The sequence below is a fragment of the Panicum virgatum genome, chromosome 1N (assembly GCF_016808335.1).
Source record: "Panicum virgatum strain AP13 chromosome 1N, P.virgatum_v5, whole genome shotgun sequence".
Classification (NCBI taxonomy): Eukaryota; Viridiplantae; Streptophyta; class Magnoliopsida; order Poales; family Poaceae; genus Panicum; species Panicum virgatum.
Window position 1 is genome coordinate 18,085,222 of NC_053145.1, and position 62,335 is coordinate 18,147,556.

At 44.5% G+C, this 62,335-nt stretch overlaps 4 protein-coding genes across 12 annotated transcripts; 3 read left to right on the forward strand and 1 right to left on the reverse strand.

Moving 5' to 3' along the window:
- The first annotated feature begins 9,947 nt into the window (after positions 1-9,947).
- Positions 9,948-11,592, forward strand: LOC120655406 (xyloglucan endotransglucosylase/hydrolase protein 22-like). Its single transcript, XM_039933189.1, has 4 exons — positions 9,948-10,209; positions 10,396-10,496; positions 10,585-10,778; positions 10,923-11,592. The coding sequence occupies exons 1-4, from the start codon at positions 10,041-10,043 to the stop codon at positions 11,323-11,325; spliced, it is 867 nt and encodes a 288-aa protein (XP_039789123.1). The 5' UTR covers positions 9,948-10,040; the 3' UTR covers positions 11,326-11,592.
- Positions 11,593-22,265: 10,673 nt separating this feature from the next.
- Positions 22,266-28,746, forward strand: LOC120653383. The gene is made up of 7 exons (XM_039931139.1): positions 22,266-22,514; positions 22,598-22,671; positions 22,741-22,851; positions 27,365-27,810; positions 27,929-27,990; positions 28,083-28,112; positions 28,272-28,746. The coding sequence occupies exons 1-7, from the start codon at positions 22,266-22,268 to the stop codon at positions 28,353-28,355; spliced, it is 1,056 nt and encodes a 351-aa protein (XP_039787073.1). The 3' UTR covers positions 28,356-28,746.
- A 15,102-nt stretch (positions 28,747-43,848) lies between these two features.
- LOC120655407 (casein kinase 1-like protein 3) lies at positions 43,849-57,152 on the forward strand. Of its 8 annotated transcripts, none has more exons than XM_039933191.1 (19): positions 43,852-44,167; positions 44,251-44,291; positions 46,478-46,547; positions 46,637-46,785; positions 47,546-47,641; positions 47,716-47,786; positions 47,910-47,971; positions 48,159-48,222; positions 48,534-48,618; positions 48,705-48,831; positions 48,949-49,031; positions 49,226-49,280; positions 49,485-49,609; positions 50,391-50,600; positions 52,597-52,689; positions 54,140-54,264; positions 54,455-54,604; positions 54,721-55,028; positions 55,890-57,152. In XM_039933191.1, exons 1-14 carry the CDS (start codon positions 44,092-44,094, stop codon positions 50,544-50,546), a joined length of 1,260 nt encoding a protein of 419 aa, XP_039789125.1. In that variant the 5' UTR covers positions 43,852-44,091; the 3' UTR covers positions 50,547-50,600; positions 52,597-52,689; positions 54,140-54,264; positions 54,455-54,604; positions 54,721-55,028; positions 55,890-57,152. The 8 variants fall into 8 exon arrangements, with proteins under 8 accessions (XP_039789129.1, XP_039789130.1, XP_039789128.1 ...); XM_039933192.1 differs by having other exon boundaries at positions 54,543-54,604; XM_039933195.1 differs by lacking the exon at positions 52,597-52,689 and having other exon boundaries at positions 43,849-44,167.
- A 453-nt stretch (positions 57,153-57,605) lies between these two features.
- Positions 57,606-59,591, reverse strand: LOC120655409 (probable lactoylglutathione lyase, chloroplastic). Of its 2 annotated transcripts, none has more exons than XM_039933199.1 (9): positions 59,495-59,591; positions 59,211-59,403; positions 58,978-59,102; positions 58,806-58,870; positions 58,481-58,693; positions 58,338-58,385; positions 58,148-58,255; positions 57,923-58,063; positions 57,606-57,832 (listed from the first exon to the last, which is right to left on the reverse strand). In XM_039933199.1, the coding sequence occupies exons 1-9, from the start codon at positions 59,589-59,591 to the stop codon at positions 57,791-57,793; spliced, it is 1,032 nt and encodes a 343-aa protein (XP_039789133.1). In that variant the 3' UTR covers positions 57,606-57,790. The 2 variants fall into 2 exon arrangements, with proteins under 2 accessions (XP_039789133.1, XP_039789132.1); XM_039933198.1 differs by having other exon boundaries at positions 57,909-58,063.
- Positions 59,592-62,335: the final 2,744 nt, after the last annotated feature.

A 62,335-nucleotide genomic window follows, 5' to 3' on the forward strand; every position in this document is an offset into this window, starting at 1 on the left:
GGTGTGTTAGTGGGAGTGTGTCTGTGTGTGTTAGTGGGAGTGTGTGTGTGTCGTGGAACGGGGTCGAGGAACCGGGTCGAGGAACGGGGTTGAGGGTCGAGGTCTAGGGTTGAGGGTCGAGGTCGAGAGACGAGGGACGGGGTTGAGAGTCGGGGTCGAGGGTCGAGGGACGGCGAATGTGAGAGTGAGTTAGAGAGCGAATACGAACGGGTCCGAGCTCGAGAATTAATTTAAATCAATCAAAATTACAAATGCAATACATGTAATCAAGAATTGTACATAAAATTATTACTCGTTGTCATTACTCGTCGTCGTCATTACTCATTGTCGTCGCATTACTCGTCGTCGTCATTAAATTATACAGTGAAATACATGTCGTCGTCGTCTAACCATTAAATACATGATTAAATAAAATCTTTGAATGACACAATTATACACTACATAAGACATAATAATAGAAATTCTCTCTAAATTCTCTTCATTTCCTTCTATATATGAAATAACTAAATTCTAGATAATATCAAATAATGGCAAAAAAATAATGACTACATTCTCTCTAACTAAATTCTCTCCATTTCCTTCTCTAACTAAATTCTCTAACTAATGTATATAGTATATATTAACATGCGATACAAGTACAAAGTATTTCAACATAATACATGTACATGTAATTCTTGAGAAAAATTATAATACACTTACAAAATAATAAGAAATACTACTTTGGAATTTATACATGTACATAAATGGTAAATGATAAGAAATTATACTACTTTCCCACAAAATGATAAGAAATACTACTTTTGAATTTATACATGTACATAAATGAAAAGAAATACTACTTAGGAATAATTAACTCAACTAGAAAAAACAAACTAAATATAAAGTTTAAATATCAAAATTGGTAATTTATATTAAATTTTCTAAACCCTAGAGATGAGAATTTATATTCTTGGTAATGTATTCCATAATTGCAATCTAAAAGTTATTGGGCAATTACATAAAAAATCTAAATTTGTTAACTAAATGTTAAATTATCTAAATATCTAATTCTCATGAGAAAAAATTGAAATTTGTAAACTAAATGCTAAATTACCTAAAAATCTAATTCACATGAGAAAAAAACTAAATTTGTAAACTAAATGGTAAATTACTTAAAAATTAAAGAAAAAAATCATCTCGGCACCGCCGGCCGTGCAGAGCAGGGCCAATGCAAGGCCGGCCGGCGGGCAGAGCAGGGGGCGGCGCTGGCATGCGGCGACGTACTGCAAGGAATGTGGAGCGTGGGCGACGTACGGTGCGGCCTGGAGATGAAGCGGTGGCGGCGGCAGCGACGTGGGCCGCTGGAGTCGGCGGCGGCCGGGGGCGCTGGAGTCGGCGTGGGGATGATCAGGGCGTGCTGGAGTCGGCGTGGCGCGCCAAGGGCCGCCGTCGACGACGACGATGGAGGGGGCGGTGTGGCCACGGAGGAGGGAGCGTGGGCACGGGCGCGGGCCACTGGACGAAGGAGACCGGCGGCGCGGGCCTCGTGAAGGAGTTGGCGGCGGCGCGCAGCGGGGTGGGTGCAGGCCGGGGCAGCGGACGATCAGAGAGGCCATGGAGAGGCGCCGGCAATCGCGAGTAGGGGAGGAAGTGGAGGAAGAAGAACAGGGGTTCTAGTTATATAGGAAGGGCCTAAGGTACCGGGTGAAAATCAAAACCGGTACCTAAGGCCAGCCAAAGGTACCGGTTCCTGATCCACCCGGTTCCATTCGCCAGCCAAAGGTACCGGGTCGCATCCCACCCGGTGCCTTAGGTCCCAACGGGTGGGAAATGAAAAGCCCCTAAGGTACCGGGTGGCTTAGGGAAACCGGTACCTAAGGCTTTTTAAACTTTGCTTTTCTTGCTTTCTTTTCCCTCTTTGAACTGAATTCCTCATTAGCTCAGTGGTAACGCGCAGTTATTTGGGCGCCGCGGCCACGGTTTGAATCCTGCACGACGCCCCATGTTTTTTTAAACCAAATTACCTTAAGGCACCGAGTGGACTTTCCAACCGGTACCAAAGGTTGCCTTTTGGTACCGGTTGGATAATCAACCTGGTACCTTAATCTTGTATTTTTTTTCCTATAAATTTGTTAATTGGCTGATAATTCGTAATAACTCTGATAATTGCCTAGAAAATCATTTAATGATCTAATAAATTAGTTAATTCAATAATACATCTGATTAATGCCTAATAAATTTGTTAATTTCTTAATAAATCTATTAACTACCTAATAAATCATTTAATTGCCTAATAAATCTGATAAACGGCTAGAAAATCATTTAATTTCCCAATAATTATATTATTTATCAAATTTATCATTTGATCATCTAATAAATTAGTTAATTGAATAATAAATCTGATAAATGCCTAGAAACTCATTTAATTGCCCAATAAATCTAATAATGTTCACAGAAAATATTACAAGACATAATCATTCAACTAAGGGAATATTAACAATGGTTTGCTTTACAATCGTCTCTTCATTATGATCATGACGTGCATACGGAGCCTCCTCTTCGGCTAAAAGAATACTTGTGTCAACCTCCACTGCGAACGGAGTCATATCTTCAACCTTATTATATTCTTCTTCATCTATGACATCGTCGACTCCCACAATTTTTCTTTTTCCTGCCAGAACAATATGGCGTTTTGGCTCATCTGCGGCACCTACAAAACTTGGTTTATTCTTGGACTTGTCCTTTCTCGGTTTGCTAGACATTTCCTGCACATAGAAAACTTGAGTGACATCTTTAGCTAGGACGAATGGTTCGTCTCGATAGCCAAGCTCTTTGAGGTCTACCATTGTCATTCCGTACTCGTCGATATCGACAACTTTTCCTGTGAGTTTAACCCATTGACAACGAAATAGAGGTATTTTCAATGGCCCATAGTCGAGTTCCCAGATCTCTTCAATGTAACCAAAATATGAGTTCGTTTGGCTACTAGAGTCGGTGGCATCTATACGGACACCACTATTTTGACTGGTGCTCATGTTATCTTGGACTCTTGTATAAAATGTGTAACCATTAATTTCATATCCTTGGTACATCAAGATTGAATTTGGCGGACCCCTGGCCAGCCAAGCTAGCTGCTCATGAATTTGATCGTTAGCCATGACTTCCTTCTGCAACCAGGTGGCGAATGTATCATTATGATATTTTGTAATCTATGTCTCAGACTTCAAAGGGTATATGCTTCGCACAATTTGCATGTGCTCCTCCATGTATGGAGCCACCAAGGCTGATTGTTGCAGAACTGTGAGATGTGCTTTGCTCAACGTGGCATGATCTGTGGCATTTACTGATTTTCTTCCAAGTGTGCCCTTTCCAATCAGCCGCCCCTCATGACGTGATACTGGAATCCCAATTGGGCAGAGTTCTTCCACATAGTCAACACAAAACTCAATGACCTCCTCTGTGACGTAACCCTTCGCAATGCTTCCTTCTGGACGAGCCCGATTACGAACGTATTTCTTTAGGACTGCAAAGTATCGTTCAAAAGGGAACATATTATGAAGGAAAACATGACCAAGAATACCAATCTCTTTGACCAGGTGAACTAGAAGATGCGTCATAATATTGTAGAATGATGGAGGAAATATCATTTCAAGACTGACTAAACTTGGGACAACATCCTCTTGTAGCCTGCTTAAACTCGATGGATCGATTGCCTTCTGAGAAATTGTGTTGAGAAAGGCGCATAGCTTTATGATTGTTGCTCGAACATTAGCTGGTAGAATACCTCTAAGTGCAACTGGAATCAATTGCGTCATCAACACGTGACAGTCATGGGACTTTACGTGTGCGAATTTCTTCTCTTTCAAGTTCAGTAGCCTCTTTATATTCGAAGAGTAGCCTGATGGGACCTTGATACTGTTCAAACAGTCAAACATACTTTGCTTCTCTTCCTTACTAAGAGTGTAGCACGCAGGACCTAGATAATGATGTCCTTTATCCCTTTCTTCTGGATGTAGGGCGGCCCGTTGTTTCATACGTTGAAGATCTTGCCACGCTTCCAATATATCATTTGCCTTACCGTAGACACCAAGGAAACCTAGAAGGTTCACACAAAGATTTTTTGTTAGGTGCATCACATCAATTGCGTGGCGGACGTCTAAGACTTCCCAATAAGGTAACTCCCAAAAAATACTCTTCTTCTTCCACATAGGTGCACGTCCGTCATCACTCTGCACTGATTTGTTGTTGGGTCCTTTTCCAAATACTACTTTTATATCTTTGACCATTTCAAACACTATTTTCCCACAACAGTGCCTAGGCTTGGTACGATGATCTGCCTTTCCATCGTAGGGAGCATGCCTCCTCCTTAATGGGTGCTTGATCAGAAGAAATCGACGATGACCCATATACACGATCTTCCTACAGTGCTTGAGGTACATGCTGTCGCTTTCTTCTAAACAATGGGTGCATACCCTATAACCCTTATTGGATTGTCCAGAGAGGTTACTTAGTGCTGGCCAATCGTTGGTGGTTACGAAAAGCAATGCACGAAGGTTAAAATGATCCTCTGCGTGCGCATCCCACATACGAACACCCTCCTCTTTCCACAACAATAGAAGATCCTCAATCAGTGGTTTCAGATACACATCTATATCGTTACCGGGTTGCTTCGGGCCGGGGATAAGCATCGGCATCATAATGAATTTCCGCTTCATACACAACCAGGGAGGAAGGTTGTATATACAGAGTGTCACAGGCTAGGTACTATGGCCACTGCTCTACTCACCGAAAGGATTCATGCCATCCGTACTTAAGCCGAACCTTATATTCCTCGCATCATTTGCAAATGTTGGGAATGTTCTGTCCACTTTTCTCCACTGCGACCCATCAGCGGGGTGTCTCAACATATTGTCTTGCTTACGTTCTTCTTTGTGCCATCGCATCAATTTAGCATCCGTTTTGTTCATGAACAAACGTTTCAGACATGGTATTAGAGGAAAATACCACATCACCTTGGCAGGCACCCTCTTCTTGACACGCATCCCCTCAACGTCGCCTGGATCATCTCGAGGGATCTTATACCGGCATGCGTTGCATACAGGGCATGAATCCAAATTTTCATACTCACCTCGATATAGGATGCGGTCATTAGGACAAGCATGTATCTTCTGTGCCTCTAATCCTAATGGACAAACAACTTTTTTGCCTTGTATATTGTCTCCGGCAAGGTGTTACCCTCAGGGAGTAAGTTTTTTATAAGTTTCAGCAACTCCTCGAATCCCTTGTCAGACAAACCATTTGATGCCTTCCATTGCAATAATTCCAATGTGGTACCCAACTTCTTTTGGTCTTGTTTGCAATCAGGGTACAATAATATTCTGTAGTCCTCCAACATATGCTTCAGATCTCTCGATTCCTTTTCTGTTTCGCAACCTTCCTCAGCTTCGCGCAGCATCTGACCAAGATCATCTTCTACAACGTATCCTTCAGTATCTTCTTCAGGCTCACCCATTGCAGTGTCATTGAAAAAGGAATTATAATTGGCTACAAAGTCAGGAATCCTTTCCTCTTCTTCTACATTATTATCCAGCACAATTTCTCTTTCGCCATGCTTGGTCCAAACGTAGTAGTTCGGCATAAAACTACTATTGAACAAGTGACTATGGATGGTTCTTGATGATGAGTAATCCTTCTCATTCTTACAGAATTTGCATGGACAACGAACGAAACCGTCATACTTGTGTTTCTCGGCCGCTTCTATGAATTCATGCACGCCATCCATGAACTCCTTTGAACGCCGGTCGGCCATGTACATCCATTGCCGACTCATCTGGGTCCACAATACATTTATATACATCATTGTACTGTAAAAATAGTTCATTCATACTACCAATTTATAACAATACATTTATATAATTGATAATGCATATAACTATAATAAATAGATACTATTCACTTATCAAATAAATGGATAAAACATATAAATACAATAATTTGATAGTATTCAAATATCAAATAAATTGATAACGCATATAACTACAATAAGATGCTACAAATAAAAATAATTATCACATGTATAAACTAAATCAAGTAATAACTGTTTCTAAAAATTAATTGCTAAGTTATAAAGAAAAATAACTAACATTTTTTTCAAAAAAAAAGCAAAAATTCCCCTCCCCTCACCTCACTCAGCTGCCATGAACAGTGAGTTCACGGCAGCTTGAGGGGGGAAGGGCTGGGGTATTTATAGGCTCGGGTCAATGGCACCGGTTAGTGCCTTGACCCGGTGCTCAATTTTGTTCAATAGCACCGGGTCAAGGCACCAACCGGTGCCTTAGGCCCGAGCTCCTGGCAGCTGCCACATTTCATCACCATAGGAACCGGTTATTACCATCAACCGGTGCCTATAACGCCGCCATCATTTGGTACCAGGTGGTGGTTCAAACCGGTGTCTATGCTGATGCATTGGAACCGGTTGGAACCACCACCCGGTGCCAATTGTCCTCCACTAGGTTGGTCCAAGGCCAAAGGTACCAGCTGCTGTTGCAGCCGGACCATCGGTACCGGCTGCAACAGCAGCTGGTACCTTTGGGCTGGACCGATGGCCTGTTTTCTAGTAGTGTGAGCTGGCTGTTGAACTCAACTGTCCCTATCTGCTGACGTCATTACACCACGCAATGAACCACGGGTGTCGGTTCAACCGGTCCTAAAGGCTTTGTCTCTCGACTTCAGCTGCTACTTGACATGCTCTCCGGCAAATTCAACTACTAATGCACTAACCCTATTATTAATAGCGTCAGTTTAACTAGAGCAATAGGAGTTTCTTCACTTGATCGTTGTCACAATACCTTGATGCACCGACTCGTTGAATTCTGGGCCATCAGTATAACCGGTCATCTAATTTCTGCTGCACTTTATCACAGTTGCAAATCTTGAATGCGCCGATCCGTTGATTTCTGATGCTGTCGGTTTAACCAGTCCATTGATCTCTACTTAACCTTGTCCAAATTGTTTAGACTGTCAACTTGATATGAAATTGGACATCTTGGATATGGTTTAGACTATATCCATGAGACCTAGAAATCCTACAAACTTGAGCTTACAACTATTATCAGTCCCATTGACTATGTTGTCACACAACAACCAAAATCTCAAACTATAGCATGATAGGGTCATGTTTCGTGCAAGTTGTGGTCATATTAGTTGTAAAAGAGTCGTAGAAAGATAGCATGCCAATGCACCTATAACTCATAGCGATTGTTCAGCCACGAGTCTCAGGTTCATAAGTTTTCAACCATTCATACCACATCCTATTGATCAGTATGCGGCACACCTTTCGTCATAGATGCATTATTTCTTAAGAGCAACTCCAGTAGACTCTTTAAATAAACTCTTATATTAAATTTAGAAGGTGGAATAAAAGAATCACACTCCAGCAGACCCTCTACTAAAGCCCCCTATTTTGGGGAGGCCTCCAAATCTCTTCCTCTACCCTCTATTCTTGGAGGGTGTCTAGGGTACCCCCTATCTACTAACAAATAGGTCCCACCATTTAAATTAAAAGGAGAGGAGTTGAGATTTAAAAACTAGCCCTCGAAAAATAGACGGTGCCCTTACTCAATAAGTAGAGGGTCTCATTTGAGGGCCATTGCTGGAGATGCTCTTATTCAACAAGGATCTTAGGATGGTCCTTAATCATGCACTTAGCAATGATGTTTCCCAGCATTTTGAAGTTGTAGGATTGTGTATAATGCGTGGGATGTATTGTTTGAGCCTCTCGAGCTTATTATATAGGAGTACATGGCTTGGAGTACAAGTAGTCTCTCCTAGAGATAAGGAAGGTCCAGAATTACAGTCAATCCTAAACTAACCATATCCAGAGTTGTCTAATACACTTTAACATCTACCCGCAGTCACAACAGGAGCGCGCAAACGATGCGACTGGAGAATAAATCGAACAGATGACATCCCCCGCAGTCGCAACCGTCGATGTGCCGCCGATGTTGTGGCTGGAATGGGAGCCGAAGAGGCTTTGTCAAGCAGATGGTAGCCCCTTAGTGCTAAAGTAGCCGAGGTCAAGATGGATGTGGTCGAAGCCGTGGAGGAGGGCGTGAATCTGAAGCATCAACGAAAGCACCCGAATACACAAAATTAGCAGCTTCTTGCCGAGGATAGCAGCAGGACGGTGAGCGGTGGATGACGATGGTAGACGAGGCAGTTGAAATGCCCTCAGGCGTCTTCCATCAGCAACATCGGCGGCAGTGTCCGCGCGAAAACAGCAGTAGGCACGGACTGGGATCGACTGCAAACTTGACGAGGACCGGCAGCGGATGGCGCCACCACCTGAAAATGGTGGCGACACTGGCAATGAGGGCTTGACCATGAGTGGCGGCGCTGCGGCCTGGGAAGGGGCAGTGATAACCTCGTCCTCGGGAGTGTCGACGACGATGCGGCAACGAACAGCAGGGCGACATAATCTGATCTCTGATCGAAAAAAAGGAACATTAGCAGATTGAATCACCACGGGAGGTAGGTCCCTCTGCTATTGCAAGACCATGATGGCACTGCGGATCAGAGGGATCTGCACGCAAATCCTACTGGGGGGCTGCCTTCGGCGGAGATCTATCTCTCCGGGGGCGGCGCAAGGGCAGCGGAAAGCTGGAGACCTAGGAGTTGAACCTAGACTCCTGATACCATGTAAGATTGTGTGCAATGCGTGGGATGTATTGTTTGAGCCCCTTGGGCTGATTATATAGGAGTACATGACTGGTGGGTAAGTAGCCTCTCCTACCTAGAGATAAGAAAGGTTATCCTGAAATTACAATCAATTCTAAACTAACCATATCCAGAGTTGCATAATATACTCTAACATAGATGCCACAAACAAAGACTATATATGTCACAATTGATCAAACATATATAAGAACTTGGTGTGTTTACGGACATGACATTTTTCTTTCTTGAAAGGAATGGCAGGAGCATTACCTAAAGTTACGGATGGTCAGAAGAGAGATGGAAACAATAGGGAATGGAAGCATCAGAGCGATAAATATAATTGCTACTTAATGACATTACATCATGCTCTTCTTACTCCAAAATATGTAGTTGCTTTGTGGCATATTTTCAATTCGTTCATGCCCATCCCTGAATTTCGATCGATTTTCTACACCGCGGGCAGGTTGGTTTAATTTCTTCCAAGCCTGGAATGGTGATTGGTCCTTACGGTTCTTGATAGTAGCCGCTAGCCGGGTGGGAAATCTTGGCTAAAGTCAGGCACAAGCACAAAGTGAAAATTCAAAGAGGTTAGGCATACTTGCTCGATCATTAACCCCTGCAACGATGCTCGACCGACAATTACACAAGTCAACATGCCGCCCACGACACGGAGACATCTGCAGGTTCTCGCGTTCAGAGAGCTGGAATAATATTGGCAGGAGATTCAAATGTCTCGATAAGTTGAACCAGCCAAGAATATAATCTGAAAGCGGGGCGCGCATGTTTGACCCGATAATAAAATAAATAGGCACCCCCCAGACCTGTTCGCGTACATGGAGAAGGCGCCAATTGTTTCAGATCGGACGCTTCGCCCCCCGGTCGTTCTGAATTACGACGACTTGTTTATAACGGGCGAGCACTGCTAGTATGGTCATCTCTCTCTCTCTCTGACAGCTACACGGTATGCAACGTTGTGCCGAGCACTAACCTCGTCAAAGACCAGAGACAGCTGCCGGATCGAGCTGCTGCGTGTTGATCAGACCAACCTACTCTAGAGATCATATCACAAGCTGGCAGCACTACGTGCAGCCTGAAGACGATATAATAAAACAATAATTCCCCATCACTATCAACCTGACATGCCTACCAAAAACTCCATCATGTTGACTAGAAACCATCAGGACGGCGGCATACATGGAGCTTAGTATATAAGCAGGCGTATGCCTCTGCGTTTCTCACCAAGCCTAGAACGAAGCACAGGAGCCATCCAGCAGTTTGACGGTATTTCCAACAGGCAGAGGTGTGCGCGCTTGCATTTTTGTCTTCCGGCACGAAGAAGCTGTAAGATGGGGAGCTCCTCCAGGGCTCTCCTCCTGGTCGCGGTCGCCGCGGCGGTGGCCGGCCTCGCCGCGGCCAACTTCCGGGACGACTGCGACATCCCTTGGGAGCCCCAGAACGCCAGGTTCACCAGCGACGGCAACGGCCTCTCCATGTCGCTGGTCAGCAACTCCTCAGGTACATACTGAAGAATCCGATCCCTTATTAGGCTCTTGGTTTTACCAGCTCCCAGCTTAGTTCGTTGCAGTAAGTTTAAGTAGCATTTGATCTGATGATGATGCGATGAAAAATGTTTCTTCAATTCTTCTGATGATGATGATCGTGCGATGATTCTTATGATACGGCCGGCCGGCCGGCCTGCAGGCTGCATGCTCCGGACAAAGAAGCAGTTCATCTACGGGACCGTGTCAACCCTCATCCAGCTCGTCCCTGGCGACTCGGCCGGCACTGTCACCACATACTATGTACGCTGCATGCTCTAGTTTCTAGCTAGTTTGTCTCTCCTGCCTCCTTTATCTCCTGTTAACATCCTTCATTCCGATCCCTCATCAGGCGTCCTCCGTTGGAGACAACCACGACGAGATCGACTTCGAGTTCCTGGGCAACCAGACCGGGCAGCCCTACACCTTCCACACCAACATCTACGCCGACGGCGTCGGCAACAAGGAGATGCAGTTCAAGCCCTGGTTCGACCCCACCACCGGCTACCACAACTACACCATCTCATGGAGCCCCTGCATGATCGTGTAAGCAGCAGCATGCATCATCAAACTCAAAACACACAGCCTAGCTTATTAGCTACCTAGAGTCCTAGACAGCGGCTGCGACGACGACGACCAGAGACCGATCGATCCATTGACACCGACGATACATCGATGCATCATTCGCAGGTGGTACGTCGACAGCGTCCCCATCCGGGTGTTCCGCAACTACCAGTCGAGCCACGGCGTGGCGTACCCGACGAGCCGGCCGATGTTCGCCTACTCCAGCATCTGGGCGGCCGAGGACTGGGCCACGCAGGGCGGCCGCGTCAAGACCGACTGGTCCAAGGCGCCCTTCCTCGCCAGCTACGTCAACATCCACCTCAACATCTGCGAGTGCGGCGCCGGCGGCTGCGCCACCAGCTGCCCGGCGGCGGCCGCGCAGTACAACGGGGCGTGCCAGCTGAGCACCGCGGAGCAGGGGAAGATGCAGTGGGTGCAGGGCAACTACAGGATCTACGACTACTGCGCCGACCCCAAGCGCTGGATCTACGGCCAGAAGCCGGTCGAGTGCGGCCTGACCCAGTACTGATCGATCCATCGATCAACAACTCGGTCATGGGCTTCACCACACATATATGCACACACACATATATATCATTTACGGTCGTGACACGAGGAACGGCCACCAAGAAGGCTGAAATGGCCAGCTACTTTTTTATTTTTTTTGTTTCTTATCGGTGGGACGATGATACTTAATTTGATTATTCTTTTCCTTTTGTTCACGGCTGTCTGTATATTTTTTTCCCAAAAAACATATGTATACTTGTATATTGGCATGCTCCGTCACACATTTGAATTCTTGGTTTTTTCTTCTTATGAGTTATGACCCATTGATTCTCATTTCTTCCTCGGACCTTCTAAAGCTCAACTTGGTGCGACATCGAGCTCGTAGAAGTGGCAGATGCATCTCGACCAGGTTGGCTAAATAGTGAAGCCACAGGGAGGTCAATGCAAACGACAAGAGTGGATCTTTGCGATGCAGATGATCTGGAGCTCAATGTGATGATAGAAATTTGACCTAGCGCGGCCAGCAAGCGGAATCCTAGCTTGGCACTTTTGAAAAGCTTTTTTGAAATAGAGAAGTATTTTTTGAAAAGGAAATGTGTTCTCATCAAAACTTTTCTGAAAATATTTTCTAAAAAGCATAAGTTTCTTGAACATGAGAAGGGACAGAAGACCGCCATTTTTGTCCACATGCTTTAAAAAGGTTGTCAGAAAGGGGGCAATTTCACTGCGCATGTAATATATTGGACAGAAAATATAGTTTAGCTTCATAGGATAGGTTACCTTAAGTCCCAAGTACAACTAAAATTTACTTACAAATTGAAAGGAATCGGTGCTCGTAGCCTAAGAGGCGGAGTGAATGAATTAGGCGGAGTGAATGAATTAGGCTCCAACTATTTTGCGCAAAACATAAACTAGATCATGCTATCTAGATGTGCAACTATGGTTCAACTAGTGTAAAACCCTCATCCCAAAACAAGATATGCAACTTATAGACAATCAAAATTGTTAATAGCTGCTGCCTGGTGCTCGTAGCACCGCGCTCCGCTGGTACGGCAGGGGCGCGTGTCGCCACGCCGCGCATCGCGCCTGCAGCGGCGCGGAAGCGAGCACGCGCTCCGCGCGGTGCCAGCGGTGGCGTAATAGCCCGCGCTCGGTGGCCGGTGGGCCACCCGTCGGGTGGAGCCCGCCTAGTGGCAGCAGCACCTCGCTGCGGCGTGTGCCGCGCGGCGGGAGGGAGCGCGCGCTCCACGCCGTAGTAGCGGCCGCCTGAGCTTCCGCGCTCGCTGCCCGGTGGGCCTGCCGTCCGGTGGAGCCCGGATGGCGGCGGCGGCAGCTCCCTGCGGCTAGGGTGGAGCGGACGTCCACCGTGTTGGTGGATAGGGCCGGGGTGGAGCGCAGCGCGGGCGGCGACGCGGCAGGAGCGAACGGCGTGCGCCCGGCCTGCCCTCATCCACCATCTGATAGGTGGGGTGCCTCACTGTGGAGCCCGGCTGTCTGTGGCAGGGGAAGGGAGCGGCGCCCGGGTGCACAGCTACGGCGGACACGGCGCCTTTTCAGCTGGGCGCGGTTGGATCCACCTTGGATTCACTCGCATCACCGCGCCGGAACAGTGGCCCCCCAACCGGAACAGTGCGCAGGCGGCGCCTGTCCGCCCTGTCCTCCGCTACGCTCCCGACGTCCCATCGGAGCCATGGCCCGAGACCGCCCCGTCGCATCGACGTGCTCCAGGAGCTCGATGCCCGGCCCATTTCCCGCCAAGATAAGAGCCACACCCCTTCCCTCTCCTTTCCTCCTCTTCCCCCGCTTCTTCTCCCTCCTGCTCTCCTCCTCGTGTTCTTCCTCCCTGCCGGCCGCTTTTCCCATCTGCTCCGCAATCTGAGGATCTGTGAGCCCATGCGCCTCTTGCCGTTGCCGATCTTTCCCTTGCTTGCGCATTGCTAGATCCTAGCCTGATATCTATGTTCATCCTCATGTTCTGTTGGAGCTGGATCGGCGATGGCGCACGTCACCTAGGGTTTCGACCTCGATCTGCTGGGAGAGGTTGGTTCTCCTCCACTACCTTCTCTTGCTTCCTACTGGCGTGCTTTGCCTTGGTCCTTGCACGATTTCACTAATGCCGCCGCTTTTTTTTTGGATTGATGCGCGATCCCTTGGATTCTCTCCGATTAGGAAGCTGCGTTCGGGTTGGGTTGGCCTGCGCTGCAGATCTTCAAGGTACACTCGTTGTCCATCTAAGCTTCTGTCTTTGCTTAGAGTTAGATGATTTCATTTGTGTTGTTGTTCCCTGCTGCTATTAGATGATTGCTTTTGTTGAGCTGGGTGTTGCTGTGGAGCTGATGTGTGTGCTGCTAGGTAGAGAGCTATCGTGTCTCGATGCTTTATGCTTTATGTTGTGCTCTTTTTTTCTTATATGTGGTTCTTGCTGGATCTTTCCTTTGGAAGAACTTGTCTGGGGATCACCTTTGCAAAGGTTGTGCAAGTGGTCTTATGTGCAGCTTCTATTGTGACTGTCTCTGAACAATTGCTTTTGTGTGGTTTCTTTCATGTGTTCCTCAATATGGCTTGGTTGTTTATTGTAGTGTCTGTGGTGTGTATTTAACCATGTGTAATGCTCTTGTGGTGGTGCCTTTTAAAGACTTGTTATACCTAGCACTTAGCGTCTGGATAGTTGTGATCTAGAACAAATAAAGACGTTTGATCTATTTTTGGGTGCTTCATTAGGACTAGCAATAGCTGCCAAGATTGGCTTTTGATAGATTGTGGGTGGTTGTGATAATATGGTGACCTTTACTTTGATCTATTTAATTTTGCATAGAAATCATGTGTGTCAGGTTGTCAAGGCGTGGTTGAGTTTATTTACACAAATTTATGCCTATATTGTGATGATTGACTTGGCAGTTGACTAGGCCTGTCGTGTTTGCATTTCTGGAACATGGTTTTGGCATTTGACAGATCTATAGAAATTCTATCTATTTGCTAAAAAAAATTGGCAAATTCTGGATGGTTGCATTAGAATGCGCCATCGGATTCTTGCCCTTCAGTTGCTTTTAGTGTGAAACAAATCGATGGGGTGCATGCTTTTGAGATGTGTGTTGGGTAATATGAACTAATGGAGACCTGAGTTAGCTATTAATTTAATTTCGTGTGCTATTAATGTATTAGTGCACAGGATGTTCTGAAATGTATTAGTAGTGTTTACTTCTCCATCATTGGGTAACTTTATTGCTGTTGGAGACTTTAGAGTAGATGGTTCTTTGCATAGTCAAGCTATTAAAAGCTGTTTGCCCAAACAGAATTTACAGATTTGTAGCCTTACATTGATATATTCAGGCCTCAATGCTAGGGGCTTGACATGTCCAGAGGTTGTGCCTCTGCAAGTATGCGCCTTCTTTCTTCCTGTGTCATGCTATTGTGGTGGTCTTTTTAAAAAGTTTGTTATGTGGCTGCTATAGGACAGTTTGCAAATATGAATTTTTTTATATATGGTCTGCAAATACCAAATTGGATTTATGTGTGTTCTGCTATATGGTTGCTAGGCTGCTGCTGTTGGGCACAAGCTGGTCCCTGCTTTGCTTCTGCTGCAGCGTGTTCTTGTGAAGGTAAGTCTTGTTCGTCTTTGCCTTCCTTTCATAGCAGCTCTTTCATATGCGATCCATTCCCCCTCTCCATGTGCACCTCTCTCTCCTCTTCTTGTGCTTTTTTACCCCTGCCCCTCTTCTATGTTGGAGTCTTTCCCTATGCATTTATATCTGAGTAGCTGCTGTGTGTGCGCATGTCTTATCCAATATTTACTACATGCTTCCTGCTCTTCTTTTTGTTTAGCCATGGCTGGGTCTGCGAGTGAGAGAGTGGCACGTTGTCGTGAGAAGGTCCAAAAAAGGAGGGTTGTGCCGCAGATTGGCCTGCCTGCTTACCCTGTTGCCCGTTCATTCGGCTGCTCTAGCAAGCCTGCTTTTGCTAGCGGTAGTAGCCATTCCTGCGGGGCTGCCTTGTTTGGTCCATCCAGCCAGCCATATCCGGTAGGCTTTGGCCAGCCTTGTCACCAGAATCCGTTTCCCCCAACAAAAACAAGTGAGTTAGTTCCACACTCATATGATCCATTGAATTATCTGCGAGCTTCAACGATGATCCTTTACTAATCTGAAATGAGCAGGAAAACAATCCTTGATGGACTGTCCTGCAAACATCGCTGTGCAGAACCGCCGTTACCGAATCAGTAGGATGCGCTATAAGATGCTCTGTGAATGATCCTGCTGTTACTCTGCCAATCCCTCATGATAAGGCCTCTGTAGACAAGCTAAAAGGTCTTCCATCTATCCTTTTAGATCACCTTCTAATTCTTTGACCTGCTAACCATATTACCCTGATCCTTCCTTTCGCTCTTGTAGAGGCTTACCCAGGCAGATCATACTACGGTGGCCCGTCTGATGAGTGCCCGTACTGCGGTGTTGTGTTTTGGTTTCAAGAACGAGTGAAAAGCACATCAAACCTATTGAAAAGAAAAGTTGTGTACAACCTTTGCTGTAGAGCCGGAAAAATCAATCTAAAACCTTTCAGAAGACCTCCTCCACCTCTATCTGGACTGCTCAGATTTGATGGTGATGCGTAGTCAAAGCGGTTTCTTAGGCAGATAAGGTCGTACAATTCCCTGTTTGCATTCACTTCTTTAGGTGCGCGTGTTGATAAGATGATAAACAATGGTACTGCTCCTTATGTCTTTAAGATAAATGGGGTTGTCCACCACCGTATTGGTTCTTTGGTGCCCTCGCGTGGTGCTGAGCCTAAATTTGCCCAGCTGTACATACATGACTCTGAACACGAGGCACAGAACCGGCTATCCCTTTTCGAAGATGATGGTGGCTCCGCTAACTAGCCCGACCGAGCGATAGCGCTGTCCCTTTTACAAATGTTTGACAGGCACAACAACCTTGTGAAGGCGTTTCGGTGCGCTAGAGAACGATTGGAGGATGTTGGTGACCAGGCACTAACTCTAAGGCTGCTAGGATGTAATTCTAGACAAGATGTCCAGTACAATCTGCCGACCAGAGGTGAAAATAGCAGTGATAATAGTCAGTGACTATTCAACCGATGAATATACCTATGACATCCTTGTCAGTTCTAAAAACGGCTGTTTGAAACGGGTTTCCTGCCTGCACCCATGCTACATGTCCCTTCAATACCCACTTCTGTTTCCCTATGGCGAGCACGGGTTCCATCTTGGCATTACATACACAGATGCAGACCATGAAGGCATCACACGTAAATATGTTACCATGCTCGAGTACGGTAGGTTCCATATGCACTATAGGCTTAACGAACCAAATCCCTATACCTGCTATGGTAGATTGAGTGATCAGTTAATTGTTGACTTTTATTCGACTGTTGAGGGCTCTAGGCTAAAATGGATAGCTGACCACCAGAAAGAACTTCGCTATGAATCTGTTCAGGGAATAGCTGATGCGATTGACAAAGGTTTGACTTCCGCGGATTCTGTTGGCGGTAGAACGGTTGTTCCTGCAAGCTTCACTGGGGGTAGAAGGTACCATGTAATGAACTTTCAGGACGCAATGGCCATATGCAGAGTATTTGGACCTCCATATCTTTTTGTGACTTTTACATGCAATACAAAATGGAGAAAAATAGCTGATGCCCTTCGTCATGAGCCAGGCCAATTACCATGCGACCGATCTGATTTAGTTGTGCGAGTCTTTCATATGAAAGCTGACAAGTTCATAGAAGATATAAGAGAGGGCAGGACCTTTGACGCTGTTCGGGCAGGTAGGCATCCATATAATCTGTCAGTTATTGCCAATTTTCTATGCTTTCTGTAAGCATGACTAACCAGCGCTATTAATCCTGCAGTTCTGTACACAGTAGAGTTCCAAAAGCGTGGCCTTCCCCATATACATTGCCTTGTGTGGCTGGCCGATTCAAATGCGCACTTTAACGCTTCCACCGTTGATCACTTTATCTGTGCAGAAATACCTGACATAGAGCTTGATCCACTTGGTTATGCATTAGTTGATGAATTCATGATACATGGCCCATGTGGTAATGACAATAAAAAATGCCCATGCATGAAGGACGATAAGTGCTCAAAGAATTTCCCTAAGTCTTTCCAGGAAGAAACTATAGTAGATGACTTTGGCTTCACCATCTACCGACATAGGGAAGACGGTAGGCATGTGATCAAGAATGGTGTTAGACTCGATAATAGAAACGTTGTACCCTATAACATGAACCTTCTTAAGAAATACAATGCGCATATCAACGTTGAATGGTGCAATAAATCAAATATGATCAAGTACTTGTTCAAATACGTCACTAAGGGAAGAGATAGAGCAAAAATTTACTTTGAGGTTACTTCGAAAACAACTAACGCCTCTCCTGGCCCTGGCTTAGCTCCACGTGATGAGATTCAAGAGTACATAGCCGCTAGATACCTATCTGTCTGCGAAGCCTTATGGCGTACCTTTGAGTATGATATCCACTACAGAGTACCTCCTGTAGAGTAGATGTGTGTTCATCTTCCTGGAATGAACCATGTCCGTTATGAGCCGAGGGCTGATTTGCGAGCTTTTCTTTCTAACCCGGCAGCGAAAAGCACGATGTTGATTGCGTGGTTCGATGCTAATGCAAAACACAGTGATGCTAGAAACCTGACCTACTGTGATTTCCCTAAAGAATGGACTTGGGCTGCTTCTGACCGTTGTTGGCAGAAAAGGGCGCCTTGTGCCAAAATTGGTCGCATGTATTACATGCATCCCACCGCTGGGGAGCTCTACTATTTGCGCATGCTCTTGATGATAGTTAAAGGTGCGACAAACTACGCTGATGTCCAAACCTTCAACGGTAGGGTGTACAACACATACCGAGAGGCGTGCGAGGCAAGAGGGTTGCTAGAGAGTGACAATGAGTGGATCCTATTGTTTGATGAGGCTATAGTCTCAGCATCATCCTATCAGCTTAGATATCTGTTTGTCACCGTTGTACTTTACTGCTCTATCGCCAATGTTCGTGTTTTATTTGATAAGTACTGGCTTTACCTTACCGATGACATACGCAAAGGACTGGTAAATGCACTTGGCAACCCCGAATATGCTGTTCCGCATGAGCAGCTGATGAACATTCTTATACTAAAACTGATAGATATGTTTGCAAACTGTGGGGGGGGACATAGCCATGTACGGTCTGCCGAGTTTGACAATACAAACCTATGGTCTGTATGATAACCGACTAATTAACGATGAGCTTGATACCGAGCCTTTGATGCTATCCATGCACGCTTCATCCTTAGTGTCACAGCTAAACCCTGACCAGAAAAATGTTTTCGATCGAATCACTAACTGTGTTTTAAATGGGTCAGCTGGTTTTTTCTTTGTGTGCGGTCATGGTGGGACTGGGAAAACATTTTTATGGAACGCTATTATAGCTAAACTCCGCTCTGAAAATAAAATTGCCCTGGCAGTTGCGTCATCTGGGGTAGCTTCCTTGCTGTTGCCTAGAGGACGCACTGCACACTCGCGCTTTAAAATATCATTTGACATAACTGAAACTGCCGTATGTGCTGTCAAAAGGGGTACTATGCTTGCTGAACTTATACAGGTTGCGTCGCTTGTTATATGAGACGAGGCCCCAATGACCAACCGGTGCTGTTTCGAGGCGTTGGATAGAACGATGAAGGACATTCTGTCCGAGCATAAACCCGGCAATGCCATGCTTCCTTTCGGAGGCAAGCCTGTCGTTCTTGGCGGCGATTTTCGGCAAATCTTGCCAGTGGTTCGCGTGCAGCTGTGGTTGGCACATCAATTACAAACTCTAGGCTATGGAGGCATGTGGTTCTCCTTAAATTGCATACCAACATGCACCTGCGGGACCCTTCATTGCAAGGGGCCCAGCGCGATGAGCTACAGCACTTTAGTGAATGGATCCTAGCTGTTGGTGACGGTACTGTCCATGCCGAGAGGAGAGGGGACGAACGCGAGCCCTCATGGGTTACTATTCCTGACGATCTACTAATTCACACCGAGGGTGACAAGATTGCTGCCCTTGTATCCGAGGTCTATCCTGATTTGCTAAGACGCTATCGTGATCCTTCATATTTATCTTCCCGAGCCATTGTCTGCCCAAATAACCAACGGTTGATGAAATCAATAGCTACATTGTCTCCATGCTGCCTGGCAATGCTATGACATATATAAGCTGCGACACCATATCCAAAACATCAGAGCAGATTCCTGATTTTGACATCGTGTATCCCGTTGAATTTCTAAACTCTATTGAAGCAAATAATTTCCCTACACATAAACTTGTGCTTAAAAGAGGAACCATAGTGATGCTGTTACGGAACTTAAACCAAAGTATAGGCCTTTGCAATGGAACTAGGCTCCTTGTTACTGAACCTGGTCAGCGCCTTTTGCAGTGTATGATGCTAACAGGAACACATATTGGAGAGACTGTTTTTATACCTAGAACAGCTCTTAACACAACTGATGTAAAATGGCCTTTCACTTTGCAGCGCAGGCAGTTCCCTGTCCACGTGTGCTATGCGATGACAATTAATAAAAGCCAGGGCCAAACACTATCAAGAGTCGGCCTTTATCTAAAAAAACTTGTGTTTACACACGGGCAGCTGTATGTTGCAATTTCAAGAGCCACGTCAAGAAGCGGACTTAGGATTTTGATCGAGAACGATGATGGAACGTGTGGATCTCAGACTCGCAATGTGATGTATCGAGAGGTTCTTGCTACCACTGACGCGGCAGCAGCCTAGACCTTCACAGTGCAATGTTTTTTGTTGTACATAAATTTTGTGAGCTTATATGATTCTATTTTGAGACCTCTACTATGCAAGAAACCCTTGCGCCTTTTGCTGATTTATGCCTAAACGAATAAGCAATGGTTCTTTGCATTTTGATAAGGTCCTATTCTTGATTGGCTGTTGTCCTTCATATTTGCTACTCATGCTCTGTTCATGTTTCCTGCCTATGTTCACACTCTTTTCTTGTCTTTGCATATGGCAGACTTGCTTCTTCCAAACCTTTTGACTAGGAACTGCAGCGATCGTGTGTGCGTTCGCGTTTCCAGGTTCTGGAACTTCTATGACACTAATAACGAAACAAAGCTCCTTCACGCTGACATGGTTCTCATTGATGAGGAGGTAAGCAGCTCTGATCTGCTCCTTAGTATACCCCTTCAGCCTCTCTTATCTGTTGTTAACCAGTAATTATGGACCGCTTATTTTTTCCCCAATAGGGTTATAGCATCCATGCTCAGGTCTATCCTCCAGCCGATGAATTGTTCAAGAACCGCGTCAAGGAAGGAGGTGTCTACACCTTCTCCTACTTTCGGGTCAGAGCCTCCAATATCTACTACAGGCCAGTAGAAAATGACCAGATGCTTGTGTTTACAAAATGGACCAAGGTGGAAGAAGTCCTTGTTGTTCCTCCTGCTTTCCCAATGTATGCCTACTCACTTGCCTCACCAGAACAGCTTCAAGCACGTATTGACACCAGGGCACAGTTCACAGGTAAACAAAGGTTTTCCTATTGTGTATTCATTTTACAGTATCGATACCGGTATATTCCTCCATACATACCTTGTTTTAACCCATGGCTATTTCTCCATGTAGACGTTGTTGGAGTCATAACCGCCATTTCAAATACTGGGACAACACAAACAAAGCTAAGGCAGGGCGATAGCACCAAGAGGACCGTCACTATACAGACACCAAGGTGATTTTATTGCTCAATATATACTTATGCACATTCTGCCATTTCAGCCTAATTTTGCTATTCTATTGTAGCCTACAGATCCTGTCCCACCAATAGTTATAGGATCTTGTTTAAATGCCTATCTCTAACTAAGCCTTTCGTCGATGCTGTAGCAACATCCTCTTAGATGCCGTGCTTTGGTCACAGCGTGCCACAGCTTTCCCAGCAGATGAAGTCCACAAAGATGGCCAGACTTCTCCACAGGTAGTGTTGTTCGTTGGTACTCTTGTCAAAAGCTTTGGAGGTATGTCCTTGTCCGGGAGTTTGTCTTGCAAGTGGTACATCAATCCTGACATTCCTGACACAAAGAAACTTCTAGCTAGGTGGTGTGCTCATCTAGACAGCTGAATTTTTAGATTCCCAGTATTTATTCAACAGCTTCTAATACCTCCTCTTTCCTAACTGCGCCGCAGCAGGGTATAAGCCAATTGCCTGGTCTGAGAGCTCAAGTGCTGCTGTCCAAAAAGAACCTGCTCAGGAAAAGAAACTCTCTGAGATTTTAGATCTCAATCCATTTGAGTTCCAGGTGCAAACATCAAACCCTTCACGCATTCCAGGCTACTTCCATATCACCCTTCTACTGTCAGGGTTTTATTAGAAGCTTTTAGGTGTAGTCTCATTCAACAATTTATTGTAAACTTCGTTCTCTTCTGACTCATGCTACTATATGCAGAAAACTAAGTTTATAGTCACTGTGACTGTAAGGAAGACCGTTAGCAACTAGTAGTACAATGCGTGCAAGAAATACCTGAAGACAGCAAAGCTCCATGGTGATTCCTACAAGTGTACAAATGCTAAGTGCAACAACATTGGGATGCCCAATCCAAGGTTAGTTATCTGCATATGAGCTTCTCATCCTTCTTGATCAGATACTTTCTGTTGCCTATTCTGATCTTATCACCGATAGGTTCAAGTTATCCATACTAGCTGGTGACGACACAGCTGCTGCTGAGTTCATTCTGTTTGGGAGGCAAGCTCAACGACTGACAAGGAAATTGGCTGACACCCTTGTGGCTGAAAACCCAACTGACTTCATTCCAGATGAGATTACAAGGCTACTTGAGAAGACGTTCACATGGATAGTCAGTTTTAGTGTTTTACTAATAGCACCATAGATTCCGGTACCATAACACTCCAAGTCAACACAGTGGTTGGAGAAGTCGGTCAAGGAGGCTCTATCATTCCAGCGATGCCGGCCACATCCCAGACATCTTCACTCATGTTGTCAGAAGGTGCCACCACCAGCGTGCATGGCGCTTCTCACCAGGGCGCTTCTCACCAGGGCGCTTCTCATCAGAACCAGGCTCTTCCTATGTCACCACTTGCTGCCTGCTCTGTTGATAGCCATGCCTCCAACGCCTCCTCGGTCAGGCCTGCCTTACCTGCATCTGATGCGCCGCAGACTCCACAAAGTGTGAAGAGCACGGCTAATTACAAGGTACATGCTACTCAATTTGTTATAAACTACCTGCTGCTTCTTACAGGACACATTCATGATCGCCTTTGCATCTGTCGTCAAAGGACAAGTCTGAAAATCCTGTTGTGAAGCTTTCTAAGAGTGCTCTGGTGCCACAAAAGACATCCACTAGGAAAAGGTTAGCCATCCTTACAAATTCTCACGTAGACACACGCCTTTCTAGAAATGCTTATAATGCTGCTTATAGGTCCCGTCCAACAAGCAAAGGAAACGTGGCCAAGAAACTCATGATTGATGATGAGGCCGAGGAAGACGACGGTGGCAGCAGCGGGGGTGCAGCCTCTGCTGATCAGCAAAGGTGCCCTTTCTATGTCTCTCCTTTAAGTCAAAAGCCTAGCCTGTAGACCCTGACAAATATGCTAATGTTCCTTTCAAACCAGTTATGTAGTCGATGCTTATATATCTGATCACATACCTTTGCTCATGAACAAACTGAAACCTGATCTGCGAAGCTTCCATGAGCCTTCTTGATTTATAGACCAAAAGATGGATATAAACATGAGTAAAATGCACTGGGGTCCTTAAACTAGTCGACCTGTTCTGTTTAGGTCCATGAACTTCGAAAATGCATTTTTAGGTCCACGATCTATTCAAGTGTATCACTTGAGGTCCAAAACGCCTCTGACCAGCGTTGACTACCTACGTGGACCGCCACGTCTGATCCAACGTGGCCACTGGCCGTCACGCGTGCCTCCACCCCCTGCACCTCCTCTGCAGCAGCAGCCGCCAGCTCCCTCTTGCCTGCAGCGCCGCCAGCTCAGGGCGGAGCCTACAGCGCCGCCAGCCCCTGCACGCCACGCGCGAGGCCACCCCGTGCGTGCCCCTGCGCGCCACCGGCCGCGGGGCGCTGGCCGGCCGCTGTTGACGCTTCTTAAAGCGCCAATTTACATACCACAAGCGCACGGATCGTGGTAGCTTTTCCCTTAGAGTACTCCCCCAAGGTTTATCATCCGTGGATCGAAAGCGAATCGACTAGGGTTGACCATCTAATCTATCAAACCTACCCTAAACATGAAGCGAAGATTGCATATAAATTGAACACTTGATAGATATAAATGAAGCATAAGTGTTCATCACACCCATTACCGTAGATGAGATAACACAACCAAGGAGCTAGGGCCTATCGTCTCTAGGTACGGTTCTAGTGAAAAAGGTGATCAAAGCATAGATTACATCTCAACTAAAGGTACACGAAATCATCTCTCAGAAAGGCAGCTTGCAAGCGGCCTACTTTCCCAAGGTCGCCGGTGCGAGGTGCGTGTCGACGCCTAAGGTTTCCGAAAGCTTTACCCCAGACTCCCATGGTACTCGCCATCGATCCTATTCCACATCATGTCGTCGCTAGAACTTTTCCCTCCGCCATGCTGTCACCACACTAGGGTAATCAACCACTAGCTAAAACATGCTACCTCAACGTATCCGCAAGATGTAGACTAATTACCACGAATAGATCTAATCTTACTATGAACATATTGATGCATTACATATGAGAAAGAAAGCATGCATTGAAGTAGACCAAAGTCGAGACAACTAGAATAAAGAGTAGATTGATATCACCATCGTGTGTGTACATACCCCGACGAATGTTGGGGCTGACTCTCGAACCCCACCATGGCACAACCTCGCAGGGAGGCCATGGCGGCTAGGGGTGGCCTAAGCCATCTCCTAGGTACCCTCGAAGACTTGCGACGGCCGTCGTCTCCCTCCGGTCCTAGCCCTAGGTTTTCGTCGAGTTCTGGGTTGATTGGATCCCTTCCCTTGGGCACCTAGGGGGTTGTATTTATGCCCTTGGGGAGCCTTGGGGCGTGTTCCACCTTGCCTTGCATGAGATCTTCCTTGGGAGAGAAACAAACTTGGTTTCCATAAAATCAGCCTCGTCTAGATTTTCCTGTTTCGCAGCCCTTCCTTGCCGACGCCATATCTCCTATGTCCGGACTCTAAATAATGCAAATTCGGTGTCCAGATTGTGTGCCACGAAATTATCTCCAACTTTGGTATTCATTGCTTTACTTGGAAACGAAGATAAGATCCCAAAACAGCCTCGCAAGAAAATCTGTCTGATTTCGGACTTGTCAGCGCAGCAGGTATTTCGGGGGCCACATCTCCTAGCTCCTTGACCCGAATTGAGCCTTCCATATGTCCAAATCGAAGCTCTCATCGAGGCCCACAACTTTGGTATTCAATCTTTTTCCATTAGAGGCAGTTTAACACTACAAGAAATGTGGTGATCTATGACGAAAATTTTATGACATTTTAATGGAGCGTCACAATTGCACACAATCTATGACGAATTTGAATGTATGGACCCTAGGCCCAGAACTTTATGACGTTTTATTGAATTCATCGTAATTGAGCCCACAAAATATGACGTTTTTATATTAATGTCATAGAAATCGTCATAGTTATTTATGTTTTAATATTGATGTGTAATATTGATGCTATATTTTGCAAGCTACTTTCATGGCGTGCCTTAATTAGTTATTTAAAAAATAGAAAACTAAACTTTTTGTAGAACAAGTGGCAATTCCTCTTGTTGTCATGCGCCAATTGTGTGTGGGCCGATCCCTCTCTCCCCTTGTTGTCTTGCGCCAAAAGCCCAGAGGCAGGGGGAAAATGCACCAGCGGAGGGGGAAAAACAAACTCAAAAGGGAGAGGCAGGAGGAGAATCGAACCCAGATTTCAGCAAACAGAAGCTAATGCCCTTCCACCACGCTGCGCCCAAACTTGTGTTCTGGTTTGGTACTAGTATTTATATATTAACATTTTCAAGTTTTAATTCAAAAATAAAAGACACACGGAGATAGCAATGGGGATTCGAACCCAGACCTTAGAGACAAGACTTAATCGCATTACCACCGGGCTGCGCCTTCATTTGTGTTGCTGTTCGGTAACACAATAAATTATACTTTGTAACATGGTTCTACAATAATAAACACATATGCAATCCATCTTTTTCTTTTCAATCCGGAAGTAAATTTTGTAATTGGTATTACTCCCTCATAATAACTCCAAATTTGATGGTTCCTTTTTCCAAATTTTTCTAAAATCATGATATTTAATTTAGTAGCGTTTGTTTGGATGTTAATTGATATGTCTTGATTTTTTCCGTATAACATGTTTTCTTCCAACTTAATAGAGGATAGAAAAATATATTTTTGAATAATAATCGCTAATATAACTTGACATTTTCCAATGTTATGGTCAACATAAGGTGGTGGGTTATGACGGAACACGTGAAGCTAAATATGATTTTATAGAAAAATCTCGTATCTAATTTGAGGTACACATATTTGACGCAGGCAGGAATCGAACCAATTACCTCAGTCTAGGGCCATAGCAGTCCAACCTGCACCAGCCGTTTGCTTAAGTTATAGAGCACCCAAAATATTTTTATTGCGTGATAGCTCCAAACTCCAGAGCCAAAAACGTGGAAAAAATAGAAGAGGAGAGGGGTTTGAACCCTGGTCCTCAAGTTAATAATCTACGTCCTTACCAATGCAACGCTCCAACAAATCTGTTGGTATCTGGTATTTATATTTTTATACACATGTACACAGTGTTAATTCGGAGAAAAAAAGGAGGATACGGAGCAAAGAGGATTCGAACCAGGGTAACATGGATAAGGCTGTGGCACCCTACCGCTGCGCCATGCCTTTGTTTGAGATGGAGTTGGAAATTAAATCTATTTACATATGGTCTGAACTCTTTATATATATAAACATTTAAAATTTTCTTCTATTTTTAGGATATGACTATAATAAAATGGGTACATATAAAATATTTTTTTGGGATTTTTTAGATATTATTTGAGATATTTGTAGTTCAAATAGTAATTACTTCCAACAAGCAAGCAGAAATTTATTTAAATGGTAGAAAATACCAAATCTATTCCAAAATTCTTAAAACTCCTACATGGCAACTTAGATGTTGTCTATTACATGTAAAAATTGTATTGGGAGCTAAATGATAGATAGTTTTGCAATTTACTTCACAAGGTTGTCTTACTTAGATATTTAAAAATAGAAAAATAACTTATTTGCACAACAAGTGGTAATGTAAATCAACAAATGCTAATAGGAGGGTAAAGGTAAGATTGTGTCAAAATTTAAGGTATGTATGAATAAGAAAAGACTTCAGGGTGTACAAACTTCAAAGGTTGTGTTGAGTTGTATGAAACAATGTTAGAGATGCATCTATTTTGTGAACAAGGTATATCATATTTTTTGCAAAATCTAATGAAATTTTTATTTCGAGCTTAAACATCCATAAAAGGACTCTATGACAATTTTCAGAATTTTCAAAGAAGTTTTAGATATTATTACCATTATTTTATATTAAGGATGCAAGTAACATTTTCAATTATCCCTAACAAGCATTTGGAATTTTCTTCCATTTTCAGGACGTGATCTATAATAGAATGAAGACACTTAAAATATATTTTTGGTATTTTTTGGATATTATTTGAGATAATTTTAGTTCAAATAGTAATTACTTTCAACAAGCATGTAGATATTTATTTAAATCATAGAATATACCATATTTGTTCGAAAATTCTTGAAACTCCTACATGGAAACTTAGGTGCAGTATTTTACGTACAAAAATATATTAGAGTATATAACATAATTATTTTTATATGTTACTTCAAAAGATTTCTTATAAAGTAAACAAAAAGAAAAAATATAAAACAATGAAGATATGAGACAAATCTTATTCAGACCCATATAACTACTTCAGCCCATACAGTCCAATTCGGCCCAACCCAAAGCCTATAAAACTACCCCTACCCTTAGCCCTAACCCTAATCCTCTCATCTCCCTCTCTACAGCCGCCACCCCCTTCTCTCCCGTGCACAGCTGCCGCCTCCTCTTTCTTCCTCCCGAGCGCCGCCTCCAGCCGGCTCCCCCTACAGCCGCCGCTTCCACCGCCCCTGCCTCTCCCCTGCACGCCGCACTCCTCGTCGCCTGCGCGCCGCATGGCCGGCGCTCGGCCGCCGCCCTCGCCAAGCCCGACGCGCCGCCGGCCCCTGCGCAGCAGCCGGTCGCCGCCCGTGCGCGCGCTCTGCGTGGCCGCTGGATCGAGGAGGCCTGGCTGCTCGCAAGCTCTCCAGGCGGCAGCACGGACTCTTCTTCCCTGAGCAGGGGAAGATCCTCACGCTACCTGTGCTCAGGGCGAACAGCGGCGGGCTCGTCGTCAAGTTCAACTCCCTGCAGGGGTTCGTGCCCAACCCTCTCCTCAGCCCCGTGCACTGGTGCAGAGGTACTAGTTTTATTTTCCTCCAATTCTCGCAAGCAATCCGCCACACATTTTGTGAGCATCCTGTGATTGCCAGGAAATATACGAGTAGTGGGTGATTTTAGTTAAGCTTTGCATGCAGACCCAAAAAGGCCCATCCAAGATGTTAGCAAGGACCTAGTAGGAACGTCCATTTCTGTCAAGGTAATTAAGTTTTCTTTGATTGTTCCATGGCACCATCAATTTGCTGTTGGGTGTGGCTATTTTTGTTGTAACCTATTAGGAGGAAAATGAAGGTTAGGTTTCTTGTGCGAGCTGGGAGGCAGGTTAGGTTTCTTCTGATACTGCACTTGATTTCTTTTATTTTATTTTCTTTTCTTTTCTGAGGATTTCATTATGCTAGCATTTGGCCTGTTGGCTGGCTCAGTGCCAATGCCAACTAGATAGAAGTACAAGAATTGTGATTCCTTCCTATTACTTGGCAGGTCCAGGAAGTGTATTTGACATCTTCCCTAGACCAGGAGGGCATAAAGAAGGCTGTGCAAAGAGTGCTAGGGCGTGTTCCTTGAGTCTGACACACAGCAAGTAGAAACAAAGGTGTGCCTGTCCTCCCCAATTTTCTAACTATATATGAAGCATTATAGCAAATCAACAGTACTAGCAAACAGCCTGAAATATCCGTCACTGTCACTACACTCTGCTAAACTTTTTATCATCTCTGTTGGATACTACACCAACCAAAATCTGTAAATATTTATAGCACAGCAATGAGTAGTTTAGCCATCCTTTGTGCATCCTCTACACAAGCATGTCGTTAAGCGGTGGTTCTATGTATTTGCTGGGTCTGCCTTTTGATGTCACTGCTTGGACTTGTCTGACTCTGAACTCTTGAGGCGGTTTTATGTATATGATGAGTATAGCAAAGTTTTATGTCAGCACTAACTTGTTCAGCAACTTCTGTATCTTCGTAGTACCTCCTGATTCTAGTTATGGCTTGATATTCTTTTCTTTGCACCGCTGCTGCTACTGCTCGGATAAAGATTTATTCAGTACGGTTTTGTAGGAGCGTTTAGGATTCCGTCACAAAGTTAACTAAATCATGTATTCATGTGGTTTGGACCAGACCCCCTATCCAAATCGGTCCTTATTTATGGAACAATTTGCTGATAACAAAATGCTCATCCAATGTTGACTACTTTACTTGACTGCGTATATCCTTCCAGTGGTGCTTAGGTCTGAGAGTGCCCTGAGGCGTGTGTCATGATGACCACTTTAGCTCACTTGATTGATAACTAAAATGAGTTTATTGCAGGGTGCTGCTGATGATAACTTCTTTGCAAGCATTCAGTCTATTGCAGTGTGCATCTGGTATGCTTCGATTCTTCTTGCCTTTCATTATTATTATATGCATGTTAGCATGTATGCTTCAAATAAAAATGTTTGTCTTCAATTTACTTTGAAGAGACATGTATGTCTGTAACTACCATCTTTCTTTTGAGCAGCCAATCATTTTTATTCCTTACAATTTTCTAAAGTTAACTATGCATTGACATTAATTTTTGCAGGTGATTTAAAAGGTTAAAGAACTGGCAGTTAGAATAGAAGAGAAGCCTCATTTAGAAAAAATCATTGCTAGCCAAATGTGCTGCCACAACACTCATCAAAACTGATGTGGTGATGAAAAAGAATTCTTTGCTTCCTTAATTGCTGCTGCTGGTTCATACTCCTGATGAAAAACCTATCTTTTGTTGTCTCTGCTCTATTTTGTTTGTCTTTTTTCCTGTAATGTTAGGCTGCTAGTTTTGATACATGGAAAAAAACTTTATGTGATCCATTATTCTGATGTCATGATGTTGGGGTGCAAACATTATTGATATGACATTATAATTTTGGATGTAATTGCTTATTGTGACTTCTGTGCTGGAACTTTTGTTTTGTTAAATGGGCTGTGTATAAAGCCGATTCTGGTTAGCTAATAATAATTATTGGGCTGAAATCAGGCCCACTTTGAATTGGGCCCATTCAATTCATGGGTTGTGTTGCTGATGTCAGCAGCCACGTCACTTGCCATGTCAGCCTCACTTTCCATGTCAGCAGCCACATCATCACTATGTCAGCAGCCACATCATCCTCCATGTCATCAATGTGTGATATGGCAATATAATCTGTGACGAAAATTATACTGTTCGTGACGTTAATTTTCGTCATAGAAAACAGGCTTGGGTTGGGCTTCAGGGGGCCTAGAGACATTCCATGACGGTTTTAAAACGTCATGGATCAAGCAATCTATGACGAAAATTTAAGGAACGTCACGAGGTGTGATCTGTGACGCTCAATACATGACGTTATTTGAGATCGTCATAGATACTGTTTTATGACGATTTTTCAATGAACTGTGACGAAATTCAATCGTCATGGATCACCAGATTTTTTGCAGTGTAAGTCTCTGAATCCGCACCGAAAGATCATGCTGTTTGCGCAAATATCTCTCGGGCTGAGTTGATCTCATGGGTAAACCTCCAAATCTCAATACCATCTTCCTCCATGTGTCTTTTCTCGACATTTTGACTTTCTTCACATTTACATGTGGGCTTTAGACGTCATTATCTCCGCGATTTAGATAGGGGTGCTTGTCGTCTAAGCTCCAGCATCTTCTGTTTAAGTCCCCAGAGTTTTACGGCTTCGTGCTTTGGTCATTGGGCTCTCTTGGAAGGTGGATGTGTATGAATGGGCTTCGAATCAACATAGGCTTTGGTCCTTCCTTTGGGCTTTGGCCTTCGTCTTTCTCCGTGTTAGCGCTCAATCACGGGCCTCATCATTTCATGCTCCAAAATAGGCAAAAAACCTGCAAAAACGAAGTTCCTCCAAAATATATGTGCAAATGTGAAAATGACCAATAATTAGGCCGGGGTTAGGACAGTTAGTGATTTTGATATTGAATTCATGCCATTATCAAGGATAAACAAGGGATAAAACGGGTACTTAAGGAGCGCCAGCCGCACGTCGTTGCCCGCCGGCGCAACCACCGTCAGGCCGCCGTTCCTCACCAGCCCGGCCGGGGCTCGCGTCGCCCCTGCCTTGCCTGTGCGGGCCCTGCGCGCACGGCACTGGGCCGCCGCCGCCGCGCAGTCGCTTGGCTGCCGCTCCTGGTGCCCCTGTGCGTGCCCTCGTGGCCGCCCGCGCAGTCGCCGGCTGCTCGGCCGCGGGCTCGCCCGTGCTGCCACCCCCGACTCGCCTGCGCACGACCGCCGTCCAGCCTGCACGCCGTCTTCACACCGCCGTCAATGCCGCGACCGAGAATTTGAGGACCCCGGCCGTCGCGCCCCTGCAATAGAAGGGGGAGGAGCAGGACCTGCCGTCGTCGTCCCTGGGAGGAGCCTTGTCCGCACCACGCCTGGAGGTGCTGCCGCCCTCACCACGCCGCCTGCGGGGCCGTGCGCCGCTGCTGGCGCCTTGACCTACCGCCAGCGAGCGGCGAGGCGGCAAGAGAGGCGAGCGGTGGCAGGGATGGCACACGCATGGCCCGTGTGGGGGTGCGGCGAGCCTCCCTGGCCGGGCGCAGGACGAGTAGCGGCGTTGAGGAGGTGGCCCGACGGAGGACGGTGGCGGCGGGAGGAGCTTCAGCGCCGGAAGCTCTACACGACGAGGCCAAGGACCGGGTGAGGGCTCAAATAGGAGGAGGAGCGGTGGCCGAGGTGCGGCATGGAGGTGCGAGAGCGGCGTGAGGCGGCACGGCCCTGCAGCAGGGGAGCGGCGTGCGCAAGGAGCAGGGGAGGCACGCACGAAACCAGGCGGCGGCCAGGCGGGCCGGCACCGGACCGGCGCGCGCCGCACGTCGCGTGGGGAGAGAGGAGAGGAGGGGGCGAGCTGGGCAGGACATCGGCGCAGCAGCGAGCAGCTCAGCAGGGCGGCGAGGCACGCGTGGCGACTTGTGGCCACATTGGATCCGACGTGGCAGTCCACGTAGGCAGTCAACGCTGGTCAGAGGCGTTTTGGACATCAAGTGACACACTTGAATAGATCGTGGACCTAAAAATGCATTTTCGAAGTTCATGGACCTAAATAGAACTGGTCAACTAGTTTAAGGACCCCCAGTGCATTTTACTCTATAAACATATACATCCTACATTTTTTCTTGCTGAGTTTATGAAACAAATAATTTGTCTAGCTGCTGCCTACTTTTTTAGAATACTTGGTTGATATGTGAATGTTCAAATGGACTAGACATGTCAGGTTAGATGTGAATTTGAAAATGATAGCCTAGGTGGCTATACTTGCTATGCTACTGGTCAGAGTTGTCTTGATGCGTTCCCTGAAACCAGGTCCATCACTATAAATTCTATGTTCCTAGGATACATGTACTAAGCCTGGAATGAGCTGGCTATTCTAAGTAGCCCAGGATATCTGCAGTACATTATAGCAGAATATGGCAAGTAACTTTATTTACACATTACATGAGGACCCTCCAACGTGTTTTGCATGCTTCTTTTACATCACCATGGTAGATACATGTTGGAAATTGAACTTCTGTCATTTTGTAGCCCCAGCAAGGAGGCATGAGCAGACAGGCTCGTGCTCATTTTGCCGCTCCGCGTTGCAGTCAACTTTTGGGTGTCTTTAGTCTGCGTCGGCACATCATCTTCGTCGACCTGTGCCTGCAACATGTGTAGCGTTTTGGTTAGATTCCTCTTCCAATGACGATTCAGGTTAGTATCAAAAGCTACCGGCTAGGCTGTTTGGTAGCTATTGATACTGGTTATACCGTTTATGGTGATCGGATGTGCTCTAGCTATGATGTCCTTGATGCCGGACAGATGCAAAAAAAACGGTGGGATGGTTAGGTGATTGGATGTGCTGTAATCTTATGTTTCAAATTGCCGGACGGACACCTTAGATCTTATCGGTAGGGTAGCCCAGCTGGATGAATGTGCTGTAATATTCATCATTTAAGTGCCGAACAAACACATAGGCAAGGTGGATGGATGTGTTGTAATGTTAATCGTCTAAATGTCAAACAAACACCTCGATTATAAGTTCCTCGGATGTGTTTCGGTGTTAGTGCGCATGCCAGGTAACTCATGATGATTGCCTTTTATTTTCTTACATGCTTTTTTATTGTTTATATGGTAGGGCGCTCATCGCGCGCCGAATGGTCTAGTCCTATCAAGAAACTACTCTAGGAAAGTAGAGGCACACAAGATGCAATATGAAATGCGGAAACGTAAAAAGGGGATGAGATGAGGCAAACTCTCGACACGAAGATTTATCCCTTAGTTCGGTTAGGCACACTACAACAAATATCACCTTTCATAACGTTTCATTTATGTCATAGAAAGCAGTCACATTTCACAACTTGTGACACTTGTGTGACGAAAATTCATTCATCATCTATTCCCTGTAATAAAAGGTATTCTGCGATGAAAAAAAGTTTTTTCGCCATAAATTTTGTGGCGATTCTTATATCGTCACTAATTTACGACTACAGTTTTTCATCATTAAAGATCTATAAAACATCATAAAATCTTGTATGCGGATAATGTGGCAATGATGTGGAGCTGCAGCACCTTTATGACGATTTTGTTCGTCACAAAATATTAAATGGCCCAAGAAAGGCCATCAATCAACAGTCTATTCATGGGATAAGCCCATTGTATTTTCAATATTTGTGGACTAAGCCCAATTATAAGGCCTATTTTTTTTATACAATTTTTAATCTCATTTTAAAACCCACTATTCTTTTGTAGCAAGGCCCAACCCAACTGCTCAATAGGCCTAAATGAACAAAACAAAATTTTAATACGAATTCTAGCCAGTTATTTTCCAGAACTACTTTCATGGACACAATCCATATATCATCTCATCACAGCAGCCCATGTATCATTGGTACAGCCCATGTGTCATCCAAATTATTACAGCACAGATTCATAGTCAATTTTTTCCAAAATAAACAACCAAGGAGACTGACCAGAATAAACAGCCACGCCACCTGAAGGCTAAACATGTCCAGAATAGAAGTCGCAATGACGACTCGAACATTACACCCAGGTAGCAGAACAAAATGACAAGTCAAGGTAGCAGGCTAGCAGCTATTGAGTACTATACTAACGCTCCAAATCTTGGAGCGCTCCTGTTCGCTCTGGCCCCACGTGGGGGGGCCCGGGGGTACTGTTCATGTGGGGGGCCGGTACTGTTCATGGGCCCACGTGTACTGTTTAAGTGGGCCCACGTGGACCCCCGGGTACTGTTCATGGCCCCCGTGTACTGTTTAAGTGGGGCCCACGTGTACTGTTTAAGTGGGGCCCGCATACTATTGAAGTGGGCCACGTATAAAATATATTTAATTTTTTTATATAAAAAATAATATGATTTTGTATACTGCGTTCACATGTAATAGCTCTACTGTTTGTATACTACAAAGTGGGAGCCACACCATTTGCGACCCATGCACATTTAATGTGCCCCACTTAATGGACTCACGGTACTATTAGGTGTCTCTATCATTTGAAAAAAAACATCAATGATGATTTCGTATACAAAATATAAAATAAATTTAACTTTTCCTATATATATGAAAATAATAACTTTGTACACCACGTTCATCTGCGATAGCTCTAATACTTTTTATAATTTGTTTCCCGTACATAAATTCAAAAAATAGGATCAATTATTCTTTCATCACTAATTTTATACGTTACTCAGTCAGCTATTTTTACTCACACCTAAAAGTCAACGATTTTCTAAAAAAAGTTATACTGTGCTTAGATGACCATTATGATAGTATAAAATATCTAAATTTAATATTGGATTGAGTACAACAAAATATAAATTTATGTTTTATCATTCTTTTCAAGTTAATATCTTCCAAATAGACGCGCATCGCGCGTCAACCGGCCTAGTATTACTACTGCCTCCTGAACTGGCCATGGTTATGCAAGGAGGAGAGTTAGCTGAGTAATTAAGGCGGTAGTGAGGTATCTCACCGCTGGACTTTAATGCTCTCTTCCTCCTCCCGGACAGATCAATTGTTCGCAGTACCTGCAGAATGTCCTCTGAATCTCCTCTTCCCATTTTTCTTGACAGGAAGTCCACAGGATCTCTTGTGATTGCACAGCAATTCAGCTGCTGCATTTGCTTGCCGGTCTACATTCAGAATCAGTATTCCAGCCTATGCGTTACAAAGTCTACCAGCAGCTGCTGCACTGAAACCATTCTGAAATGTAGTAGTGGTAGAATTTGCAGCTTAGAGCTGTGTGTCAGTTTATTAACTTTACATCAGGGGAAACAACATTCAGAAAAACAGCATAATGACAGAATTGCACGAAGAACAAGCAGCTCAGCGGCCAGACGTCTCCTGCTCATGATCAGTTGTTCGCTGCATCTGATGATCTGAAGAACTGTTCGTCAGCGATCGCGACTCTTCTTTTTTTGTGTGGAGCAGACACATCGGCCGCCGCAGTTTTAATGCGCGCGCGTTATTACTGATGATCGAGAAAAACTTCGCGGACCAGGACCTTCTGGCGCTGAGAGACGACTGACTACTGGATTTAATGACGATATAGCGACTGATTATTGTACGATAGCTTCTGGGTGACTCGATTCCCCTGTCGATGAAACAGTTCGAGTTCTGCTCCATGTGTCTGCAGCATGGCCCATCTGCCGTTGGGGAGGGAGTGGATTATCCACACCCATACCCATATATTATCCATCTCCAATTAATCCATATCTAAATGAGTGGATAATTACCCAACGGTAGACCTGGGCAAACGTCGGGTCAGGTCGGGTTCGGGTCGGGTCAAGGTCGGGTCACGGGTCGCATAGGACGGCCCGCGCCCGACCCGTACCTATCACCGGGTCGGGTCGGGTTGGCCCGTGCACCCTGCGCGGGCGTGTCGGGTCGGGTTTTTTTCGGGTTGGGTCGGGTTTTTTGGCCTTTGGGTTGGGTTTTTCGGGTTGGGTCGGGTTTTGGGTCAAAAATCACGGCCCGTGCCCGGCCCGTTGATTGTTGCGGGTCAAAAAATACGGCCCGCGCCCACCCGCCACGTAGCTCGGGTCGGGTCGAGTCGGGTTTTTTTCGGGCGGGTTGGGTCGGGTTGTTCGGGTCGGGTGACCCATGCCCAGGTCTACCCAACTGTTATAGATAATCCAATGGGTAGGCAATAGATCTGCAAGTGAAGTTGGATGAAATGCATTCCACATCAAGAGCCGGACCCTAAAAATAAGACATCGCGTTCACACTATAAATTTTTATCAAAATTGACTGAAATTTGTTGGAGACGACTCAGTATGATCGGTAGCTACTCTGTGCAAAGCAGTGTGACTAGACTTACATGTGGGCCCCACTTCAAGAGCCGGACGCTAAAAATAAAACCTCGTATTCACACTATAAAAATTTATCAAAATTGACTGAAATTTGTTGGAAATGACTCAGTATGATCGGTAACTACTCTGTGCAAAACAGTGTGACTAGACTTACACATGAGCCCCACGTCAAGAGCCAGACCCTAAAAATAAAACCTCGTGTTCACACTATAAAATTTTATCAAAATTGGCTGAAATTTGTTAGAGATGACTCAGTATGATCGGCAGCTACTCTGTGCAAAGCAGTGTGGCTAAACCTACGCGTGGGCCCCACGTCAAGAGCCGGGCCCTGAAAATAAAACCTCGCGTTCACACTATAAAATTTTATTAAAATTGACTGAAATTTATTGTAGATAACTCAGTATAACCGACAGCAACTCTGTGCAAAACAGTGTAGCCACGCATATACGTAGACCCCACGTCAAAGAGCGGACGTACGGAACATAAGAGAATAGAAAAGAACTAGCTAACGGGTACATGGGTAAAACGGGTATTATCCATATATATCATACACATATTCAAGTTGAGATGAATAATCTATGCCCTATCCAAATACAACGAATATGGATTTGGGTAAGGGTGGTGGATATCCAGTGGCAACATTGGCCCAGAAGAAGAACAGACTGAAAGGGAGTCATTCACGTACTCATGTGTGTGTTTTCAGAAATTTAAAAAACAATTGTAAATATAATATTATTTTACCAAAAAAATATAATATTATATTAGAAGAATATTATTGTTAGAAGATCGATCTACTCAGAGTTTGTCGTGATTCAAAAAAAACAAGAGCCTATGAATAGTTGTTTTTTCTTCTTCAAAAAGACAGCCTATGAATAGTGAATGGCATGCATGCTTCCGGGCACGAGCTGCATGCATGGGCGCATCGTTTTGGAGCCAAGCGCTGCCGCCGCGCGCTGCATCGTGCCATTATATGGATTGACCTGTCAGACTCCTCCATCCGTATTCGTCAAGTTCGTGAACACGTACGCATACGGTTGCAGATACCGAAGACACGCCAAATCACCCGTACGCCGTACGTGGTCCAGGGATCCACGTACGCACAGGCGAGGATGCAGCATGTGCATCCATATATGGACACGTCTTACTGATCTGAAGCTAGAGGCACGTACGGTCTACGGTGTGGCTACGCGTAGGACACACCGTTGTTTGATCGTTCCGGGCATTCGTGTCAGGCCCGGTCACTTGGTTCAGATCGATCCGCTCGAAAATAGCAATGATGAATGAACAAGTCGGCGTGCACGCGTAGGTACAGTGCAGTGCAGCATTTTTGTTTAGGAACAAACCGTTGGATGTTGATCCGGTGGCTCAGATTGAAATTTGCACAATTTGCATGAAGAGATTGGTTTACACCTGATATATTCTCATTTAGTTTCGATCATTTCGATGGAGCTAGTAAAAAGCACTCATGCATGCTGCGGAGAATTATATTACTGACGAGAGCATCAGACCAGAGATGCTTTCTTTAAGCACCAAGCTTGTCCATGCATCCAGCTTTGTTTCCTTCTCTCACGAGGAGCTACATAGCAAATTAGCAATGATGCAACTGAAGAGGCCCCAAGCTGCTGTGCACCCGATCGAAGTGTACATGCACAGTCGTGCGCAGTCGTCGACACTGCTGGGAGCTAATAGGGAGATGGAATCTCCGAGCCACAGGTAGGGCTCGCGGCCGGTTTTCTCATCGACATGATGCTTCCGGCGTGCTAGCCAATTATTAGTAGTTCGATTCGATCCATCGGGGCTTCTTTAATTGCTCCAGACCTGCAGTACGACGTGCACGGTTTTGTCAGTACGCGAATGTCTTTTGCCGCCGTGCTTGCACGACGACGTTTCTTCTTGGATTCTTCGCGGATTGATCGATGACACGCAGAGCTATAGGTTTTCAGTGCTAGTCATGCATGGAAGTTAAATGGGATTGCCTGTTATTCTAAAAAAAAGTTAAATGGGATTGATTGTACATATTGCTTTTGCCCCTTAGTGCAGATCGATTTTTGTGACTGAAGTGGTCAGGATTTGAGAAGCTCGAGTAGGGAGAGAGAGAGGGAGAGAGGGAGAGGGAGAGAGGGAGAGGGAGAGGGAGAGAGGGAGAGAGAGAGAGGGAGAGAGAGAGAGAAGTAAAACCTTCGATAAAAAGCGAGAAAACTTAACCTAATTATTAGTCCAGGGCCTACTAGAAGGGCCTTCGTCTAATCGCATCGCTTTCTAGCTATAGCACGCACCATCTTTTCATGTGGATGTTACTTAGTTTTTTTCGTTGAAACAAATCATCGGTCATTTTCATTTGGAAAAAACGTCTCCGAAGAATGCCAAAGTGCCGTCATTTTTTTTCCCTCTAGTTAAATTAACTCTCCAAAAAAAGAGGTTTGTATAGGATGATAGTTCTCCCCAAGAAAGAAGACATCTCTATGTTTTCCAAGCACCTAACTTCTAGCTCTTCTAGCACATCCTCCTTCCCTGAAAGGTAGGCATGCGAACAGCTAAATCACCTCACCAATGACCGCATGAATCTGTATGTTTTTACAAGCAGGAATGACCACATGAATCTCACCTACTCCTTGCTGAGGCACAGCAAGCGACGAAGAAGTGAATTTGTCTCCTCACCTTGCTTCTTTAGACTGTCTAGTTCTTCTTGTTGCTTCTGCTTTACTGCCTCAGATTCTTCAACCTTCGACTTCAAGGATTCCAACTGATTCCGCTGGTACTCAATCTGGCACTTCAATGCTGCAGAGTCTTCCTTTTCTGCCTGAACCTCAGCCTCAAGTTCTTGTACCCTTGCTCGAACAGCAGGTGTAGCACTCTTCTTTGGGGCAGTTGTCTCAAGCTCGATGTTCTGAAGAAACTTTGATGATGGCAAGACTTCTACAACAGCTTCAGTAGCAGTCTTCGAATCTTGCCCTTCTTATATAGGTTCAGCAACGATAGCTTCCATTCGTTCCTAATGATCAAACAAGTTTGCATTAGAATCTAGAAATATACAGCTATAGAACCAGGAGTATATATGTATCATATATGCAAACATAAATGCAAAGTTCACCAGAATATCTGTTACCACGTGCACAATTGAGCAAGATTGTTTGTAAAACTAAACCAAATAAAAAGCATGTGCAACTTTCTGCAATAATCAAGTTTATCGTGGCAGGTTAACAATTTCATCAGCATGGTCAGCAACCTTTCATTTTCATAATTGGTTTCTAATATTAAGCATTGGTTTAGCAACTGCAATAAGTATGGACTGGTTCCTTTTCAAATGTAAACATACATAGGATGGCAAACGCTAGAAGCATGCAGCTACAGACCTAGAACAAGAACCAGCATGACATCCAGCATTAACTAAATATCATTGTGGAAAAAAGGACCATACAGGTGCGAGCCAGAGTAGGGTTCACTTTGCCAAGTTGCAGTGGGATCCACTCTAACCCTTTTCCATTCTTTTTGAAAAAATTGTGACGTCTAACTATTGGTCTTAACGACATAATAAAATTCATCACGACTTTAGCGGGACTAGTTTGTGAGATTTCTAGTTAGCCTTAGTGATGAATACCTCATTTTTGTCACTAAATTGCTATGCCTCTTATAAAACGTCATAAAACTGAACAACATAACGACGAATACGTCTAATGTCATTAGGTATTTGTCACAAAAGGTGATATTTGTTGTAGGGGCACAAAGCCGCTCCTACTCCACGTTGTTGAAGCACTTTATTGAGAATATTTCTTCTCAGCCACCAAGTCTCTTTTGGGACTTTTCTTGCCTCGCCACCAAGGCTTGCAAGTCACCACAGTCACCTTGGCCCCGGGTTCCACTAAGGAGCTTCTCCATGAAGGATGGGGATCTCCACGTCCCCCGCACAAAGATGTCGACGCTGCTCCACACCAAGCCGAAGGGTCGTTAACGTTGCCGGCAAAACACCAAGACTCCAAGGATGGCCGGCACATCGAGTACAAGCTTGAGCAGCTCTCAAGCACAGCACACAAGGCACATAACATTTTCCTCACACTCAAACCGCCTATCACTCTCACTTACAAAGCTTGTGCTAAACCTAAGAATTTGATCACTAAGTACTTAGGTTGGCTTGGAGGTCTTCTTCAAAGTGTATGAGGTCTCCCTGAACTCTAGCAACTTGAAAATAGCCGAGGTGAGGCGCTTATATAGGCCACCAACTCGAACTAGCCATTTTGTAGCCGTTGTCCCTTTTTCTGCGTAGGCCATCAGAACTTTCGATGAGGCATCGGAACTTCCGATGATAGGGCGTCGGAACTTCCGGTCAGACTGTGCCCTGATGTAGCCGTTGAGCCTTCTGACAGCTGACGTAATGGCTCTGATGTATTGCTCCGATGGGCATCAGACTTTCTGGTGCTGAAGAGATTCCTGATCAGCTCCCCTGAGTTGTTGACGTCATTACTCCGGTGCCTTGCTCCGATGGCCACTGGAACATCCGGTGCTAAAGATTCTTCTGCTTCGCCCTTGACAAGCTCTCTTTGTGATGCGCTAATGCTTAGTCCGATGCCTATTATTGGGGGCATCGGAACTTCCAGAGGTATAGAGATTTTCAACTGACTTCAAACACCACTGAGGATTTAGCCCGATCCTAAGGAATCGGAACTTCCGGTCAGGGGGTGATCGGATCATCTGATGGCCCACACCGGAACTTCCGGTGGTACTGCGAGTCTGCGACTTGAGTCTCTCGACGGTGGATTGGACGCCTTGACGGTGAAATGGACGTCTCAACCGTTAATTGGACGCCTCAACGGTGAATTGGACATCTTAGATATGGTTTGGACATCACCCATGGGACCTAAAAAATCCTACAAATATGATCTCGCAAACTTGTTAGTCCCATTGATTGCATTGTCACTCGATCACCAAAATCACTCGAAATGTCCTAAATGGGGCCATATTCGTTACACAAATCAAGAGTATTTCTATAACAAAAGTAACTACATGGGTTAATGACTAATGATGCGGTGAAATTAGTACTTGTCTTGTTGACAGAGGCAAAGCTGGCGCTAACATTACCGTGGTGCACTCCTCAAGATATCAGCAAAATTTGGTACCAATCCATGGCGAGCATTAGTCAATCAGTGATAATTTTTTTGATTACCCTGGTGCATGGGCACCAGGCTAGCTCAAGGTGGGGTCGCCCCTGTTTGTTGATGTTGTCTTTTTCTCTCTTTTTTTGCATTTTCTTGCACGGAGAAGTGGGGTGGGAAGCTTGCCCTTGCTTTCTTTACCTTTCTTTCATTCTCTTGTAGCAACGGTTTTTTGGACTTGAAGAGGAACACAAGTGTGCTACATATACATAGTCGGTGAATCATGGTGAAGAGGGATCACACTCGACCGGTCATTTTTGTGGATCCAAGCAGCATATCATGGAGATTGTTAATTAGATCAAACACAATGGGGATATTATTAGCAACTGATGGGTAGGAACAATCTATGTCAATGTTAAGATATTTGCAAATGAAGATTAATAAAACTCATCCAGTTAGGTGGCATTCCTTTATGTATGCCTTGTTAGGCATAAGGACTTTTTCAATGGCATTTTCAAAGTGACTTGTGCGTACTCAACTCTGTGCCCCCCAACAACGAATGTACACAGGATCTACGACTGGTGGAATCCAACAAACAGTCAACAACTAGACCGGTATCTGCAAAACGTCATCTACATTGCATGGAAACTTCGCAAGGAGTGTTGATGGAGGATGTTCGACAACAAGGCATAAAGGCCGTCACAACTAGTAGATGTCATCACACAAGCTAAGACCTTCATGATATTCGATTAGCACGAGCACAAAGGGAGAGTAGCTGATTGATCTGTAATTACTGTATTGTAGTCTTCCTTTTTTTTGGTAACCTCTTGTACATACTTTGCTTCCTACTAAAATGTAAAAACAGAGCATCACCTGCTATATTCCTCAAAGAAAATAGAAGAAAGTGACTTGTGAGTGCATGTGGCCTGCTCAAAACAAATCTTTACCGCTAGAGTAACTGATGCATGGAGAGAGAGAGAGACTCTATTTTTAGTCGACTCGTGGTTAATAAAAAAACAAACTGGCAGTGCTCGAACATAGCTCCCCTCTCTCCAATCAATTTTTTTATTAAAAAAGTGGATCACACACAAGTTATAGGGATAAGAGAAACCTTAAATATGAAAGAATCAAGTGTAAAGGACTCACAACCTTTGCAACCTTAGACATGAAAGTTTGTTGAGCACTTATTAACAATCCTAACCTCTCAAATACTAAAGCGAATGAAACTACCTTGAGCCTGGATGTGATCTTATAGTTGTATATAAGTGTTTGGCTATGATGGTTGTAACTGTTGCAGCCAACCAACTCGCTAACCAATGAAACGGCAGATGAGAGAGGGTTTTATAGGAGCAAGAGGACGGTGGATTATAGCTTGTGGCACAAATGCGTCTCGCTAACCAATATGTGTTACCATTTTCAGAAAAAGCAAATCTCACATAGCATATAGTAGTTGGAGAAGATAATTTTTTACTTACAAGAAAGACATAGACCAAAGAATACAATCTATGTCATTCAGGCATAAAAAGACCTACACTCCTTTTGTGCAAAACTACTGCTGCAAATAATTTTTTTTTGAAAAGCCTAAAGTGAAGTCCCTTGTAATGGATGAACTTTATTGCAACAAACTAGTCCATTGTGGGACTTACTTTCAACTTGTTTCCAAATAACAAAATATTAGGATAGTCCCTTATTCTACATATGGTAAAAGTGAAATCAACCTTATCTTGTTACTGTGTAATTGAATGCATGTAGATTATGTTGTGGGCTAAGTCCATTAAATCAAATTTATGATATGATATCTAATCATGGACGAGCTCTAGATTAGCATTATATCTTTTAGGTAGCACATGACAGTGAAGCCCTATACAATGTTAAAACAAGAGCATACATTTAAAACCAAGCAAGCTATTTAAAAAAAACCACCAGCATTATCCCGCTATTATGCTTGTGGATCGCCATAATTTTCTTCTAAAAGCGTCTGTAACTGTCGAACAAACTTGAGTAATGAATCGAAGCATCATCTTATCTTATACTTTTTAAGCCAAGTAAGTCATACACGTTATCTAATAATTATCTTGTGAGTAGTTAGTTTTCCCTTTCTAAAAGAGTGTAGCTCCTTAGTATATGTGAGGAAGAACCGAATTCGATTTAATTCAATCCTTTAAAATTATGTGAGCCATGTTAAAAATATTGGTATTATTATGTTGTTATGTTCGTGGATCATTAGATTTTTTGCCCACTTATGCATAATATATGAGCCATGATGCGAAGACGTGATTTAATTTCAAACTAGACGTCAAGCAAAATTATATGAGATGAACAGCCAGGTGAGGAGATGGATACATGTATGCAATAGTGCGCGTCCATTCAATATTGTGTCCTCAAGCCCACCAATTTGCACTGGTTTGGTGGCAGCACAAGCTCATGTCACCTTCAAAGTTCAGAAAAAGAACATCAACTTGTACTGGTTTGGCATAGTACATTAACTTGCACCGCACAAATAACATCAAATGGATCAGTTTCACAGGCCTAACATGAGAGGGGAATTAAATCAGAACGGCAGAGTTCTTTTTTTAGCAGAACCGCAGAGCTACTGTGAAAAAAACCATCGGGCAACTCCCGCTGATGTCAGCCTTTCTTTCCGGGAGACGGACGGTACACTGCGGTGCGGTCGGAGGCCGAGACCCGGAGGACTTGGGGAGACCTGCTGGCTGGCTGCTGCAAATCTAATCCACATTCCGATCTTCTAGAAGCTTCATTCAACCCCGCCGCTTTGGCTCCCCTCTCTCCCGTCCCCATTTCGTCGCAGCAGTCCAAACCCTAGTTTATTCCCCGCTCCCCTTCCTTCCGACGCGGCTCCGAGACAGGGTGAGCTGGGAGAGAGGACTAGGAGGAGGGTATGGATCGGATCGTCGGCAGCAAGTACAAGCTCGGGCGCAAGATCGGGAGCGGCTCCTTCGGCGAGATCTACCTAGGTTCGGTCCCGATCTCTATTCCCCTGTCGTTCGCCTCACTTGGTATTCTGGATCTGACGAGCTGTGCTGTTCGTTGTCCCCAGCGACGCACGTCGACACCTACGAGATCGTCGCCGTCAAAATCGTGAGCACCTCCCCCCAGTCCTCCTCCCCCGCTCTCCTTCGATTTTGTTGGGATTCGTCTAGGATTTAGCGGCCTCCGGTGCCACCGATTGCGGGATGCGATAGGTTCTGTGGTGGAGCTGGATAATTATGTAGTGCGGATTCGACATTTAGACACTCGAAGCTGTGTGTTCTGTAGGTTTGCTTGCGCCTTGTTGTGCATGCTTGTGCAGCCCGACTTTTAGAAGCTTTGAGTTGCTTGTTGCTTTTAGGGCTTGTCCACTGGTTTTATAGAACTGTTAATTTGACGAAGCTAAGCAGCACTAGGTTGCACGTCAAATCCTGTGCGATCATGGGTTCGATATGATTACGAGTTGTTCTGTCTAAAAGGATCAGTGTTTTCAATGTGTGTCTTGCTTCAGTGCGCTGTATTGGATATTCTGGTTTTAAATTTTCCAACGGCTATTGTGGTGTCAAATAATTTTCCCGCCACCACAGTTCTACTTAGGCTCATAGATGGAACAAGCCATGTTAAAAGATCTTGTATTCCATGTTATGAATCTTTTTTTTTTCTGGCTCTATCCAGTTTCTCTTATGCTACTTCATATCATTGATTATTACTATCCGCTATGCCCAGTGCTTTGCATTGAAGCGCGGCCCTGTGAAACAGGAAAGTATTATGCGGCATGGAGGGTAGCTGTTGTTATAAATGCTACGTATAACTTTTTAAGTAGACAGTCTTCGACATTTATGTATTAGGGAACAGCTCCAGACATTGAGAGTACGCCAAATATTCCATTATTGGTGTGCTATCTTTTGAGCTAAGGATAATCTTGGCAGAACCATCAACCACATGTCTATCTAGTCTGGGAAATTTACTCCCAAATATATCAATGATGCAGTTTTATGTATCCTTGATCTCTTTATTTTTAAGTATTTAGCAATTTTTCTTGTACAGTTGGCATGAATTTTGCTGTAATGTGTTACAGGTTTCTCTTCTAGAATTTATGGGGGCTTTGTTAAGTTGGTGCTCCATGACATCTTATTATGTCAAACATTTTCTTACTGTTTCGGGATTGTACATGCTATTCATTCATCTCTCTGTACCTGCACTGCTACGTATTTGTTCTGTCTTTGCACAATATTCTATTTTGCAGTAGCAGTGCTAGGAATTTAAGTTAGCTTGATTTGAATTAAATGGATGGGTTTATGGTGCTCCAGCCAGGTATAGTACCAACTGTTTGCCAGACAGTACACACAAGAGTCTAGGTGGCTGGGATTGCAAAATGATTCGCATTATATCACATAGATCATACAAGAGAGCAACACAAGTTGAGCCACTACTCTACTCTAGACCAATTTTCTTTTTCCTTGTCCTGATATTTTCATTCCATAGTACCTACTGCATGTCTACAACTCCAAATTGTCTGCTGCACCACTTCCAGATTCTCCTTCCTTTTGTGCCTCACTGTCTCATAGTAGCTTCTACTTCTGCTGCTATGGCTTATCCTCAAGTAGTCAAGTTATGAAGAGTAGTACCATACTACCATTTGCGGCTACGTACTAGTGGCAGCATCTGATCTACAGAAAGATCCATCTGTTGACCGCTTATGGCAGAAAACTTAACGGGGACCATTAGTGGTGCTACTGTTGACCTGATTATCCCTTTGTTGCTCTCATATCCATTGATGTGAAGGCCCCTTCTCATCCGTTTCTCAACTGCCATGACGGCATGACATTTAGTTGGTGAATAGGTCATGCTGCAATTGTCTATAAGATCCTTGTTATGTGCCAGCTATGTATCTTTTCCAAGCAATTTCCATTTCATTTTTGCCTGGTTTGGGCAAGAAGGATTTTTCCATAGTACCCCCATCCAAAATTGAGCTATCTAACTTGGTTTACGTATAACAAGGATGGAGTCAAGTTTTTCAGGGAGAATCTGCCCTGTTAACTGCATTTGACTGTATTCATCTCCAACTTATAAGCAATGAATAGAAGAATTAGGTGCATACAGTTTCCTCAGAAAATAATGTGAATCTGAAACATCTCTGTAAAGTTACATCTATTATGACTGGGTAATAAGTAGTTATTATGTAATGAAGTTACAGTGGAAGGAGTTTGTTACTCATATATACATTAATTTATGTTGTAAATTTATGTTTGTCTTGTTTTCTTGGGAATTTATGTTGCATTTACTGTTATGTACAGGAAAGCAGCAAAACCAATCATCCGCAGTTGCTATATGAGGCTAAACTGTACAATGCTCTTCAGGGAGGGAGTATGTGTTTGAGCTACAAACAGATTTAACTTTACTGATTGTTATACCATTATATGTGTTGTAACTGTTGCTATTTTGACTCCATGTAGCTGGTATTGCAAACATCAAATGGTGTGGCATTGATGGTGATGAAAATATTCTTGTCATTGATTTGCTTGGGCCAAGCCTTGAAGATCTTTTTGTTTATTGTGGCCGGAGGTTCTCACTGAAGACAGTCTTGATGCTCGCAGATCAGATCGTAATAATACTTATTTCTATTTGCTAATGGTGTTAAAGTTGTGAAAGATGCAAACCACTTAATTTTATTTCCTCATTTCCTGTGGGAGCTGCTATATTTTACGGTGCTCTGCTGCAGTTATCATATGTCAGAGTGTAGGGGTAGAAGATTTCATGGCACCAAGTTTTCAATTAGCAAATTCATTTCATGCCGTTAAATAAATGAATGCATGTTTTTAAAATTAATGTTAGATAAGTTTCTCCCACAAAAGAAATTGTTGATGAAGTCTGCACTTAAGTTGCGCAGTTGATCCAAAAGACCTCAATGACCCTAAATAATTGTTGTGAGGGAGGCACTATTTCACATTTTGCTATTGACACCATCACAGCATGTGGTTACGCGTGCTGCAACTGCAAACATGCTTGCCTGTGATTCTTTTGCTCCATATAGTCCGCACTGACACAGCATCCTAAATTTGCTATTCTTGCTTATGCCACTGCAACTTGTGTGTGGTCCACTGATGCCTCAATTGCCTTCGTGTGTGTGCCACTAGGTAGTGGCATACACTCAAACTCAAGTGGCATACACACAAATTGTGGCCAGTGGCACACATGAATTCAAGTGGCTTACACACAAATTGCTAGTTTGGGATGACACACGAGCAAAACTGTGAAACTAGTTGGCATACACTTAACTTTGTCCTTGTGCATGTCATGTCCTTGTATACCCATGTTGTAGTGGGTTGGTTAGAGCTGATTTTTTTTTTCATTTACTACGGCAGATAACAAGAATAGAATTTATGCATTCTAAAGGTTATCTGCACAGAGACATCAAGCCTGATAACTTCCTCATGGGTCTTGGTCGAAAAGCTAATCAGGTTTGTAATCAGTTTGCTAGTGACACATGGTAACATGTATGTTTATCGTGATTGTATTGTGGCCAAACTCTCAGGTTTATGTCATTGACTTTGGGCTCGCCAAGAGATATCGTGACTCAACCACCAATCGCCATATACCTTATAGGTGAGCCAATAATTGTGAATCACATATTTCTCCCTGAACATTTTTTATTTTTTTTCTGTGCTTTTACACATTTCAGAATTGTGGTAATACATGTTTATCTTATATGCTTGCTTGTTTTTGCAGAGAAAATAAAAACTTGACAGGCACAGCTCGCTACGCTAGTCGCAACACTCATCTTGGGATTGGTGAGTAATACAGTCAGTCTATTTGATACTTATCTCTTGGTGTGGTCTTGAATGGTTGTATTTTGTACATGTGTATTGTAACACTATAATCGCAGCAGTAAGTTTCATAGACTACTGAATATAATTATGAGCATTTCTTGTTAGAATTTTCCTTTGGCACCATTATCACTTACTTTTTTGTTACCAGAGCAAAGCCGTAGAGATGATTTGGAATCCATTGGATACGTTCTTCTGTACTTCCTCAGGGGAAGGTATGATTTCCTGTTAATGATCTGCCTACTGTGTTTTATCTTACTATTATATCAGAATAATGTTGCATGTGTAGTGTTCATTACTGAAAACCATGTCTTTCTGTAACTTGTTGGACATAAAGTAATCATCCTTTGGAGATTATTTATACTGTTATTCCAAAATAAGTCGTACAGTTGGCTTACATCAATATTTTCATCTGAAAACCACTGGTGAATATGCCAATTATTGTTGATCTTGATTTTGATGTATCCTCGTGCTTGTGTATGAAACATTAATGGATTTGGTGTAACTAACTATATGTTGTGTTCAGCCTTCCTTGGCAGGGCTTGAAAGCAGCCACGAAGAAACAAAAGTATGACAAAATAAGTGAGAAGAAGCTTTCGACTCCTATTGAGGTTGCTTGAGCAACATGTTTTACATTTATTAATGTTTACTCCTTTGATTGGAAGAGTACTCATGGGTGTTTGTTATTTAATTACAGGCTTTATGTAAATCCCATCCTGTGGAATTCGCTTCCTATTTCCACTATTGCCATTCTCTGACATTTGATCAGCGGCCCGATTATAGTTTCTTGAGACGGCTCTTTCGAGATTTGTTTGACCGTGAAGGTAACATTTCAAGTTCTAGTGTCCAAAATCCCATCAAGTCTTTTATAATAAATAGCTTGATAACTTGTTTATTATATATTTGAGAAAATAACTTGTTTATTATCTTGCCTTCTCCAGGCTATCAGTTTGATTATGTCTACGACTGGACTTTGTTAAAGTGTAAGCAATCCCAGAAGGCTAAGGCTAAACAAGGATGCTCAGTGAGTACTGATTGAGTTAACATTTTTAATCAATTTTATTTGCAATATGCTGAAAGGTTTTCAGAAAGTAATCAGTAATACATTTTAATATGATTTGATGCAACCAATGAACTGAACGTATTTTTTCCCAATGTTATATTTGTGATGAAGTATGTTTTAGCACCTTTCCTGATTTTTATCGCACCAAATGGCAGCAAGATGCGGGTGCAAGCAGCCGTCCAGTTACAACGAATGTGGACAAGCACAAAGGTAGCAGATCGCACAAATTATTTCCATTTAGTATCAAAATAGTATGCTTTTTCTAGTCATTTCCTTTCTTTACTGGATTTAAATTGTTTTGTGTAATTCTTCTATTTTGTGTCGTTGGAAATTTGTCATGATAATGTACACTTAGTTGTAACTTCTACAGTATGGCATTTTACATTGCATGTCTATAATATATACCTCTTTCAGTTAATGTTGTACGCCCGGTTGAAGCTTCAGGTCTGGTTGAAGCAGAGCAACGCCCGGCAATCAGAATGCAATTGAAGCCCAGTGCTGAAAATAGCCGTTCAAATAATCTGCATCATGATAGATTGGTAAGCCAAGTTTATTTAACAAGTGTTGGTTATAACTTGATGTACTTAGTCATGTTTGTATGCATGGGACTATGCGCACATCAAGTGTAGGAGTTTAAAAGTGTTGCATGGTGAGAATTAGTGCACGCTGGAATGCAGAGTTGCTTGGGAAGCAATCTAAGCACAGATAAGTCGTTAGTGTGTGCCATGAGTTTAGCTGTAGTGGATAAAAGGTCAATTGGCCCCAGCATGTAGGTTTGGTTATAACATCTGCATGTGCATGGTGCACATGTTAGTGATGTTAGTTGTGAGTGTGTTTAGTGCATGCATATGGTAGTTGAGTATGAGTAATGAGTTCGCCACCTGATTTTGTCTGTGGGTATTGAGCATAGAAAAGGCAGAGAGAAACATGTAGCTTGCTATGTAAATGCATTTGTGATTGTGTGCTTCCTCTTACAATATTTGAGAGAGAACAATACTGGAAGGGCTTTTTGAGTGTGAATCTCCATGAGGTTTGTGCATGAGGCACTTTTGAGAGAGGGCAGCAGATTTGAGTGGTTCAACTATAAAAATGTAGTGCTCACCTCTCTGCTTGTTGATGGTGCTGAACTTTCTTATTGTGATGATGCTGAACTTTCTTAAGTTTTAGCATAAGTTTGGCCGTCCACTTATACATATTTTTCGTACTATTTTAATTTAAGAGTCATTCTGGTTTTCTTCACAGCTATTTACAGATTATGACCTGTTAGGCCTAAAGTTATAATTTACATATCTTTTGGAATCTCCCCATTTTCCATTGCAGAGAGTGGCTGCTGGTCCTGATAATGCATTAAAGCAATCCACATCATTTGGCCGTGTTGATGCTCCGAGGAACACTGCGGCTATCTCAAAAACATATGGGTCTTTCGATCCACATACTCGTGGAAGTTACAGTCCTGGGCCCTCTAACCACATTTGACCTTTGGATCATTTAGTTCCTATAAATGCATGGGGGACATTCAGTAAACAGTTGGTGAGATTACCTTCGATGCTACTATGTCTTGCATCTTCAGGGTATTTGTTGACAGTTGTATTGGTGTTTTCCCTGCTTACATGCGGCAAGTTTTGTTTCCAGCTGAATACTCTCCCCATATAGTGGGTTAAGGACATAAGATATTAAGGTTGCATCCTTGTACTTTGTGGATGCTTGCAAGCTAGGTTATAATGATTATTGCAATGATTTGTGGTGCGCTGAACAAGTATCAGGGATATCAAATAAAAATATGTTCCAAAACAAACCCTGAGATTGAGCTAGGCCAACAGATCGAATCCTACAATCCAAAATCAATTGAAAAGTGACTGCAAAGCATATTGAATATTGAATAAGAATAAATAAGTTAAGATGCCGAATATTCCAAATATAATTAAAAGCTAGAGTGGGCACAAAAATAAATAGGCATGTTTCAAGAATTGTTTTAGGACACAAAATGCGCATACAAGTGTCGCTAGTCTGTTGGTTATAGCTCAATCAGGCTAATTGGTGAGCATGTACCTAGTATAACTATAACAGCTGGTTATAGCCCATGTTTTGTCATGGTAAGCATGGTTGCCATTAAGCAATCGTCTATTTGGATTTGCTATGATGCAGAACAGGTCATAATGGAGAGTATTCACCATATTTTGTCAAAGTTTCCTTTTTTATCTAAAGATGTTCCCACTAAATTTCTCTTGAGAAGCGAAACAAAGAGGTCGTAACAGGCTGTTTTTCTTTTTTTGAACATATCTACTTCCTAGCTGTCAAAGTTCATACAATCTTAACTTTCCTAAACCAAGCTTCTAATTTGTTTTGATGTGCTGGAATGATATGATCTGATATCTGCTGTTTTGAATGTTGCCCAAACACATTGATTTATCATTCAATATCAAAGTATCTAACATTTTAGAATTAGCACAATTCCTAAACCAAAATTGGTAGCTTGACCAGACTTGGTCTCCGTTTGTTACTTCCCAAATTTTGTTACATTCCCTTTTTATTGTCGCCCAATTTCATTTGCTTGCCAAAACTTGAATAATTACTGATTATGTTACACTAAGATTTTAGCATGGCAAAACTTTGCTAGCAATAGACAACCTTCTTTTTTTGAACTGCTATGTTGTGGAGCAGTTAATATGTGTGCAAAATATTTCCTGTCACAATTAGGAGGTTTCCTATCAGCAAAGAAAAGCCTTGTTATGCCTATAATATGTATATATGAATATCTTCTGGAAGGCCAGCTCACCCTGAATAGAAATTTGCAAGTTCTTAATGGCTCATTAAATTGTTGACCCTAGCTGTTTTACACTTTACATAGAAGCGTCCATGTCTAGCTATGCGTAATTAATCACAGTAATGACTAAAACATTTAGGGAAACATTTGATATTGGAAGATACCCTTTTGGGGAGTAAGATGATGTTTGGCTGGAAGCGCATCATATAGTTTAACATAATTTTGTAGCTTAGCTTTAGCCTATACTTGTTTTCTTACACAAAATTGTAAAGTTCTAAAGGCGACGCCTAGGTGTCCAGGCGGACCCAGCTCGCCTTGGGAAACAGCCATGCCTTGCCGCCTAAGCGTCGCCTAGGTGTCCAGGTGTACCCAGCTCACCTTGGCGCCTTTAAAACATTGCAAAATTGGTACAATTCCATTTTTGCTTTTAAGTCAAGTTAATTTTCTTGCTAAATCTTGGCTAATCTTTTGAAGACTACTACTGACCTCACCCTTCCAATTCTTGCCAAATGTTTCTCATTACAAGAATTGTGCTGTAATCAGTTATTGTCTTAGTATGACACTGAGGTTTTAGAATGGTTAATACTTGGCTAGGATTAAACAACCACTTATTTTGAACTGCTATTTTCATGGAACCTGATTTAGGATGACAATGAACTTGAGGACAAATGTAAAGAGAAATGACACCATTTGTTTTGTAATTTTGGTAGCCATGGAAACTATATAATCCCTGATTTTGTAATTCCACTTTTTTTTTGGCAGACTTTAAGAGATGATTTTGTTCACCACCCAGACAGCCAATATTTTCCTGGGACTTTATTGGCATGGTAACAACTTGGTCCGCAATGTGCTGGGGTAAGTATAAAATTAGTTGCTAAAAACACAAAAGGAATGTAGTTTGTGACAGTCTAACCTTTGAGTATGAGGGCCGAGAACACAAAAGGAACAGTTTATGACAGTTGGATCTTTCTTTGTTTTTTTTCTGATAAATTTTATTTGAGAACTGCTGCATTGTCAGTTTTCTACTTCGAAACTGTCTATAAATAATGCCGAAAGCATAAAAGGGACCTTTTTCATGGCATTCGGCCCTTTCTTTGTAAGTTTTTTAGAACTGCTATATGATTTCCTGTCTCAAAACTGTTCCTTTCCTGTGTTTTGCGAACCATGTGTTCGGTATGATTATGCTGCTTCCATCAATCGAAATTATAATAAGGTGTATATCTTTAAAGATTTTGTTCATAAACATAAAGGCTCCTTCTACTTCCCATGTAAAAATATGTGTGTTGGTTCCTATATCCCTCAAAAAATTACATTCCTTTGACTTTACATTGTTTTTACGGTAATGCTATACTTCGGGTGTCTGACGCCAAACAAAAACCGGACTCCTTCCCAGCCGCTGCTTGCTGCTCCTGTCGATAGCCTCCCACCCTAGCCTGCTCCCGCACAGCCCCTTGCCAACTGCGGCATGCCTGACCCTGCCAGGCTGCGGCCATGGCGGCGCGGGGCAGGAGCTCGAGGCTCGCGCGGCCGGGTGCGGCGCGGGCAGAGAGCTCGCTCGGTCAACAGCGAAGCTCCAGCTCGCTCTGTCGGTGGCGCGGCCACGCCGAAGCTCGAGCTCGTTTGCCGGCGGCGCGGCAAAGCTCCGGGGTAGCGGCGCATGAGGCCGTGCGAGCTCCCCTGACGGCGCGACCTCCACGACAGCGAGCTCCTTCGGTGGCGCGAGCTCCCCAACTTACCATCCTCCTCTGTTTTTGCTAGGGTTTGTTGCATGTTTCACGTGTTTCAAATGTTTTAAAATAATGTTGCAATTGTTTCATGGGGATGTTGCAAAAGTAGATTTGGATATTGCAATGTTGCACGTGTTTCACACGCATGTTGCAAGTGTTTTTATCTGGATGTTGCATTTTCATCGAGGGATTTAGAATATTCCATGCAACATGAAACATATGTTGCGGCGGGTTTTTTTCTCATCATTTGATGGATGGATAATAAAATTTTTCAATGTGCTTTGATGTTGCAAACGCTAATTTTCGATGTTGCATACGTTGAGTCCGTCCGATTGGAAATTTCCCATCGGACGTCTGGGCGCTCAGCGCCCTTGTTTTTATGCATGCATTTAAGATATGCTCAGGGATAATAACTATTGGTAATCTAATCATTTTTTTCCCTCCAATGCTTCTTTGGTCTAAGTGTAAGATGGAAATAGGTTTTATAGTTTTGGATGTCTTAACTTTGTCTGTTGTGCTATTAGGGTCACTAATATTCATTCTGAATTTCTTAATGACCTCTATATCTGCGATTGTAGGCTGCCTGATGTGGTTTTTGGAAGAATCCTGGTCAAAGTTATATGTGTTTATTCCTGATGCATGAAGCCATTGCTGAAAGGAAAATAGCTGTCAGGTTTTTGTGGGGACATCTGTATTGCTTGAGGTGATTACTACCAACCAGAAATATTGGTTGGTGCTGATTATGAATTCAGCATCAGTTGTTGTTCTGGTCTTATTATTCTTTTCCGTCTGTGGATAATATGGAACGTGCTTAGGGATCTCAGCAATCTATTTTGTATTTTATACAAGTGGATACATTGTAACCCCTCATTTGTCTGGGCTCGTTGATTCAGGGTCCTTTCCAAATATAATAATGATGCATGTATTCCATGCTTAAAGAAAATAAGGGAATTTCACCAGGATAGCTTTCATTTTAATTAGGGGCCAGCAGCAGGGAAATGTGTGTGCTCTACCCAGTTTGCGACGTGCAACTTGTTTAACATGTAAGACAATTTGGTGTTGTTATTTGTCACACTTTGTTACAATTAACTGAAATTGTCATGCCGTAATATTTTTCTGACCATATTTCACTTGGTTCTGACAAATTATTTACTTGCAGAAGATGACATGATATTCAACTTGGATTGGGTGCAGCTTCCAATGTGTATGGCACTAAATCGAACCATACAAAGATTCCGTAGAAGAATCTAGGAAGTTTATGATTTGGTTTGCATGCATGAACCGCTGACTGTTTTTCGCTGCTTCACCCGTTTGCCTATCTGCCAACAAATGCTTAGGCATGTGAAAATTGATCAAGCTTGTTCATCCCTGTTACTATATTAAACTTTCAAGAGCTACATACTGCAGCTCAAGGGCTCAGGGTAAAGGTTATTGCAACTCAATCTACACCAATCTGTTTGAGAGGAGGTAAACCATCAACATGTCATGCAGTGCATCTGGCACTGACATGGTTTTTTTCATGTGATTTGTTTGAATGGGAGGCATGCATGGACTGCTCATAACATTATGAGAGTTCTACCACCTTTGCCATTTTCTTGTGCCTATTTTGTAGCCAATGGTTATGAATTTCCTTGCAATGTGAATGTACTATAAACTGAAAATTACTCCCTCTGTCCCAAATTATTAGTCGTTTTCACTTTTCTAGATGCATAGTTTTTGCTATGTATCTAGATAAATATCATGTCTAGATACATAGCAAAATCAATGTATTTAGAAAAGCCAAAACGACTAATAATTTGGAATGGAGGGAGTAATTATTAAGAGATTTTCTCATGCGTAATGGTTGTCGCTTGGTGGTTTCCATCTTTGTGGCTTCGAAGCAGTTTGGTTCATTCCAAGTTGAAGTGAACTGTGATCGGCATGATTGCATGTTTACACTGTTGAATAATTTCGGTATTCATCCTCCCATCTAGTATATAAAATACCATTTTTCAATTGGATTCCATGCTGGTTCACTTGTCTCCTATTAAGTGTAGAAGTGCTGTTACATTCTTAAATTTTAAGAACTTGAAGTATATGTAATAGTGGAGGTATCTCTGTTAGTTTCTTAAGGCAACAAAAAAAGTCTGCTATATTCTAAATTCAGGGCTGACCAATTTACTCAAACTTTAAAACTTGTGTAAGATTTGAACAGCAGCAGATCAAATTAATAGTTCTTGTGCATCATCAGTCTCAGCTTTGCAATCTTTGGTATTTTTGCAACTGGAGCTGGCTAAGTCTCTATATAGTATATACCCTTATTCTTATTGAGACAAATCTTTTTTGCAGGGTTTATGAACTCATTTGTATGCACAGAGATGTCACAAGCCAATGAACCGAAGTGAAAAAAAACAATTCCACTGACAAGGTTACCCCAGTGTTTTGGCAAGTCAGTGTTGTCAAATGCATAAAAAGAGATGAATGGTGCACGTTTGATCAGTGTTGTCAAATGCATAAAAAGAGATGAATAGTGTACGTTTGAACTGACTACGTTTCAACAAAAACATTCTTTGTAGACCAGCTTGAAGCAGAGGAACATAGGTGATACTGGTTCTCCTGGTAATAGCCCTAGCTCATGCACCACCTGCCCTCCAACCAGCTTCACCACCTTGGTGGTCTTGTAGATGTTTTTGGTACCATTGGTGATCAGCTTTAACGCAGCATGAATCTCAGAGTTGAGCTGCACAACTGCTTACCTGATTGCAGTGCGGAGGGATCAACATTGTATACCAGAGCACATGTGTTTCTTCTTTCGTACTCAAGTTACACTTGTAGGCTAATTCCAGCACTTAATTCCTGTCTTCAGGGTGTACCCCAACTTTACCAGCGGACTGCAGAACTTCAGATATGAGCATACATGCTGTTGAGGTGGAGTGGTTGTCGAAGTAGATTGTATCACCTTGTATTCCTGGTGTCTGCGGAGGCCATCATCTTCACTGCTGTGGTGCTTGTGTGCCAGCCTCAACGGTCTGGTCTGACCAATGGTGTGGTGGTTTTGCATAAATGGAGCTGTGTAGTAGGGACTGGGTATGTGAGCAGCAATGACCTTTGGAGAATGGATCCTTAATTCTTTGTGGCACTGCTGGAGCTTTATGTTTGACGGTTGACGCTCAGGGCAGAGTCAGCTCTGCTACTCGGCGTCCACAACCAACCTGTGGACCTGCCAGTGGCAGAATTGTGCACAGGATTGCAGTGGGACCTGTTTGTTTTGTTACCTACAGATGTGGGTATGAAATTCCAAGTAGACAAGTACCAGAAACGGTTGGTTGGAGATGAGCTCGTGACTTCACCTGTGGACGGTGGTGCAGGTTGGTGCTCGTAATACAAAGTAATGCGTTGATCCACCTATCCCCATTGACTATTACCACGTATGTATATTGGCAACTGTTTCATGGTCGTTGGGTCTCAGCAAATCTATACAATGGTCCCGCACGGTTACTCACATTTTTACTAGATTATTTCTAGCACCGCTCTTCTATCCATCAATATTTGACTATAAATAAACTTTAATGTCGCTTAAATATGCTCCCTCAATCTTCAATACTGTCAAAATTTGATCCCTGAGCTATTCGAGTGGCGTGGCAACACTAATTGATTGTTATATGTATGGGCGTTAAAATTAGGCGATCATAGCCTACCCTAACTTGCTTGGGACAAAAGGTTGTGTAGTTGTTGTGTTTGTATAAGAGTTCGAGTGCTAAAACGGACTTGTTACCTTATTGTATAGTAGCCAACATATCCCTCGGTAATTAGACGTCTATGATGTCTTTAATCTCAAGATGCCAGCCCTAATCTCTTAAGACGTGGTGGCATCGCTAAATTGGTGGTGGCTAACTGTTTTATCAGTGATCGCAAACTTTAACCAACCGACGTGTGTTGCTAATTTAGTGTTATTGTGTAGTATACTTGTGTAAGCGTCTACATTAGAAATGTGTTTCTGCCCCCCAATTTAATTATTCATGCTTTGAACTATTCGCCACATCTCACAGAAAATTAGCCTAGACCTGTTGGAACTAATAGTCAGCTTTGTATTTTTTTTGATATCTTTGGAGCAGCTATGTCCCTGTCCCAGCATCCTCTGTTTCTTGGTGCACAAAGGATCATTTTGCAAGGCGTATGTACGAGCGCCGCGAGGCATGATCCGATGAACAAAGAGGAAACAAAAACATTTCGCTCTCCATGGCTACAGACTACTCCAGCTCCTTGGCAAAGTCAATGTTGTCGACAAACACCTGCGCAATGGGAGATGAAACAGCTTTAGCTCGTTCTGACTGGCAGATTATTTGAGACGAACACATCAGAACGAGCCTGGAGCCTGGTACCGATTTCCAGCCATCAGGGTCCAGGATGGCCGTGATCTTGGTGCTGATCCCCGGCAATGGCCCCGGCTCCCTCACCACCTGCCCCCCGAACAGCTTCACCACCTCGGCCGTCTTGTAGACATCGTCGGTGCCGATGGCGATCTGCGTGTGGCGCGTGTTGATGTCCAGATTTCAGCCTCAAGAGTTGTTCAACTGATCGAGATGCAGGCAATCCACATCTCATACCTGCGCGTACGCGTTCCCCTTGGCGTACTCGGAGACGCCGTAGTTGTAGGTCAGCTCCAGGACTGCATTCTTCTCTTCAGGCCCGTACCCCATCATGGCCACCGTATACTGCAGAAGCACTTCTCCGTGAATACACGTCTTGGAATGCACTAGATGGGAGTTGGTTAAGGGTGAAAGTACACTTGGTCACCTTGTATTCAGGATTATCTCTCTTCCGTAACAGCTCCATGCCACAAGCCTGACATCACGGGCAAGCAGGACAACAGTGAGCAACTGATCAGGCAGTGTGTTGCAGTGGTTCAGGAATTGTGATGACCAGTGCCTACAGGCTACCTTCTCGTAGAAGCTTATGGCGCGGTCGAGATCGCCGACGCGGAGCATGACCTGGCACAGGGGCTCCGGGGTGCCCGGCCTCTCAAGGATCTCAAACTTGTAGCCGTCAGGGTCCTCGACGAAGGCGATCACGGTCTTGCCGCCCTTGACAGGCCCGGGCTCCCTGGTCACCTTGCCTCCCTTTGCTCTCACGAGCTCAACTGTCTTGGCCACCTGAAACACCAATCATCAAGATTTCAATAAATATCCAAGCACGGTTCTAGTTGATTGACCAACTTAATTTCAGCGATTGACGGCAAATAAAGGTTTATATGTGGATCCTTACATCATTGACTCCGATACCGAAATGGCCGAAACCTGCGCCGATGTCGTACTTGTCGACCCCGTAGCCTGAAAAGGGTGGGGATTGTGTGGATCTACCATGAGCATCCTCCAACTTGCATTACAGGTGGTGTGTTCATAGGGCAATGACCAGCAATGCAAGCAGAGTCACTAACTGTAAGTGAGCTCGATGGCGAAGTGCGAGTCCTCGGGCCCGTAGCCGAGGAACGCGTTGGTGTACTTCTCCTCGGGGATGTCCCTCTTCCTCAGCACCTTCATCCCCAGGCACTCGGTGTAGAACCTGCATTGCATTGCCCCCGGAGCAGGCCGGCCGGGAGAACATCAGATCAAACACAGCGAGATGTCTTGTGGTAGAGAGATACACATCGATCACATGTTTGCTACGTACTTGATTGTCTTGTCGAGGTCGCCGACGCGGTAGACGACGTGGAGGAGGCGCCGGTTGTCCTTGTTGGTCCACGCCAGGGCGTCGTCCGTGCTGGTGAAGGTGACCGCCTGCGCCGCGTCCGCCGAGGCCCGGATCTTCGCCGCCGCGCCCCCGGTCAGCCGCAGCGGCAGCTGCTCCGCGTTCAGCGCCACACCTGCTTGCAAAGAAACACGCCACACACACCTGAGCTCAGGCGACACTGCAGTGGTGGTGGTACAGTCGGAGCGAGTGGTAAATTGAACCACCTGCGGCGGCGGTGGAGAGGAGCAGGGACCTCCGGGGGACGGGCGCGGCGGCGCAGGCCACCGCCCCGCGGCCGGCCGTCGCCGGGAGAGCCCTCATCACTGCGTCGTGCGTGGTGGTAGGTGCCACGTGCGTGCGTACGTGCTTGTGTTGTGTGGCCGGGCTGCTGTGGCGGCCTCTTTTGGTTGGCGCCCCTTTCTCGTGCTATCCTTCGTTTCCTGGCCGCTTGCTGCAGCCTGATATTTGGCGCCGAAGGCTGCCGGTGGAGACTAGACCAGACACCAGATTGGACTGCTACGGAAAACCGGTTGAGCTGGGTGGGTGAAGACACGTGTCAACCTGGAACCCGCAGGCTCATATAGTAAGAACCAGATTTTGTTGGAATAATATCGAGGCTAATAATAAACCCAAGGTTAAGAAATCACTGAGACCTAAATCGCGTTCTGACCGGGGCCTCCAAAATCAACCCTAGATTTTGATCCCTTGTGAACCAGTGTAAGGCCTTGTTTAGTTCGTGAAATTTTTTGAATTTTAGAACTGTAGCACTTTTCGTTGTTATTTGGCAATTAATGTCTAATCATGGACTAATTAGGTTTAAAAGATTCGTCTCATCATTTACAGTTAAACTGTGCAATTAATTATTTTTATAAACTACATTTAATGTTTCATGCCTGTATCCAAAAATTCGATGTGACAGGAAATCTTGAAAATTTTTGGGAACTAAACATGACCTAATATTAAAAGTAGAGTTCGGCTCCTTACAATGCCAACAATTTTCTAAGGCTAACATTCCACTCCTACATTTTCTTAGTCCGATCTAAAGGTAATAATAGGAAGGCCAACGCCACTATACTGCCGCACGATGTCCTCAAGCTCAAAAAAAAAAAAACTAGGCTTTGTGTATTTCAATGTCCTTAGATATACATGTTCTATATACTCCATCAGTGTTAATAGCATCTCCAAGATACTCTGTATTCCTCATGAGTTAACTAAAAAAGAGAAATCTTGCCAAAAATTGGATCCAACGGACTCTGTATTTTGCTCACCTAGCTATCCGGCTTAGTATTTCCTCCCCCTCGCAAGGCAAAAAACCCGAGCCTGTCTAGCTCACCATTTTCTGCAGCCCGCTCCCCAACGCATGTCCCGCAGCTAAGGATGGCAACGGGTCGGGTTCGGTTCGGGTAGAGTGTTTGGGCACCCAAAACCGAAACCCGAACTTAAAACCCGAACCCGACCCAAACTCCAATTCGGGTGCAAATTCATGCCCAAAACCAAACCCGCGGATACCCAAACCCGAACAGGTAATCCGAAACCCGAGTGCAGTGCGCCCTTCCGCCGAGTCCAGCAAAGCTGTGCGGCCGGCCGGGCGCCGTGCGGAGCGGGCTGCGGGGCGCGGGCAGCCTCCACCCTCCGGACGTCGGTGCAAACCTGCGGGGGGGCGCCGGGTGCCGGGCGGCCTCCGCCAGCGGATGCAAGCTGCGGGGGCGCCGGCCGCCGGGCCGACCGTGCTGTGCGCGGTCCGCGGTGCGCCCCCGGCCTCCGCCACCACAAGTCCGTCTGGGGGGGGCGCCGACGCGGGGCGTTGGGTCCTCCGGGCTCCAGTCTTGGGGGCGCTGCGGCTCAGCGACTGCGAATCGACGACGGGGGCAACTGGCGACGGCGGCGGGCTGGGGCTGGGGGCGACAGGTTCACGGGAGGCAGCGGCGTCGCAACAGGGAGGTCGGGAGGATGGGGTGGGGGCGGGTGAACGGGTGGTGGTGAGCCGTGAGGATAAGATTCTAGTATATATTGTTAGGGTTTCTAGATGAGACTTTAATGGGCTGAAGATTTCGGGGCCCAATGGAGCTCCGCGGGTTATTTTAAGGATCTGCCCCAAACCCGAAAAATCTTGGGTACCCGAACCCGCAAATCCGCAGATCTAAACTAGGAGCCAAACCCGAAATCTGCGGATACCCGCCCCGAACCCGATCCGCCCCGCCGTCGAGCCCCACCCCGCCCCCGCCGTCCCAAGCCACCCCCGCCGTCGCATCGAGCGCCATCCTGCACCAAGTCTGACCTCACCGATAGCCTCATGCGTGTGGGCGCCAACTAGGCCGTGCGGTTGCGGGAAGCCTGGGTGATGGGGGTAAAAGTAATGGGTACCCCCCTAATTGCCTGTCAACACCAAAGCACCAAAAGGATTAAACTAGCACAACCCAGCAAAGGGCTGGCCCAAGTCAACCTCGGTGCACTAGGCACAGCCCAAGACAAGGTGAGGTGGCCCATCGGCAGCAACCTCCACCTCGCCCGACCCCTGTGGGAGTGCCTCTCTCTCTCCGACCGACGCCCATGGGGAAGCCTCCACCTCGCCCGACCCTCGTGGGGAGATTCCGCCTCGCCCGACCCTCACCGGGTGGGAGGGGGGAACCGCCACATGACGACCCACCTGCTCTAAGGTACAGAAACCATCATCGATCAAAATGGGACCCACGTGGCAAACATGACCGATCGCCCACGCCTCGGTACGAACCGGGACTGCCGCAACAAGACCCAAACACAACAGGGCCTCACCGACATGAAATTCCACAACCACTCCTCCGGGAAGTCAGCACCAAGGGTGGGAGGACTGTCCAGACAGACGTCTGGACTGGACGGCCATCCCCTGCTAACACCAACGACATCCACAGTGTGCCATGCCATTTCCCGTCTGTCCCGACCGCTACAGGGCAGGGAGTGGGGGAAGAATGACTACTATCACCGTCAGCAAGGACCGTGGGCCCCTTGATGGACAGATGAGGAAGGGGGTCGGATCACGTCCGACCCCGCAGCTTCCTCCTTTTTACCTTTACCCCATTTTGTATCCG

Excerpts from the sequence above, each read along its gene's own strand:
- LOC120655406 (XM_039933189.1), top strand. The coding sequence starts at position 10,041 with ATGGGGAGCTCCTCCAGGGCTCTCCTCCTGGTCGCGGTCGCCGCGGCG. Across the intron at positions 10,210-10,395 it reads GCTGGTCAGCAACTCCTCAG|GCTGCATGCTCCGGACAAAG; the intron begins GTACATACTGAA and ends GCCGGCCTGCAG. Across the intron at positions 10,779-10,922 it reads TGGAGCCCCTGCATGATCGT|GTGGTACGTCGACAGCGTCC; the intron begins GTAAGCAGCAGC and ends CATCATTCGCAG.
- LOC120653383 (XM_039931139.1), top strand. The coding sequence starts at position 22,266 with ATGCCGGCCACATCCCAGACATCTTCACTCATGTTGTCAGAAGGTGCC. Across the intron at positions 22,515-22,597 it reads AGAGCACGGCTAATTACAAG|GACAAGTCTGAAAATCCTGT; the intron begins GTACATGCTACT and ends CTGTCGTCAAAG. Across the intron at positions 28,113-28,271 it reads TTGTGCGAGCTGGGAGGCAG|GTCCAGGAAGTGTATTTGAC; the intron begins GTTAGGTTTCTT and ends ATTACTTGGCAG.
- LOC120655407 (XM_039933195.1), top strand. The coding sequence starts at position 44,092 with ATGGATCGGATCGTCGGCAGCAAGTACAAGCTCGGGCGCAAGATCGGG. Across the intron at positions 46,786-47,545 it reads TGATGCTCGCAGATCAGATC|ATAACAAGAATAGAATTTAT; the intron begins GTAATAATACTT and ends TTACTACGGCAG. Across the intron at positions 47,972-48,158 it reads CAACACTCATCTTGGGATTG|AGCAAAGCCGTAGAGATGAT; the intron begins GTGAGTAATACA and ends TTTTGTTACCAG.
- LOC120655409 (XM_039933198.1), bottom strand. The coding sequence starts at position 59,591 with ATGAGGGCTCTCCCGGCGACGGCCGGCCGCGGGGCGGTGGCCTGCGCC. Across the intron at positions 58,256-58,337 it reads GAGATAATCCTGAATACAAG|TATACGGTGGCCATGATGGG; the intron begins GTGACCAAGTGT and ends GTGCTTCTGCAG. Across the intron at positions 58,064-58,147 it reads AGGGGAACGCGTACGCGCAG|ATCGCCATCGGCACCGACGA; the intron begins GTATGAGATGTG and ends CGCCACACGCAG.